We start from the raw sequence: 72,089 nt of genomic DNA on the forward strand, positions 1-72,089 counted from the left end.
TGTTCACTTCATCTTGCAAATAAATCTCTCGCACTTGAGTTCTCATGTAAAGGTTTTTTGGGAGAACCCAAACTGGGAATGTCATTACTGAGTACAAAACCTCAAGCATCATTTTTTTTTTTTCCTGAGGAAGATTAGCCCTGAGCTAACATCTGTGCCAATCTTCCTCCACTTTATATGTGGGTCATCACCACAGCATGGCTGACGAATGATGTAGGTCTGCACCTGGGATCCGAGTCCATGAACCCGGGCCACTGAGTGGAGTGAGCCAGACTTAACCACTACACCACAGGGCCGGCCCCCTCAAGCATCATTAATCGGGGTTTATGTCTTTGTTTTATTCATATGAAATATACACCAATTTTTGCATCCATATGTATAAGAAATTTTAAAATATAGAAAACTCAAACTCAGTCTACAATCTAGAATTTGTGAGTATTCTTTTAATTTTTTACCTTTCAACTTACAAGTTACTAAAAAGAAAAATAAATGGCCTCATGATGTTTAGGTCTAACACTATCTCCCCTGACATTTACTCTCCAATAATGGTTTTCCTGTCACTTCTCCTCGTTCATACAATTTTGGTCTCCTGAAACAAATTCATCCTCTTGTTTTGGTTTCCATAGTCAACCTAAGAGGCTTTAATATGCATGTGGATGACTGTAACTTCTGATGTCCTAGGCCCTTGAATTCTTCCTATTTTAAATTTCTCCTTTAATGCTCTTTATCTCTTCCTCTTTCTTGGTCTTATCTGGAATATTATGATTGCCCCAAAATGCCATACCTCTAAAGGTCAAGTGTTTCCTTCTCCAACCAGGATCTCTGTTCTCCCAGATTGTTAAGGTTGCTCACCCTGAATGCTCTTCAACATAATGTAGCCCTGAAGGTCACTCTGCATTCTCTCTATTCTTCAGCTCCTTTATTTATTTATTTATTTTTTTTGCTGAAGAAGATTCTCCTTGAGCTAACATCTGTGACAATCTTCTTCTATTTTTTTGTATGTGGGACACCTCCACAGTGTGGCTGGTGAGTGGAGTAGGTCTGCACCTGGGATTCAAACCCATGAACCTGGGCTGCCAAATCTGAGTGCGTGTAACTTTAAACACTCAGCCATGGAGCTGGGCCCTCTTAAGCTCTTTCTTGCTTGTTATTTCTTCTCTAACCATGTTCTGTCATTTAAAAAATTATTTTGCCAATCCTATGACTCATTTGCCTTCCCCTCTATTCCATCCAGACACATCTCACATTCTTCTTTGTAAAGTGGGAAGTTTCCAGCTCCACATTGAAAGAGTGAAATGTACAGAGATTCTGAGGGGAAAGAAGCAAGAGGTTTCATCAAGGCTCCTGGTAAAGGACAGTCTCTTCAAAAGTGGTGCTGGGAAAACTGGACAGCCACATGCAAAAGAATGAAACTGGACCACTATCTTATGCCATACACAAAATTAACTCAAAATGAATTAAAGACTTGAATGTAAGACCTGAAACCATAAAACTCCTAGAAGAAAACATAGGCAGTAAGCTCCTTGATATTGGTCTTTGGTGAAGATTTTTTGGATTTGACACCAAAAACAAAGGCAACAAAAGAAAAAATAAACAAGTGGGATTACATCACACTAAAAAGCTTCTGCACAGCAGAAGAAACCATCAATAAAATGAAAAGGAAACCTACTGAATGGGAGAACATATTTTTAAATGATATATCCGATAAGGGGTTAATATCCAAACTATATAAGGAACTTATAGAACTCAATAGCAAAAAGCCAATCTAATTGAAAAATGGGCAGAGGACCTGCATAGACATTTTTCCAAAGAAGGTATACTGATGGCCAATAGGTACCTGAAAAGGTACTCAATATCACTAATCATCAAGGAAAAGAAGAGGAAAACCACAATGAAATATCATGTCACACTTGTTAGAATGGCTATTATCAAAAAGAAAAGAAATAAGAAGTCTTGGCTAGGATATGGGAAAAAACTCACCCTTGTGCGCAGTTGGTAGATATGTACACTAGTGCAACCACTATGGAAAATAGTACGGAGGTTCCTAAAAAAGTTACAAACAGAACTACCATATGATCCAGCAATTTCAATTCTGAGTATTTCAAGAATAAATAAAGAAAATGAAAACACTAACTCAAAAAGATATTTGCACCCCCGTGTTCTTTGCAGCATTATTTCCAATAGCTAAGAAATGGAAACAACCTAAATTTCCATCAATGGATGATGGATAAAAAAAGTGAGATATATATATATATATATATATATATATATATATATGTAAGAATATATATAACAGAATATTGTTCAACCATTAAAAAAGAATGAAATCTTGCGATTTGAAAAACATGGATGGACTTTGAGGGCATTATATGAAGTGAAATAAGTCAGAAAAAGATAAATACCATATGATCTTACTTATACGTGGGATCTAAAAAAACTGAACTCATGGAAACAGAACAGATTGGTATCTAGCAGAATTGAGTGGTGAGGAGTGGTGGCAGGGGTGAGGGGTAGGGGTTGTTTGCGAAGGTGGTCAAAGGCACAGACTTGCTGTTACAAGTTAAATAAGTTCTGTGGATGTAATGTACACATGGTGACTGCAGTTAGCAATTCTGTATTGTATATTTGAAAGTGGCTAGAAACTGGACCTTAAAAGTCCTCATCACAAGAAAAAATTATTTGTAACTATGTGAGGTGATGATTGTTAACTAAATTTATTGTGGTAATTATTTCACTATATATATATTATTGTATATATATATATAGTATTGTAGAGCTCTTAAAATTGAGAATCAGGAATGTGTTACCTTTACCCAGGGCATCAAATCCAAGTCATTCAGGTTGGATTTCCTTCAAGTTTCCCTGTAATCTGGATCCATACTTGTGCTCATTTGCTCTCCGTTATTAAACGAACAACCTCATCAGATTTTTGTCCTCAATCATGCTCTTTACCGCCTTTGTTTCACAGGTCTTCTGGACGTTCATTAGTATATATACACACACACACACATATCTGGTTTTAACAGAACAGTGCCTTCCAGATCCTGAGTCCAGTCATGGCACTCCCCATGACCGTGCCCCTGGAAAATCCCATGAGATGTCATTCTGTGAGTAAGTGTGCTGCTGTGTCTATAAAGACTCCTGGTAAGCTGCAGTCATGGGGGTGAGTTGGGAAGCATTCAAAAAATTGCACTGTAATTTGTGTCACATTTCCTTGGAGATATTTGGCATATGAAGCTTATTTAGGGTCACACAACTAATTCTCACCTTGAAGTGAAACTTGGTTTCTACTGCCTCTGTGTTATATGTGATAGGACAAACGGAGGAAACCTAGGGAATTTTCTTTTATATAAAATTTCAGAAAGAAAGGGCACATTTATGAAAAAAGAAAACCCAAAAATGAAAACAAAATACCAGGCACTGGGCTCTCTGTGTAGCCATACACTTCACCAGGTTTCTGTAATGTTCAGATTCACTAATATTTACCCCTCATTTGAAATGAGGGAGACAATAGCCTTTATATATGGATCACACCTTGTGTGTAATCACTGTAGAATACATATTTGGTTAATTTAAGGACACAGTTTTTGTTTTTTCCTGATTTACACTCGTGTATAGATATGACAATGAAACAATGAGATGTTTAAACTACTTTCAATTCAACAATATTTACCTTGCAAGTAAGAAGACTGGACTCTCTGTGTGCTTTGTGGATTATTTTAATGATTGATCTAAAATAGAAGCAAAGTTAAGAAGTGAAGAATTGCTAGTGCATGTTAAGTTGTGCAGGGAAGACAAATATCAGGGTGGCTGGAGACACAGGAGAGCAGAGGGAGGAGTTAAACATGGAAGACCCTCCCCCAGCACAGGTGGTTCTTGAGGGGCCCCGTCATACCATCAGTTGAGTTATGACAACTTATGCACGACAAGGCACATCATTTAAAGATGAGAAAGGTGTTGAAATGGATCTTTCACTCCAGCAGGAAGAAAGTTTAAGACTTTACATGAGGATGTATCAGGACAGAAGTTGGGGGCATTGATGTAAATATCTGATGCCCATAGATGATTAGTGAAAATTAGGATTTTGAGTGCAATTAAAACCAAAAGAAATTCAGCAGAAGCTACTGAAGCAAGTAAAGTAAAAGATATAATCTAGTAGACGTTTCCCCAACAGCACATTACAGTTGCGAATAACAAAGGTTATTTTATCTCAGTGTCACACAGACAAGTAGCTTTGCAGAACAGTTTAACTGACAAGTGGCTACATCCAAGAGCTTCTTTTTGTGTCTTACACTTATTGGATTCATCATAGTAGAGGCAGGGGTTAGCTGAAAGAACAAAACATATTTGCGTAATATTATCTCAAGAAATCACAGTCACTGAGAAAAGAGATCATCTCCTTAAAGACATAAACATAAAATTTATTAAGAATAGCTAATTAATTTTGATTATCACGAGCTAGTAAAATCAGAATGGAAGACAGCTAATGAGTTAAATGGGGTCAGTTATTAAAGCAAAGAAGATTAAAGTCTGGTTTGATGTTAAACAGATTTCTTTCATCACTTTTTCTGGTAGGACTATATCTAAGCACATTGGAGATAAATCATACTTATCAGTTATAACGCCATTCTGAAATCATCAACATCATAAGCTGTATATAAAGGGATAAACTTTCATTCATTCTCAAGATTGCTTTGGCTATTTGAGGTCTTTTGTGCATCCATAACAATTTCAGGATTGTTTGTTCTATTTCTGTGAAAAATGCCATTAGAATTTTGATAGGGATTGCATTGAATCTGTAGATAGCTTTGAGTTGTATGCCTTTTTTTAACGTTATTAATTCTTCCAATCCTTGAAAATAGAATATTTTCCCATTTGTTTGTGTCTTCAATTTTTTTCATCAGTGTCTTATAATTTTCAGTGTATAGATTTTTCACCTCCTTAGTTAAATTTATTCTAAATTAAATTAAATTAATTCTAAATTAGGTATTTTTTGATGCAATTATAACTGGGATTGTTTTCTTAATTTCTCTTTCTGATAGTTTATTGTTAGGGCACATAAAGGCAATTGTATTTTGCATATTGATTTTGTATCTTGCAACTTTACTGAATTCAGTTATTAATTCAGTTAGTTTTTTAGTGAAGTCTTTAGGGTTTTCTACATATAATGTCATGTCATCTGCACATAAACACTGTTTTACTTCCTTTTTGAATTGGATGATTTTTATTTCTTTTTCATGCCTAAATATTCTGGCTAGGACTTCCAGCACTATATTGAATAAAAGTGGCAAGAGTAGGCATCCTTGTCTTCTTCCTGATCTCAGAGGAAAGGCTTTCGGTTTTTCACTGTTGAATATGATGTTAGCTGTGGGATTGTAATATATAACCTTTTGTATGTTGAGATACGTTGCCTCTATCTCCAGTGGTGGAGAATTTTTATCATGAAATAATATTGGATTTTGTCAGGTGCTTTTTCTGCAACTATTGAGATGACCATACGACTTTTATCCTTCATTTTGTTAGTGAGGTGTATCACACTGGCAGATTTGTGGATGTTGAACCATTCTTGCACTCCTGGAATAAATCTCACTTGATCACGGCATATGATCCTTTTAATGTATTGTTACCTTTGGTTTGCTGATGTTTTCTTGAGATTTTTGCACCTAGCTTCATCAGGTATATTGGCCTGTAGTTTTCTTTTATTGTAGTGTCCTTGTCTGATTTTTGCCTCATAAAATGAGTTTGGAAGTGTTCCCTCCTCTTCAGTGTTTTGGAAGAGTTTCAGAGGTGTTGGTATTAATTCTTTTTTAAATGTCTTCTAGAATCACCAGCGAAGCCATCTGATCCTGGATGTTTCTTAGTTGAGAGGTTTTTTGATTAGTGATTCAATCTTCTTATGAGTAATGAGTCTGTTCAGATTTTTTACTCCTTCACGATTCAGTCCTAGTAGATTATGTGTTTCCAGGAATTTATCCATTTCTTCTAAATTGTCCAATTTCTTCACAGTAGTCTCTTCTGATGTTTTTTATTTGTGTGGTATCCGTTGTAATTTCTTCTCTTTCATTTCTAATTTTGCTCATTTGAGTTTTCTCTCTTTCTTTTTTTGGTAAGTATAGCTAAAGGTTTTTCTATTTTGTTTATCTTTTCAAAAAACAGCTTAGTTTCATTGCTCTTTTCTATTGTCATTTTAGTCTCCATTTCATGTATTTCCATTCTGATCCTTTTTATTTCCTTCCTTCTACTAAATTTGAGCTTAGTTTGTTCTTCTTTTTGTAGTTCCTTGAAGCATATAGTTAACGTTTATTTGAGCTCTTTCTTTTTTGTTAATATAGGTATTTATTGCTATGAATTTTTCTCTTAGAACTGCTTTTGCTGCAGTTATATTGTGTGCATTATATAAATTACAGTAATTTATATAATTTCCTCTATTTTATAAGTAGAAGTTTTGTTTTCATAAAATTTACTTGAATTATACTCAACTGATTATATCTGCATATGCAGGTCTTATATTTCTAGCATTATTTCCACTCCAGTGTGTCCCAATCTTAGATATGGATCTTTCTTTAGTATCTGTCATCTTCTCATACATTTATGGATGACTAAAGGGCTTAAGATGTATTTCTTCTATGCCAGAGATTCAATCTTCTTGAGTAATACTTCTCTCTTTCCTACTCTCATTTTACTTCTATTACATTTTTCATACCATTGTAAACATTGCTTTTATCTTTTGGTAAAAATCGTAACCCATTACTCCCATCACAGATAATTAGTAGGTAGTTTGTCTTTCTCCAACTGCATTTCTTTTCAGAAATGGAGTCTAAAAAGTGAAGTTGAAAGTGAGAGAAAGAGGAAAAGAGAGAGAGAATGAAAGAGAATGAGGGAGAAAAGAGAATAGATATCTAGATCTCTCTCTCTATACACATCTACATAGAGAAAGAGAGAGTGAGAAAAAGAAAAACAAAGAATTCATTTTCCTTACTTTAAAAGCAAACAGTGACAACCTGAGCAGATGAAGGAAAATAAGCCTTGTAGCCTTCCAAGTCTGAAGAAAGATTTTTTCTGGGTTCGTTATTTCTCTACAAATTTATTGAAAATTGTCTTGTCAACATTATCCCCAAATTAAGGAATTACTTTTGCAGGAGGCTCTAGAAAAAGGAACTTTTGCTATCTAAGGGAATGAACATGTAAATGGAACCCATTTGGTTAATAGTACATTGTAGGTAAGATTTACATTAGAAATAAAAGGAAGTACTTAAGGGTAGAGTGTAATCATCAGCTAATCTCTTCCGATGTGTCAGTGAGAACCTGGAAGAATGAGGATCACTTTGTAGGAATTTATATGCCATAATAAGTGGTCAGATAGGTAGGAGAATTATTGAGTGGCAAGCAATCTGAGAACACTGGTAACCTGAAAACAACGTGTCTAATTTTGGGGCCACAGTAAGAGAGCCCAGAAACTTTTTCTAAAGCAGAGAAAAATTTATGCTTATATTAACATCTTAACCGGGGTGCCCCTAGTAAGGTCTTTAAGCTTTAAGGTAGGTACTTGAGTGTGTAGACCTAAACATTTCTAATTTCCATTCCCATGGATTTAATTAATGGTCTTCTTGGTCACACTGGGGATGGGGAAAGGGAAATCAGAAATAATGTTGATATCTCAAGTGTGAGGATTGAGATGAAAGGGCTAGGAAAGTGCAATATTGTTAAACGCTTGATTTGAAGTACAGATGGCCCCCGGATCAACAGCCATCACTAAGCAAACTGAGATGTAAAACTTACTACAAAGTCTATCTTCACAGTCATTTGGACAGTCTTTACACGGAGTTCCCATATTATAAGGCACGTTCTTTTTGTCGGGATCATTTCCCCTTAAAAAAGAATAAAGAAAAAAGTGGCTAATAAAGCTGATGTTTGGAAAATGCATATAACATTTTACTCTCTATTACAATCAACTTTAAAACAGTTTTTGAAAACCGCTTGTATCTAATGATGATAATCTTTTTTGTTTTTAAGATTTTATTTTTCCTTTTTCTCCCAAAGCCCCCCGCTACATAGTTATGTATTTTCAGTTGTGGGTCCTTCTAGTTGTGGCATGTGGGATGCTGCCTCAGCATGGCCCGATGAGCAGTGCCATGTCTGTGCCCAGGATTTGAACTGGCAAAACCCTGGGCCGCTGAAGCAGATTGTGCGAACTTAACCACTCGGCCACGGGGCCGGCCCCTAATGCTGATAATCTTTGAGACAGGTTTAAGACTTCTAGACTTATAATGATGCTAACTTATTCTTTTGCATGTACAACACGTGACTCTGGGGTCCTAACAACATTTTGAGGCAATTTGCACCTCTTCGGACAGTCAAGTTCTAACGGGACTGAGACCGTAACAGTCAAGTCCCAACAAGCAGGAGGGCTTTCGAGCCACTCACAATAGGACACTTTTGTTTTTTATACCCATAGGGACTTGGTAAACAGTCATGCAAAAGAACACGGTTCTCAACAATGTTAAGAAAAATTTTAAGTGACTCAAATTGAAGATGTTCTAATTTCATCTTGCACCATGTCATGAGAAACTTGATATATGTTAGTGTCTTTTGTAGAAACACATGGAGTGTTATAAAAGATGAAAGTACATCAGCAGGGCTAAATTTAAAGTGTTAGAGTTGGGGGAGAGTGAGAGTAGATGAGAATTTCCAGTTCTGAGCTAATTTGAAATTTCAGAGAAGACAGTCTTAACCAAAGATATCTAAGAAAATAATGTGGCTTACAGCTGATTCTTACTTAATATCAGTAAAAATAAAGTAAATGTTCTGGTTGAAATGATATTCTGTTTGATATTTTTCTCTTTGATATCTGAGCTGTTAAAATTTTACTTTATAAAAGAAACTGACTACTTCATTCAGTAAGGGATTTTGTGAGACACTTGGCTTAGTGTTTGGCTGAGAAAATTCTCCTATCATAGCTCCACTTTTTTTCTTTTGTATTGTTAGAAGTTCACCACAGACCGCCAGCCCCTGCAAAGATTTAGTACAATCGATATGTTATAGATGCAAAGAAATCTTACTGTCTTCAGCCCTAATTATATAGATAGAATCACAAGAAATATCTACTGAAGTAACGACATGACAAGACCAGAAAATAACTCATATAGAGCTATTATATGAGTATGTTATATTTATTGAATGTATAGTAATATTGGAGATCTCATTTAAAGTGTAAATATGGTAGTGTATTATCAGATAAATCATTTTTGTTGATTCATATTGAACATCTTTTATTGTGCTACACACATGGGAGACAGTGGTTAAGCACGATGCTTGGAACTCATATAAGCACAGTTGATGGGGCAAAGAAGCACACCAGCTCCTCACTGAAGCAATCAGATTATCTCTTCTAGGAATTTTTACTCACCCCTTTGACAACATGAAAACTTAATTTATAAAGAAAAGACATATACCAATAGTTAGACTAAAAAGCTAAATACAAGAACACTTGGCTTCTCCTGTATATTCATTCTTGATGTTCTACTGCATTTCTGCCCTTGTGTTCTAAAAATAGTCTTTCAATGTTGAAGTAAATCTTCTTTCTTTGTGTAAGCTGGCTCAAATTTGGTTCTCTTAACTAATACTACTTGAAGATTCAACGACACATAGCAAGACTACTGGTAATATTTCTGAACTTGAACATTCTATTAATGAGATATAGATTTATTTAGAAAAAATATTTAAGTGAAAACACCTGTGTGTGTGTGTATATATGTGTGTGTGTGTGTGTGTAATGTTTTAGGCATTGTCTAAATGATATTATATAACTAAAGTTCTGCTTAACTGAAATAGAATCTTTATTTGAGTTTTCTTTTATAAAGTTTGAGAAGCTAGATTATGTGAGGGGGATGTATTTCTAAAAGCTATGTGAAACCAAGCTGTATAATACATACTCATGACAGTAGTGACAAACGTAGAGATACTGAGTTGACCTTCTTTTGGAGCATGATGATATCCCACAGCCAATGAGGTAAGAAGTGGCCCAAACAAGCTGCAAAGATAAAGAGGTTATTTTATTAATAATTTGAAATTTTGCTAAATGATTACAATATTGTTATCCATGGTTGAAAATAAACACACTTGCTTTAAGGATGCTTTGATCATGAGTTATTAGAAAGATTCCTATGTGTCTAGAAAACACACATGCATATGCACACTCAGTGGCCACCACTGATACTTGCTCATTCCCTTTTTATCAAATCTATATGGAAAATCAGATAACATGATGAAGGCTGCCTGGTGGTTATATAAAAATTGAAGCATGGAAGGAACTTTACTCAATCATTAGAGCCCAGGCTTGGTGTAGAGTAATGAGTTGGCTTTGCGGCAAAATGACTCACGTTAAATTCTATCTCCACCACTTCCTGGTGGGATGGTATTTACCAGTTTGCTTTATGTTTTGAAATTTCATTTTCTTATTTGTAAAGTGAGATGTAATAATACTATCTTCTACATCATAGGTGTATGGTTGGAACTGAATAATAAAACTTTTAAGTGTATGAAAGAGAAAATATTAAGTTAGTATCTCAGACTGATGAGAGTTAATGCTCTTGTGATGGAAATAGTGGCTTTAGTCCACTTTTATCTGAAAGAAATGGAAGGTAGGAATTGATGTCACAAATTTTTAGCTCTCTGGGTGAAAATGTTATTTTTACCCCCTTAATGTTTGATAAACAAATTATATGAATAGTTTAATGTTATAGACTCCAGGCACATAATCTTTTATCCAAGGGTATAAATTCTAAAAGAAGAATGCTATTTGCTAATATTTTATTTAGAATTTCTGCAATGCTATCCATTAGTGATTAAGTCTACAATTTTTAAATGTTCTATCTTTGTCAGCTTTTAACATCGATTTTGAATAGGGGTTGTTTTAAATATATTTTATTTTTGATCTTGTGAAACTCATCAATAGTCACATCTGAGTCTTCTGCTTTGGAGACAGTAGTTGTTTTTCCAATTTTTTTATTTTATTGCATTTTAAGTGTTTAAAAATATCTATTATGGGTGAGTTTTGCTAATTCATATTTTTCTGGAAAATAACCCACCTGGATCAGATATTCAAAGTCATTTCTGTAGAACTAGCTTATGTTCTACACTGCAGCCCAATGATCTTTTAAAAACATGAATAAGGTTAAATCATTTACCTGCTCAATGACTTCTTACTACATTTAAAATACAACACAAACTTTATAATAGCTAATAAGGCTCCAATGATATGACCCCACTTCCTTTCTGTTCTCATCTCCTTCCACTCTTCTGTTTATCATGTTCCAGCCTCCTTTTGTGACTCCTTTCCTAGTCTTTCCTCTGTCCTTGAACACACCCAGATCCTAGATATTGCTTTCTGAATATTATTCCACACTAAAATTAAATAGAACTCCTTGGAGAAATGGTTGGCCTCTATATGAAATAGGAAAAAGACAAGGCAATGCTGGAAAATTTACCAATCTGGGTCAAGGGATGCAAAAAGCTAATGAAGTCATGGCCCAAAAAAAGCACAGTAAGTGACTTAAAATGGCTTCATTAGCCAAATAAGGAACAATGTGAGCATCTACTTAACACATTGAATTAAAACAACTTGTGAGTCTGTAGTGATTCTGAGAGACAGAAAAGGAGAGGGAACAGGATAGAGAGACTGTTAATAAATGAAGAATGAATGATAAATAGAAAACCAGCATTATACGACTTTAAAGGTAATAATTGATTCAGGAAAGATCATCAATGGCAGCTAAATGAGCAGAAAAAAGATTGTTGGGGAGTAAGATCTTCACATGATCTCAAATTGTTTTCCTATAGTTTATTTATTTTTTCCAAAGTATCATTACAATTGAGAGATCAGATGGTCATCATTTTAACTAATTCAACAAAATTTAGCATAACCAACTACATGGTCACCCTGAAAAGTGAGTCTTCTGATAATATTCAAAAAAGTTACAGAACATTATCTTTCCTATTCTTGCCAAAAGATTTAACTTAAATCTGATAATAAAGAAACGATCAGACAAATTCAGAATATGTGTTCTAGAATACAAGTAGCTTGGGTGCTCTAAAAAGTCATGAAAAACTAAAGGAGGGATAATATTATTGGAACAATTGGAGAAAATTATAGATGGAATGGGTACTAGATGATATTACTGAATTAATACTTATTTTCTTAGATATAAACATGATATTGTAGTTTTATAGTACACTGCTCTTATAAATAGGAAATACATGTTGGCATACTGAAGTTCAAGTGTTATGATATCTGTAACTTGCTTTCAAAGGGTTCAAAAAAAGTTTACATTTTTATAGAGATATAAAACAAATTTGACAAAATTTTAAGAATTTGTGAATCTAAGTAGTAAGGGTATTTATTATACCTTTATTGAAACCTTTTTGTAGACTTGAAATACTTTCAAATAAAAAACTGGGGAAAGAAGAGTGACGTCAGCAAGATGGTGGATTAGGAAGTTCTAAGCCCTCATCTTCCTATGTATACATTAAAAAAAAAAAAAATCTACTTGGAACCTGGCTAAAACAACTTTATAGGAGCTCTGGAAAACAGTCAAAGATCTATAGCAACCAAGTACACACCAAATCAAGAAAAAGCCACAATCAAAATGGTAGGAAATTTCATGATTTTTTACTTGTCCTTGACACATCTCCTCCCTGGCATGGCATAACATGGTTGGGAGGAAGTGGCTTAGTCCTGGTTTCCTGACTTGGGCTGGAGGAAGTAGAGAGGACTTTGTTTACAGTGTTCTAATCTCTCTATGGGCTGCCTCAAGGACAGTTCTCTGTTTTGCCTGACTGAGAGCTTACATGGGGAACTGTGACATAACTCAGATCTCAGGTTAGGAACAGCTGTGGGAAACAATGGCTGTAGCTTATGATAGCTGAAGAGAGACTAGAGGCTCACTAATACCTGAGGCTAGAGATTATGGGTAAAGGAATACTATAAAACATGGAAAGTGCTGAGAAGAAACTGGGATGAGATACTGTGGGAAATAAAGACATTTAAAAGAAGCTGTGTATTTGGGGGAATTGGGAAAAAATCACAGGCACAGTCTCTGACAAGATATGTGCTCAGAAAAAAACATGAGAACTGGACTGATCCCTAGTCTCAAAGTATGCTCTGCTGATTAGTCAAGGTCTTCCCTACCAGTCTCAAAGACTAGGAGAGATGGCTCTTTTTCTTTAATGCCCAACTTTCAACAAGAAAAAAAAATCACAAGGCATACAAAGAGGAAAACGTGGTTCATTCAAAGAAACAAAAGAAATCATAGAAACCATCCCTGAATATGCACAGGTGTTAGGCTTACTAGACAAAGACTAATACAACTGTGCTAAATATGCTCAAAGAGCTAAAGAAAAAACAGGCAAAGAACTAAAGGAAATCAAGGAAAAAATGTGTGAAAAAAATGAAAATATCAACAGAGATTGAAATTGTTTTTAAAAAGGAGAACCAACACAACTTCTAGAGTTTCAAAATACAATAACTGAACTGAAAAATTCACTAGAGGTGATCAAGAACATAGTTAAACAAGCAGAAGAAAGCATCAATAAACTCGAAGACTGGTCATCTGAAATTATCACGTCCGAATAGCAAAAAGAAAAAAGATGAGGAAAAGTAAACAGAGCCTAAAGGATTTATGGAATATCATCAAGTGGACCAATATGTATATATTATGGATTCCCTGAAGAATATATGGAAAGAAAAGGGTAGATAAATTATTTGAAGAAATTATGGCTGAAAATCTCCCAAATTTGAGGAAAGACATGGATCTACAAATCTAAGAAGCTTGATGATCTCCAAGTAGAATAAAACCAAGACCAAAATACACTATATTCAAACTCTCAAAAACCAAAGACTAAGAGAGAATGTTAAAGGCAGTAAGAGAACAATGACTCATCATGCACAGAGAACCTCTAATGAGACTACTAGAGGATTTCTCAGCAGAAAACTTACAGGACAGAAGACAGTGGGGTGATAAATTTAAAGTGATAAAAGAAAAAAAAAGTTAACCTAAAACTTATATCTAGTAAAACTAACCTTCAAATAGGAGGGAGAAATTAAGATAGTCTCAGAAAAACAAAATCTGAGGGAGTTCATTACCACCAGACCTGCCTGACAAAAAATTCTGAAGGGAATCCTTCAAGATGAAATGAAAAGATGCTAGACAGTAACTGGAAGTCATATGAAAATGTAATAATCTCCAGTAAAGTAAATACACAGACAAATGTGAAAACCAGCATTGTTATGATTTTGTTTTGTAGTGTCATCTTTTATTTTCTAAGGGATTTAAAAGACAAATGCTTAAAAAAATAATAAATCTATGTTAATAGATGTGCAATATATAAAGAAATAATGTTTGATGATTAGATAAAGTGGAGAGTTGGAACTGTAAATGAGTAGTTTTGGTATACAAGTGAAGTTGATATCAGCTTAAAATGGATTATTATAACTTTAAGATGTTACGTATAATCTCCATGTTAACCAAAAAGAAAATATCTATACTGTATACACAAAAAGAAATGAGAAAGGAATCAATATGTGCCACTACAAAAAAATCCACTAAGCCAAAAGAAGACAGTAATGGTAAAATAAGGGACAAAAAAGCTATAAGACATACAGAAACATTCCTAAAATGACAAAAGTAAGACATACAGAATACTGCAGCTAGTACCAATGGAATACACATTTTTCTCAAGCATACATGGAAAATATTTCAGGGTAGACTATATATTAGGCTACCAAACAAGTCTTAATACATTTAAAAAGTTGTAATATAATAAAATATCTTTTCTAATTACAATGGAATTAAAATAGAAATCAAAAGCTGAATGAAAACTAGAAAATTCACATTAAAAAATCCAAATATGTGGATATTAAACAAAACACTCTTAAGAAACCAACAGGGAAAGAAGAAGTTACAAGGGAAATTAGAAAATGTCTTTACACAAATGAAATTGAAAACACGACATACTAAAGCTTAGTGGAAACTGCAAAAACAGTGATAAGAGGAAAATGCATAGCTATTAATGGTTATATTAAAAAAATAAGATTGCAAGTCAATAATGTAAGTTTTACCTTAAGAAACCAGAAAAAGAAGAACAAATTAAATCCAAAGCTCTCAGAAGGAAGGAAAAAACATAGATTAGAGCACAGATAAACAAAACGGAGATAGAAAAACAATGGAGACAATCAATAAAACCCAGAGTTGGTTCTTCAAAAAGATCAACAAAATTGACAAATCTTTAGCAAGATTAACTAAGAAAAAAAGAAAATAATCAAGTAACTTAAATAATAAATATCAGAGTAAAGATAAACAAAATAGACAATAGAAAAACAAATAGAGAAAATCAATTGAACCAAGAGTTGGTGTGTCAAAAAGATCAACAGTAGTCAGAAACCTCTCCATCAAGAAAAGTTTTGGCTCTGATGGCCTCACTGGAGAAGTATATCAAATATTTAAAGAAGAACTAACACGAGTAATTTTTAAAGCCATCTAAAAATTTCAAGATGAGGAAACACTTCCTAACTCATTTTATGAAGCCAACATTAGTCTGATACCAGAGGCAGACAAAGATGCTACAAGAAAAAGAAAACTATAGACCAATATCTCTTATAAGAGTGAAGCAGAACTCAACAAAATACTAGAAAACTAAATTCAGAAGCCTAGGATTATACGCTATGACCAAGTGGGACTTATTGCTGTAAAATAAGGATGGCTCAACATATAAAAATCAGTCAATGTAGTCCACCACATTAATAGAACGATTGGGGAAAAAAGCACATGATCATATCAATTGATGCAAAAAAAGCATTTTACAAAATTCAGCACCTTCTCATGATAAAAACCAGTAATAAAAGAAAACTGTCTCAACATAATGAAGGCTATACATATAAACCTCTCTGCTAACATTACACTCAATGGTGAAAGACTGAAATTATTCCTTTAAGATCAGGAACAAGAAAAGGATCCTGGCCTTTGCCACTTCTATGAAACATAGCATGGTATGTCCTAGTTAGAGCAATTAGGAAAGAAAAAGAAATAAATGTCATCCAATGTGGAATGAAAGAGTAAAATTATCTCTGTTCATAGATAACATGATCTTACACGTAGAAAACCCTGACAATACCACAAAAAAATTGTTAGAACTAATAAAGAAATTCAGCAAGTCTGCAGAGTACAAAATCAGCACGCAGAAATCAATTGTGTTTCTATACACTTGTAGTGAATAATCTGAAAAGGAAATTAAGAGAACAATTCTATTCAAAATAGCATCAAAAAGAAAATACTTAGAAATAAGCCTAACTAAGGAGGTGAAAGATTTATATACTAAGAAGTAGAAAACATGGCTGATAGAAATTAAAGAAGACTCAAATAATGAGAAAGGCATCCAATGTTCATCGGCTGGCGGACTTAATATTTTTAACTTTACTTAGTATTACTCTAAGCAGTCTACAGATTGAGCACAATCCCTATCAGAATCCCATGACTTTCTTTTCAGAAATAGAAAAATTCATCCTAAAATTCCTATGGAACCTCAAGGGACCCCAAATAGGCAAACAATTTGAAAGTGCAGAAGAAAGTTGGAGGTCGTATGCTGCCTAATTTCAAACTTTACTACAAAGCAACAGTAATCAAAGCAGTGTGGTACTGTCATCATGATAGATATATAAAAACCCAAGGAATAGAATAGAGAAGCCAGAAATAAACCCTTACATATATGGTCAAATGATTTTCAACAAGGGTGCCAAGACCATTCAATGGGAAAAGGACAGTCTTACCACAAATAATGTTTTGGAAACTGGATATCCACATGGCAATACATGAGGTTGGACCCTACCTTACACCATATAAAAAATTAGCTCAAAAAGAATCAAAGATCTCAATGTGAGAGCTGAAACTGTAAAACTTTTAGAAGGAAATATAGGGGAAAAACTTCATAATATTGAATTTGGCAATGATTTCTTGGATATGACAAGAGAAACACAGGCAATAAAAGAAAAAATAGAACAATTGAAATTCATCAAAATTTAAAACGTTTGTTCATCATAGGTCACTATCATCAGAGTGAAAAGGCAATCCATGTAATAGAAATTAATATTTTTAAATCATATAATCGATAGAGGATAGACATCTAGAATATATAAAGAAATCTTACAACTCAACAACAAAAAACAAACTACCTGATTAAATAATGAGCAAAAGACTTGAATAGACATTCCTCCAAAGAGGATATACAAATGGTTGATAAGCACATGAAAAGTGCTCAACATCAGTAATCATTAGAGAAACGTAAGTCAAAACAACAGTGAAATACCACTTTACACCTATTAGAATGACTATTATAAAACAAACAAAAACCAACATAAAATATAAAAAGCATATGTATGTTATGAACTGAATTTTTACGTCCTCCCAAAATTCATATTCTGAAGCTTTAACCCAACAGTGTGGCTCTATTTGGAGACGGAGTCTTCAAGGAATTAATGTAGGTTAAATGAAGTCATAAGAGGGGGACCATGAGCTGATAGGATTAGTGTCTTCATAAGGAAAGGCCCCAGAGTCTGCTCTCTCTTCTCTCTCTGCATGCAGGCACAGAGGAAAGTGTATGTGAGGACATTGTGAGAAGATGGCTATCTACAAGCCAGGAAGAGAGCTCTCACAGAAACTGACTATGCTCCAGAAGGTCACAGACTATCAGCCTCCAGAACTGTGAGAAAATAAATTTCTGTTGTTTAACCCACCCAGTCTGTGGTATTTTGTTGTGGCAACCCAAGCAGACCAATACACTGTGGATGTGAAGAAATTGGAAATTTCTTTGCTGCTAGGAATGTAAAATGGTGCAGCTGTTGTGGAAGACAGCATGCCAGTTTCTCCAATAATCAAACCTAGAATTACCACGATTCAGCAATTCTACTTCTGGGTGTATACCCAAAAGAATTGAAAGCAGGATACGAACAGGTATTTGTACACCAATGTTTATAGTAGTGTTGTTCTCAATAGCCAAAAGGTAGAAACAATGTAAATATCCATCAGCGGATGAATGGATAAACCACAAGTGGTATTTACATGCAATGGAATATTATTCAGCCTTAACAAGGAATGAATTTTTGACACATGCTACAACGTGGATGAACATGGATTGAGGATATTATACTAAGAGAAATGAGGCACAGACAAAAAGACAAATATTGTATTATTCCAATTATATGAGGTATCTAGAGTGTTCAAATTCATAGAGACAAAAAGTAGAATGGTGGTTGCCAGAATCTGGTGAAGAGTAGGCAATAATGTGGAGTTACTGTTTAATGAGGACAGAGTTTTAGTTTGGAAAGATGAAAAGTTCTGGAAGTAGATGGTGGTGATATTTGCATAACAATTTGAATGTAACTAATGCCACTGAATGTTAATGCTATAACTTAAAAATGGTTAAAATGGCATTTTTATAGTGTATATACATACATGTGTATATAAATTATTTTACCCTCATAAAATTAAACTAGAAAGAAGGAGATATTAAAAGGCACTATTATTATTGCCATTCTTTACAAATATTGCAAATGTAATTTATAAATGACATTGATGTTTTATGATTTTGTCACTTCCCAGGAAACCAAACGTGTAAAGAAGGAAACTAAGAGGTTAAAAATTTTCTCTAAGCCATCTATTGAGGGAATCGCATTTCCCTGTGTTCCAAATTATAAGAGGAACTCAGTGAGTCAAGTGTAAGTTTGTAAAAAGTGGGTAAAATGAGTTTCCCTGGTTCTCAGTCACCTATTTTCCACACGTGCTTATAGTCGCTTAACTAATGTGTATATTTGCGAGTACACAGTTTACCTGAGTATAATGCTCAATTATTACTTCATCATCTGTTGATATCCATTGCCCATACTTGAAATATTTAGACTCACTGAACCAGATTCCAATTACATTTGACCATGAGATAGGATAAGATGTCAGATGCATATTTTCTCCACAAAAGGTATCTGAAAGGAGGAAAAGGGGCAGGATCATACTCTAAAAGCCTTGGAAATGTTTCACAAGGATGCTTTTCTCATTTTTATTTTATAAATGTTTGACTGGTCATCTAAGTAATGTCTTATAAGAGGAGGCAAACTGAGCTGTTTCTCTGCTGGCGGTTTTCTTGCTTATTAATAAATGAACTTGTGTTGCTCAGGTTTGGTGAGAAGTTGACAGTACGATATGATGTAAAAGCTTGGAAATCAGATCAGCCAACGTCTCAGTCTCTTACACTTCCTGGATGATGGAGAAGGGTGAAACAAATCAGAGTAACCTATGAGTTGTTAACAAGGCCCATGTCTTGAAAGTAGCCACACAGAGGTATTCATCATGCAAGGACCTTGAAGTGAACATTTGCTCCTTTAGGCATTCACTTGTGATGTGAGCTCTTGATCAAACATGGTTTTCGGGAGTGATCTGCCTTTCTCTGGGGCAGGGAAGACTCAGGTTGCTAACTCACAGCTCAACAACAATGGAAAAAGATGCCCAATAATCTGTAAATATAGTAGGAAGACTCACACTGCTAATTCACTGCTCAAAAACATTGGGCAAGGATGTCCAAAAATCTGTAAATATGGAAGTTTCATTAGTATTTTAAAAGTACTTTGTAATAAGTATGTCGTAAATGTTATTAATGTCTACTTGTGTAGAAATGGCTTTTCTACATTGCTTTTCTACATTACTTGTGTAGTAATGGCTTTTCTGGAAAGTAGCAGTGATCCACCTAAAGTGTCCGCCATGGGATGGACTCATTTTTGAGCAGCTAAAATTGTTCTTATGGGCAGCTCAGTAAAGTTGGGTATAACTCACTTCTCAATTGTATTAGTGTTCCAAATCTAAAGATATTGCCATGGTGGATGTTGTGGGTAGCTGGATAACTACATAGAGTGGAAACCTTTTAGCTGTCCAGCTAATTAATCCAGTCATTATTGTATTACTCAATTAGTCTGTAATATTGAGAGCTTTGATTCTTTACTTCTGATGAGCAGAATCTAGAATTTGAAAAAATTTGAATATCCAATTTTAAAAATTAATGATAAAGAACAAAATAGTGCTGTGGGCCACAATTCACTGCCATTTATGGGGCAAATGGAAATATAGACTGGATGACTTAGCTGACCCTTGCCAGGTTACCTAATAATCCCTGAGAACTTCTGAGCACAAAGGTGGGTCATATAGACATATACCTACTTGTAATTCTCCTCTCAACTGCCTTGCTCTCTATCAATTCACACTGCGCGGACAACCTTCTGGCGTTTTGTGCAGCTTCTTCACTCCAATTCTACAAAAGGAGAGTAAAATGCAAGTAAAATACAAAATGCATGATCTTATTGGCATTTCTTATTAGAATCAGATACAATTCTAGTTTACTGTTTCTAAAAACCACAGACTAGCCATATCTTCAACTGTATGAGATAACAGTTTGAAGAATAATACTGCTCTTAAATATTCTGGTTGGAAGAGGAAGACAGAATTTTCAGTTCATCATTTTAGCCCTTGAATGTACAAAATCAAAATTTGGGTAATAATGTTCAGAAGTGGCTTCTCTCTCAGAAGTGTTGAAGAGTTTAAGTAAATGCTTCCAGTAAAACAGACCAGGGTTAGAAATCCACCCCATCTCTCATTAGCAGTTTTACCTCTGACACTCTATTTAATTTCCTTGAATCTCAGTTTCTTCATCTGTAAAATGTGACCCATAATTCATACCCAATAGTTTGTTCAAAAGTTTTAATGTGACAATCATCCAATACTACTGTGATATGATAAATCTCATGCTATGTGCTCAATAAATAAATGATGGCAGTGATTAGAAGCAAGTACACAGTGTCACACATCTCCATCTAAAATTATAAATAATAATAATAGAAAACAATAGCTAAACCTACATGCCAGGATCCGTGACCAATTCTGTATGTATAGTGTCTCATTTTTACCCACAGCAGTTCTACTATTATTATCTCCATTTGGAAATGAGGAAACTGAGGCACAGAGATACTGCATACATTTTCAGGATAACACAACAATAAGTGGCAAGAAGTGAATTGGAGTCCAGGTTATCCTGTCTGCTGAGGGTGTGCTATTAATTCTCAATGTGTATCAGTTGTGCTGAGTTGAAGCCTTTTCTTGGATATATATACCTTCAAGAAGGGTGAAAGGCAGATAGTCTATATCACTAGTTAGGGGACCCTGTGACAAATGTTCTCACTAACATGCTTTCATCCTCCCACTGTGTCCATCCGCTTAAAAGACTGTCCCAATATGTGCATGCTGCACATTACCAAAGAAAGTTGTGGAGTTTGTTTTTTACTATAGGCTTTTACATAAATCATTTAGCTACTTTTTAGAATAACTTTTGGATGACACCCTAACTTAGATTTTCAGTATTTTTCCTGGCATGATGGAAGTTTAACAGATATATGTATATGCTGCCATCTGTGTTAGTTTCATAGAATTACTCCTCAAGTTGATGAATTTACTAAACCGTGAGATGAATTAAGTAACTCATTAACCTAGGCTCAAAGTAAAAACATGGCTTTGTAGGGTTTGATTGTTTCACTAAAGAAAAGATGTGTTTTAGTAATGGATATGTCTAACTGAAGCAGCAGAGATGACACAACACATCCCCTTAGGGCACAAGATCTCCTGGCAGTGGGAATACCACCATTTCACTCACTAGTAAAAAATCCTCCCTGTTATGACCAAGTTGCCAATTGGTTAGAACTGGAACTCATCGGCTAAGTTATAGCTGATTGCTTGTCACGCATGCTACCATGCACTACCCAAGTCCCTTTTTGGATCGAAGCACTTATTTCCTCTTAAGTTGGGAGTTGCGGGGGCCTGGAATTGGCCACCCCAAGATATGTCTTTGGCATGAAGATTGTTTGGGGTTGATTACTTTTAATAAACTGCAGACAAGAAAGCAACTGAAAAGTAGAATTTACTTACCCTTTGTTAGGAGACATTTACATTTGTAAGGGAAATCTCCATCTGTAAAGGTGTCTGCCTCTCTGTACCAGGAAGAAGGGGGATGACCTTATCTCTAGAAGCTCTTCTCAATGCAGAAGGCAAGGACTTAAATCTGTATAATAATCTTCTTCCTGTTTATTGTGCTTGTCTGGTAACCTCCTGTAACTGACTCCCCCCACCCCCAACATCCTCCTTTGTGTTTAGCTGAATGTGATATTTAAAGTGGTGGCTTCAGCCGTTTTGGTGAGTTGCTCAGGTTGCCTGAGCCTCTCCCATGTACACGTGTTATAAGTCTTTGTTTAATTTTCTCCTGTTATTCTGTCTCATGTGAATTTAATTCGTTCTCCGGCCAGAAGAACCCACAGTGGGTAGAGGAAATGTCTTCCTCCCCTACAGAGTCCTACCCACAGATAGCTCTACTGTCTATCCTCTTTAAAAATTGTCTTCATCCATGAGCATAATCCCTTCCCTGGGACAGTCCATATTCAACAGCTAGTAGATGCGGCAACTGTAAATGCCAGGCTACCTCCCTCCAAGTCACAACAACTCAAAGGGTTGTCCTAGTTGTATAGCTTCTGTAGAACTAGCTGAGGCCTCTGCTGTGACTACATTACAGCCCAACTGCTCCAAGTATCCATCCTGCTTCTCTCCCTACCTCCATAGGTAGGTGTAAATCTGGAGATTCTTCCCCAGTAAACGTCCTTCATGATAATCTCCATCTCAGAGCCTCCTTATCTTATTGTGTAAACTACCTGCAGCATTCATTACATGCCCTCTGTAGTTCAGACCTCTTTGAGGAAGCTCTCTAGGACATTACTTCTGATTAATGTTGGTAAGATACTCCTTTTTTGTGATACATCTGTGATTAAAATCACAAGTGAGTATTCATGGTATTGCACCAAAGCTATGAATTCTGGCTTGAACAAATGGTTCTATTTAATCAGATTCTAATCCTACGTACAGAAAATTTTTTCTATTTTGGAAAAATCTCTGCCTGGTAGTTGTGATTGACTCTTCAGCCCCACTATAATTGTATAAGTTCCTTTTCATCTGTGTCCTATGCACTGTTTATGGAACAACTCAACTCCCATACTCCCTTTAAAATGTTACTCAGTTTTACTGGTGCACATAATCTATCATCCTTTTCATCTCTCCTACTTCTGCTCCTTAGCACTTGAGCATATTCATTCTTATGTTATGTTTTAATGTTTCCTGTTTATTCACCTTTAATCCACAATAATAAAGTCTCTGAAATCAGAGGCTATATTTTCCATTTACTCTATAACCTTTTTAACACCTTTTGGCTGCACTCATTTGCTCATCTGGAAACCAAGGAGTTTGTCCTAAGAGAGGTGAGTGATTAAGAACAGGTCCCTGGAGCTGGCCTATTTGCATTTGAATCTGTACTTATCCAGTACTTATGACTTTGGATAAGCTACCTAATTTCTCTAAGGTTCAGATTTATCATCTGTAAAATGGAGATAATAATACTATCTACATCACAGAATTATTGAAAGAAATAAATGAATTAATGTAATAAGGTTCCAGAAGAGTTCCTGTCAATAGTAAGCATCCTGTGCATGTCAGCTACAACACTTACTATGCAAGAATGCCTATGATAGCTATTGATTTTTATTGCTTTTTTCCAATAGCATTTTGGACTAAGATGTCCAAGAGATAAATTTTGAAATCATTTTTCTATTCACTTGCTTCCTCTGCTTCATCATTTCCACGAGGAAGCTGTCCCTCAGAATCGTCCTCTAGAGCCTGCTCTGTTTCTAACTCTTGTTCCTTTAAGCCCATCCAGGGTTCCAGGAACCAGGATAAGGTTTCCCAAAACCTGAGCAATACTCCTGGGAGACAATACATGCAAGCCTAGTCATACACCTGAGCCTTTTCTAAATTTGTTTTGTTTTATAGCACCTAGTCTGCTCACACAGCAGGTTTATAGTGGAAAGACAATTTCTCTCTCCTTTTATGAGATGCAAGGGAACTGGGGAATAGATTTGCCAACTTTTGTTTATCTGGAAGCATCAGCTAGCCTAGAATCTGGACATCTTGACTCATAGAGAGTGTCTTAGCCTCCATGCTCCTGCCCAGTGAAGACAATTATGAAATTCCTCTGTAAGTTGTTAGACAAGGTTTGCTATACAGACTATACTGACTCTCAGCATCAGCATTGGCTGGGAGCTTGGGGTGGTCTCCACCACAGACCTCTCAAGTCAGGATCTCAGAGTGTGGAGCCCTGGACCCTGTGCTTTGCTACATTCTTCAGAGGGTTTTTAAGCACCCTCGAGTTTGAGACGCACTGTCCTAGGGTACATTATGAATGAAATTAGGCTGTCTGAGTTGGAATAGCTGCTCTGTCATTTGTCCGTTGCTCTGTATGATTTGGGGAAAGTTGCTTACCTCCTCTGGGCCTCTTTCTTCTTCTGCCTCTCATAGGTTTGTTTGTGACGACCAAACTTTTAGCATATTAAAAGTACTTATAACTTAATAAAATCTCAGTAAACACCATTACTATTACTGCATCATTGTTGTTGCTATTTAATTAATCTTACCATCTTCAGCATGTTGCTGGCTGGCGGAACTACTCCTCTTCTGAGAGTATTATGTACAGTAACAATTTCTTCTTGGACAGTTGCCAACTCAGTGAGAAGCGTATGATATGGAACGCTAGCTGGTTTAGCCTGTTATCAGAAAATTATTAATTACTCTTCTTTTAAGTGGAATTTGTCATGTATAACATATCACTTGCAGACCTATATGTAATATGAATTTATATTTTATATTAAATAAATGATAATCTACAGCATTTTTTAACCCACACTATCTCAGTATATTAGCTTCCATTTCTCCAGTGCTAATTTTGAGGATTTCTAAATGTCAGTCTGACATTATTCAAGTCTATAGAATAGTGCACTGGATATTCTGTGATTGGGGTTTTTCAAATTTGTGATTGGTATTTTGGGCCATGTTGAAGCACTTTTTATTGGGCAATATGAACCAGAGTGTGTTGATCTCACACCTTTTCTGACTGACTTCCCTTCCTTGGTGCACTCCTCACTCTACCTCCAATGAATGTTTTCTTTGCTTCCCAAATAAAACACTGTCACTTGACCATTGTCTGATGGAATATGTCTGGCAGAACCTAATCTGAGAGATTCATTATTGAGTACAAAGCCTCCAGCACCTTCAACTCAGACTCTACATCTTTATCTCATTCATGTGAGAAAACATTAATATTTGCACCCGTATGTGTAAGTATAAAAATAGAATTCAAATCAGCTACATTATAGAATTTGTGGCTGTTCTTTTAACTTGTTTATCTTTTGTCCTGAAACTTACTAAGAAGAAAAATAAACGTCCTTAATATTTTAGGTTAGCATTAATTGCTATAAAGAGCAGCTTCTTTCATGTGTGCGATATGTTACATGTAATTCATACCTTTTTTTAAAAAGTGGCACATGGTTTAGTATAATTTGAGCAGTATCTATTTATTTCTCAACTACCACAGGACAATCAATGTAGCTTCTGAATGAATAGGACCCAGTGCCATACCTCACTCAAATATAGAGGCAGTTATTTTCATTTATTTTATTTCAACAGTTTTAGGGTATGGGGAGAAGGTATAAATGTGGAATCGAGAAGAACTCTCTAGAGACTGTCCCCTGTGGACATCATTTCCTCAAAAGCACACTCATGTGATGCTATTCTCCTGTCATACCACAGGCAGCTCTGTTCTAAACTAGGGGAGAGATTGGGAACCCACAAGAATCCCCTTACCATTTCCAGATTATAACTCTCTTTGTTCCTATGACAAATCATGCTCCAGTGAAACTCATGACATTTAGCTCTACTGCCTCGTCTCTGAATATTTACTCTCATAACAGTTTTCCTGTCACTTCCTGTCATTCATAGAAATTGGGTTTCTGAAACAAATTCATGCTGTCCACCCTGGTTTCTGCAGTCAACTCGAGGAACTTTAGCATGACCATGGATATCCCCAACCATCTGATGTCTCAGGCCTTTGAACTCTTCTTGAACCTTTCCTTCAAGCCTCTTTATTTTCCCACCATGATGTTTACAACGTATATCTCATGATCGTTCCAAAATGCCATACCTCCCAATCACCTGGTCAAGCATTTCCTCACCTGACCGGGATTTCCTGTTCTTCCAAGTTGTTAAGGTCAATCACTCTCTTTTCAACATAATCTAGCCTTCTAGCTCATTCTTCACTTTCTCTATTTGCCCTCTCTTGTTTTTGCATTTTTTCTTGTCCATATTTTCTTATTTCAATAACTCTCTTGCGAAAATATTGAATCTTTGACCTACCCACTCCCATCCAGGAACATCCAAACTTTGGAAGGTACAAAAAATTCCCCTGTCTGCACTAAGTCAGGTGAGCTCTTGGCAGAAAAATATCACACAAAATGACAAATATTGATATATCCAAAATCAGGATGTCTGATCTCAAATTGTCCTTTAATTCTGCTCATCAGTTCTACTCATTTGCTTGGTGAACTCATCTTGTCTCTCTCCACATTGTTATCACAGAACTTGTGCACTTTACCCCCATTACATATACCTCTCTCAATAGATTGTGATATGTCCTACTTCTCTCAGTAGAGAGAAGCTATCAGAGGGCAGCTGCTTTGTCTTCTTTGTCCCAGTCTACTAGTCTGCCTGTATCTGCTTTCATTCTTTCCTCCTTCTCTTTTGTGGTACTACAGAACAGGTCATACTTTACTTTTTTTAAAATTATTTCATTAAGGTAGAATTGGCATGTAAAAAGTTATACATATTTAATGTGTACAACTCAATGAGTTTGGGGATAAATATACACTCATGAAAAATCACTCACCATCAAGACCATAAACATATTAATTACCTCCCCAAATTTCCTCCTGCCCTTTTTATTATAACTATTGCTATTATTTTGTGTATGTGATAAAAGCACTTGATATAAGATCTATCCTTTTGGCAAATTTAAAACTGGATATCCACATGCAAAAGAATCAGATTGGGCCTTTATCTTACACCATACATAAAAATCAACTCAAAATGAATTAAAGACTTAAATGCAAGACCTGAAATCATAAATCTCCTAGAAGAAAACATAGGTAAAAATCTCCTTGACATTGGTCTTGGCAAGCACAGACAATAAACTTGAAAATAAGTAGAATTACATCAAACCAAAAAGCTTCTGCACAGCAAAGGAAACTACCAACAAAATGAAAAGGCAACTTGCAGAATGGGAGAAAATATTTCAAACTATATATCTTTATCTGATAATGGGTTAATATCCAAAATATATAGGGAACTCATACAACCCAATAGCAAAAACAAAACAGAAACTTGATTAAAAAAAGACACAAAGGACGTGAACAGACATTTCTCCAAAGAAGACACACAAATGGCCAACAGGTATATGAAAAAGTCTGTAACCTCACTAACTGTCAGGAAAATGCAAATCAAAACCGCAAAGAGATATCACCTCATACCTGTTAGGAGGGATATTACTAAAATCAAAAGATGTCAAGTGTTGGCAAGGATGTGGTCCCATAATATTAGTGTTCTACAACCTAGGTGTGTGGTAGGCTATACCATCCAGGATTGTGCAAGTCCACTTTCTGACATTTACTCAATGACAAAACTGCCTGACGATGCATTTCTCAGAAGGTGTATCTGTCATTAAGCAACACATGACTGCATTGACTCCAGTGGTAACAGCTCCTCATGCTCCTCTGCTTGTTGGCATCTTTCATTTTATATTTAATTTTTATGTGTTAGAGTCTTATTAATAGTCACAAATCAGATAGTTCAATTGGGATATTGTTGAAATACTTACCTTTTCAGGGCGAAAAAAAGTATTTTTTTCCCATTTAGTCATGGAAAATGCATGGATAGGTTATAAAGAAGTAATTCCTGCTCGAAATTCTTAGCTTTTTTCAATTATCCAGCTGGGCTATAATGAAGTGGGCATGGGCCCATGGAGCCAAACTGCTTAGGTTCACTTTCGTGCTCTGCCACTTCCTAGTCATCTGACCTTGGCCACATGACTTAACTTCCCTAGGCTTTCGTTCTTTTCTCTGTAATACAGAATTAAGAATAGTTCCTGCCTAATGGGGCTATGGTGAGAACTAGGTGAGTAATGGGCATAGAGTCCTCACAACAGTGTCTGTAACAAAGTAAGTTCTATTCCAGAGTTAGCTGTTATCCTTTTCTGGAAAGTAATTATGAAACATACAATCCTCACATACTCTTATGATCACAACAGGCAGGAAGCCAGCAGCAGCAGCAGCCAAAAACAAGAAGTGTTTCATTGTCATCTCTGAAAAGAAAAGTAACATAATTTTACATTGTTGTCAATTCATGGGATAATGTTTTGTAATAAGCCTTTTTTTGAACCACTTTTACATATATTTGCATTATCTGCAAAAAGACACCTGCAGGATCAGAACAAGATCTAATATGTTAGTTATTGGGACCAAGAGAGGAAGACAGAACTGTGACTGGAAGAATAACAGACTTAATGTCTTAGTCCCTGGAACCTTTGAATATGTTACATTATGTGACAAAAGAGAATTAAGGTAGCAGATGCAATGCAAATTGCTAATCAGGTGACTTTAAAGTAGGGAGATTATCCTGGATTATCCACGTGAGCTCACTGGAATCACAAGGGTACTTAAATGTGGGAGAAGGAGGCAATGTCAGTGATGGATGATGAGAAAGACTTGACTGGCCATTGCTGATTTTGAAGACAGAGAAAGCGACCACGAGCCAGAGAATACAGGTGAGCTCTGCAAGTCCGAAAAGGTAAGAAAATGGACTCTCCCCTGGAGTCTCCCTAGTGACACTTGATTTTAACCCCGTGGGACCCATTTGGGCTTTTGACCTCCAGAACTGTAAGATAATAAGTTTATGTTATTTTAAGACATTAACCTTATAGTAATTCGTTGCAGTAGCAACAGGAAACTAATGTAAAACCACAACAAGAATAGATTTGGATTCTGTTGCCTACAGAGAAGAGGGGTGATCTTGGTGCTAATAATTTATGTCTATGACTTAGAAATATTCTGTATCTGATCACTGTGCTAAGAATGATTGTCATTGTGAGTCAGGCAAATCAGAGCGAATATACCCCCTCCTTTGATGTACATTGCTGACTCTAGGATATTAATAAGCATAGGTTATTAAATTTGATTGGCACTTTCTTTTCACAATTTGCCAAGTTTATTTCTGAATCCATCCTGCTGAATGGGAAGCAGAAAGGGCTGACAATTTGGTTCTTATTTTAAAGATAATTTTCTAAGAGCAGGTTAGATGATTTGTGCAGAATAATACACACAATTTGGTTTGCTGTTCCTCTCAAGCTTCCCCCAGCCACTGCCAAACAGATTTGATATGAGGGGAATTCTGTAAATCAATTCTTTCAGCGAACATACTCACGCAAACAAGCTTTCCTTCAACACTTTTTTTCATCTCTTTCCTTCCCTTCTTCTCTTTCTCTCTCCAAAATGTCACATACTCTCAAATTCTAAGATTTACAATAATATAGTGACATAGATGATGAAATATGCATCCCATTCTCTTACTTTATCCTCAAAAAATTCAGTAAAGCAGATGATTTTCCCCCAAGATAATTGACGAAAAAATAAAACAGGAGCTTCTGAAATATAGCCGGTTGATATATACACACACATTAATGTTTAAATCCCCCACACTCTAACACTACATATATGTATATATATTCACTGAAGCATTATTATTCAAGTTAGCCCCCATTATGAGGCTGTTTATAATGTCTGTTGTTGCATTTTCTGAGGGAAAATTTTTGGAGGTGGTGTGTATGACCATTATCTTAATTTTTATGATGTTTTCATGGATATACACTAACAATTATCTCAAGTGTACCTCAAAAAATTTTACCTGTTATAAAAGGTTAAAGAAATACCAAAAAAGTATACCTGTTTCACACCAAACAACTAACATTAACTTAGATTTTTATCTTTCAAGCCTTTTTTCTCTTTCTGTACAAATTCAGTACTTACATTTTCACATAGACACATAATTTATATAAAATATTGTATTCTCCCAGAATTTCTATTTTTATTGTACATTTATTTTGAGCATTATTTTGATAACGCAAATAACTTGTTATTTACTTAAGATTTTGGCTGAAATTTGGTTTTAAGTTATTGATATTTTTCTGTGTAAATAGTGTTGCTATGAATATTTTAACACAAACACCCAGGCATTTTAAGGATTTATTTTTTTATGACTTACCGTAGTGTTTGAGCTCCAGAATTGAAAATTGATTGAAATTTTTGGACTTTTTTCTTTTAAGATGATATAAATCTAGCTTTACTTCTAAGTGTATCTGATACATAAATGCTTAATAAATATTTAATAAATTTATTTTTCTACAGTTGAAATAATTGGCTATTTTAGACACACACACACACAATCTGTTAATTCAATACAGTGTGATATAACAAAAATCATACAGATCCTACAGTTAAAATACTAGTGTTTCATCCTAGTTCTTCTATCATCTATGACACTGATAAATCCACAAGTTCTCTGAAAATCAGCTTCCTTTTAAACAGAATGAATCTAATATGTTGAAGATATAGATGGCATTCAAATTTATAAGGCTGCATGACACCACCAACTCTTTACAGTGAACTACCATTATTCTTTTCAGAAGAATATCTGCAATCTGCTTAATGGACTTCATAATCTAAATTTGAAGGCATACCACATTTTATAAATAGACTGTAATTAATTCTGATAGAAGGCCTTTAAAAACACATAACGCCACTCATAGTATTAGAAATATATAAATGCAACCTTGATATTTTACATACAGATATGGTATCTTTCATCTGTCATAAATGGGTGAAAAATTATCATTTTACAATATAAAATATGTAAAGAATTGGATACAATACTATATCTTGATGATTTAATGCCAGAATTTATATTCTGTCCAAGAATTGAAAGCAACCACAAGAAAATGTATTGTGACCTCTTGAGAATGATTATGAGACAATTAGAGTCAATTGGGATTATAGTTACCTTAACATGTTTGGCTCCTCCAAAGAATTTTGATTGGTCAAAATTAAGGGCAACTAAGCTGAAGAGTAAGTGCTAAAACAAGACCCTTAGATTTTTGAGCCTCAGATTTGGTTTGGGGTTTATGAATAGGTAGAATGTGTACACTTAACCTAAAACTCCATGGAAAACAGAGGCTACAAAGAAAATAGGAGGGTCTTTGTTAATACTTAAGTTTCAAGTATCCATTTGGAACAACTGAGTCAAAATGTGAAAGTAAGGTTAACACTTGGGCATCAGTAGTACATTAAGCATTTTAGAATGAGGATTGAATCCAGGTAATTATGAAGGTATCTCCGTTGGCCCAGAATTATTATGAAATTGCAGACTTTGGGCTCTGGGATGGTCCTTAGAGATAGAGTAAGAGGGTGGGGCTGACAGGATGGAAAGTGGCAGACAATAGGCAGAGATTATGCCAAACAGCAAATCCTGCAGAAGTAACACAGGTGCAGGCATCAAGATTAGAATTGGACAGCTTGACTCAGCGTTTGAGTAGAGGTCATTCGGTAAGTGGGCCTGGGGTAAGAGCCTCTGGGGACCCAGGCTGAGGCTTTTTCACTGGACACTTAACGACAGGCTTAGTTCCAGGGCCTGGACCGGGGCCAGTTCTCCAGAATGATTTAAATGATTCTCCACTGCCTAGAGGACTGCAGACCTGGAAACTAAGTAGGCCATTTTAACCGAGGAATTACAGTCACTTGTACTCAGGTAAAGGCAGCTCTTTAGAACAGAAGCAGCAGAAACATCGCCTCATTGACTTCGGCATCAATCCCTACTCAACGCAATCATTTCATGCACAGTAGGCAATTTTAAGCCAAAACTCTTAAAATATTTTCAGATAATAATACGAGAAATTGATACACTTATCTAAATTTATTTTTCTTGCATTTCTGTTTCAGATTTTATTTCTTATTAATATAGAAACAGAATATGGATATTTGCAAGTTAATATTTAGTAAGAGGAAAGATCAAGAATGAGGGAAAAGACAGGAGAATTGAGTACTGCCCTCTGGCACGCCCTTGGGAATGCATCCTCCTGTGTGAAATTGTTAGACCAGGACCTTCTCAGAAGGCACTTACATGAAGAACAGTGTCTTCCTTGCCTTAATCAAAGAAATCACAAGAATGAACTCTACAAGGAAAATATCATCAATCCTTTTTATCTTCTTTGCCTCAGTTAATTTGTCAATTAAAAAAAATTTTATTAAGGTATAACTTACATCTAGCAAAGTACATAAATCTAAAGTGTACAGAGTGATAAATTTGTAAATATATATACACCTATGTAACCACCACCAAAAGCAATGTACATAACAGTTTCAGCACCCAAGAAGGTCCCTGGTTCTTCCTTCCAGTCAATAACTCCCAAGAGCAAAAGCCGTTACGATTTCCATAACTATGGGTTAGTTTTACCAGTTTTGAAACTTTGTATAGGTAGAATATGATTTTTATACCTTTCACTTAATTTAGTGCCTGTAAGATTCATCCTTGTTGCATGTGAAGTTTATTTTTATTATACAGTAATATTCTACTGTATGCAACATTATAATTTATTTATCCATTCTATTATTAGTGAACATTTGGTTTGTTTTTAGTTTAAAGCTATTATGAATAAAATTTCTATGAGCATTTTATCCAAATATCTTTTAGTATGTATTATTATTCACTTTAAAAAATATGTATATACCCAAGAGCAGAATTATTGAGTCATATGATGTATATATGGTTTCTTTCAGTAGGTACTGTCAAATATTTTTTCAAAGCCGTTATAGCAATTTATACTTTTTGTACAGTTATAGCTATTTCTACCAGCTTCAGATCGTCACCCATATTTGGTATTCTCAGTCTTTTTTTTTAGTTTTATGTATTATGTTTGTCTAATGGTATTTCAGCATGGTTTTTAATTTGTATTTGTCTAAAGGCTGATATTGAACACATTTTTAATTGTTTATCAACCACTTTGATACCATCTTTTGTGAAGTTTTTGTCAAATCTTTTGCCCACTGTTATAATAAGATTGACTCTTTTTCTTATTGGTTTGTAGGAATTCTCTACATGTTCTTGAGATTTGGATCAAGATATTTGTCAAACGTATGTACTGCAAATATCTTCTCTTAGTCTGTGGCTTATTTTCTGAACTCTGTTAGTAGTTATCTTTTGTTAGAAGTTTTTAATTTAAATATGACCAGTTTATCTTTGTTTTTTAATGGTTAATGCTGTGTTTGTATCTGTGTGTGTGTCCATCATATTTAAGAAATGTCTGTCATCCCAGAACTAAGTCATAAAGTTATTTTCTTATAGAAGCTTGATTCAACACTGATGAAATATTGAAGACGAATAAAGCTGGAGGACTTATAGTATGAGATATTGACTTACTATAATACTGTAGGAGGTAAAACTGAGTGTACTAGGGGCACAAGTGCAGATACATGGACCAATGTAATATAATGAAATATAGAAACATATTCATGTATAGAGTTACCTGATTTGTGACAGTCCATGAAATGCCCAGAGACTCCCCACGGTAAAGTCTGAAACAAGCCTGCCTTCAGTTAGAGAAGGGACAGAGGGCCACTGGCTGAGTGAGGATGACCGGCTAGTTGTTTTGGAAGCAGTGTCATATAGTTCATGACCTAAACGATCCTTACCCTGTCACTTTAAGATCTATATTACTACATGGTAACTGGCCCTACATGAAAAATAGTTTCTCCTTAGCCCTGCTACAAGAAGTTCATGAGGACGATCTGAATAAGTAATACTGGTTTACATTTGCATAGTGTGTTTAAGTTTATTAATTCTTTTGTTAAAAGCATAGAATAACCACAATTTACTTTTAGATTATAATGGATCGGATTAAGATAAGACTGCATTATTAAATAAGATAATCTTTTATTTAACACCATAACAGTGCTATTAGGCAGTCATTATTATTAATACCACTTTTCCAATGAGTAAACTGACAAAGACATTATATAACTTACCCAAGTTCACACAATTTGTAAAGTTCAGTGTCCCGATGAGACCCAGATCTTTGGCTAGATAGTGTGCTAATGCCTCGCAACAGCCCCCTACAGGAAAGATTTGCTCTATGAAGAAGTCAGTGCAAGGAAAATGCTTACAAGACATCCAGGAATTTACAGCAGGCAAAGGGCACAAACGCATAGTAATCAGAACAAATCTAGAGCCTGTGAAGATTGCAAATCATGATTGTGGATGCATTTCTGGTTTATAATCCACCGTCATCAGTGGACGTCACCAGCCTTAAACTTCCATGTTTGGAACAAGCTGCAGAGATCACCTGCATGATTCAGTGGAGCCGCAATCAGATAGCAAGAGCCCTGAAAGGGAAAGTGACCCCATGGCCTGAAGAAGAGAAGCAACTTATCAGCTTTATTACACGCACGCATGCACTCATGCATTCACTACATATTTATTGAGGTACTAAGATGAACCATGCCCTCTTTCAGACGTGGAGGACACATAGAAAACCAAACTTAGAAAGTGCACAATCTCAGGAAAATTGCAGTCTAGTACCTGGCATATAGCTCATAACAGTGCATTTATGGCAACAGCCTTATAAATGCCAGACACTTTGAGATTCTCAGAATGAAAAGATATATAGTCCATTTTCTTAAGGAACTTCTTGTTCAATAGGAAAACTATCTTCAATAGGGGAGCATTCTAATAGATATTTGTCCAGAAGTGATTCGGAAGCAGCTAACTGCCTTGAAAAGTCTGGAAATACTATATCATATTACACTAAATAGTAAAATACTACATTCTCCAGATGTCATTTGAGCTTGATGATGGTAAATAAATAGGACTTCTAAAGCAAAGAAGGACATTGTTGCACAGACAGCAATCATATATGAGAGTGGAAAACTCACTCTGAAACCAGGCATAATCAGAGGTTTTTGATTTATTTTATTATTCTTAAAATTTGGGAAATGTCTGCACATATTAGGATATGGCCATTTATATTGAAGTCTCTATCTATGTGGCTTGCTGGTATCCTTTTCTTTTTTTCTTTTCCATGGTGGATTATGGCTTTGTTCTTTGGAAGAAAGAAGACATTATTATTTAATAAAAATGTTTTCATCAGATCTTGCCTGAGAAAGTTCAATTGAATATCTACAAGGGAACAAAATAAGATAAAGGGTGTATAGCCATGAGTTATTTTGTGTTATGTGTTCAGGTGGGGGATGTAAAATAAAAAATAACAGAATGGTTGGAGGCTTTTGAGACAGAATTTTATGGCCTTGCCTAAGAGTTCATAATGAATGTCTGTAAAACAGTCTGAGGGAGCGGAGGACTAAACGTCACTCAAAAATTGCTCACCTGTAGCCGTAAGAGTATTTGTGGTTGTTGGAGGGGGGGTGGGATTAAGCTGGAAGCATGCCAAAGCTCATCTACAAATCCTTTAACATTCTGCACACAGAATTTCACATGATCTCTGAAGTAAAACCCACAAATTACTGAGGAACTTTTTTTTCTCCCATGTTGTAAAAAGAAAGCTGGAAAAGAATTCTGTTACTTCATCAAACCAGCACGGTTTATATATTGGAAATGTATGATTTGTCATTTATGTCTTGCTACACTGCTGTTTATAAAGAAGAGTGTTGATTCAACACCGAGTCAAGTGTTTATGGAAACTTAATTGCTTTGGTTTTATCTGTTGGTCCTGTCAATTCCTGGCAGTGCTCTACCCAACACAATGCTGTCCCTATTTATATCGCCGATGTCTTCATATAGAGTTGCTCTCCAGCTTCAAATATGGTTTTAAAAGAATTTGGGAAGTGTTGGAAAGCAAAGAAGAACTTAATTTGCATGTAAACCCCAAGCATGGATGCCAGTTGGCTGCTTCTGCTCACATCTCTCCTATTTTCATATATTGTTCTTTTTCAGTTCAAGCTTCTTAACATAGTAAGAAATGATCTGCAATGACTTTTTTTTCTGAAACAAAAAAATCAAGACACATTGGTCTAACATATGATATAACAACATGATAGAATATTTTTAATTGGAACTATCCCAGAAAACCCTTGGGAGATAGATGAAGACTAACGTGTTTATAAGCACATCATGTTTGTTAAAATATATGCATTTAAAAAAAATTTTAAAAAATCAATCATTTGCTTAGAAGTTGGCTACCACAAATTTTAGAAAAGACAAACATATGAACACAGTGAAGGAAGAAACCAGCATCTATGTGTTAAACATGATTTGAAAATGATCATTGTACAAGAACAGTAGCGTACATTATGGCCATCACGTGGTAAGGGCAAGATTTAATCTAGGAACATCTCCTGTGAGACACTTGTGCTTCTTTATACGTAGATAAAGCATTTCCAATTCAATGGCTTCACTCTCATTTTCCATTGGCCCCAGATCGCCTCTCCATTCTCTTCCTCCATGGCTGAACTCTTACCTACTAAAGTCCCATTTGAGACTGATTGCCTCTTCATACTGCTCAGTAAAATTGTACTTAAGCTTCAAAGTCCTCTACATTGCAAGGCTTGACAGCTCTAGACTTGCCTAAATTTGGGCCCACCCACCTCAAATTCTTTAGACCTTATGAAATCCAAACATCTGTCACATACGGAATAAAGTCAAAGTGATTTTTTGAATTTGAATTCTAAGCAATTCAAATTGTGCCTCCTGGACAGCACAACCCTTTGAACTTCTTTTGTCTCTTGTCCTATAATTTATAGCTTCTGTAAGAGCAGAAAACTTCTCCCTTCTTCCTTTCTAGATTCTTTGGCTGGTCTAATAGTTAAATTGACATAAGACAAATTAATGGAGAAAAACAAATTTCGTACATATGGGAGCCCCATAGAAATATGAGGTCATAGGCAGTTGGGTAGCTGAGGCTTATGTACCATCCTGAGCTAAGCAGAAAGGGGTAGGGGTCTGGGCCTTCAAAAGAGAGGAAGACAAATCACAGGAAGATGAGAAGAGCAAATGTTTGGCAAACAAATGTTTGCCCTGCCACGTGGTGAATTCTTTCTGATATGGAAAGTGGTCTCTGGTAACAGCTCTCTTCCGTCTACAGGCCCCCTGCCTAAATTTTTTTAGGCAGTTAAGAAAGAGACAGAAAGGTTTCCTGTGTCTGCTGAGTCTTAATTGCCTTCATCTCAAAACAATCCACATGCCAAAGTGGCACATTTTGGGGTGGTGTATTCTGCTCCCCCTCAAATCCATAATCTGGAATGAGAGTCAGAACACATTCTTCTGTTCAACTTTGTTTTAGTTCTTTACTTCTTGTAATAAATTATCCCACCTCTTAGTGGCTTAGAACAATAAATATGACCTCTCACAGTTTCTGGGGATCAGGAATTTGGGACTGGCTTGACTGAGCAGTTCTGGCTTAGAGTCTCATTGGCTTAGAGTGTCTCATTGATTGCAATCCGATGCAAACATCTGCAGGCTGCCTAACTGCTTCCAAGTTGACTCATTCATATGACTTGCAAATTGGTTCTGTTTGTTGGTGTGAACCTTTTTTTTTTCCTCAATGGAAACGTTTGTTATTTTATTTGTTTTATTGAGGTAACATTGGTTTATAATGTTATATAAATTTCAGGTGTACATCATTATATTTCAATTTCTGTGTAGATTACATCATGTTCATCACCCAAAGACTAATTATAATCTATTACCACATACATATGCCTAATTACACCTTTTGCCCTCCTCCCTCCCAGGCTTTCCCTCTAACAAACACCAATCCAATCTCTGTTACCATGTGTTTGTTTGTCACTTTTTTTATCTTCTACTTATGAGTGAGATCATACGGTATTTGACTTTCTCCCTCTGATGTATTTCACTTAGCATAATACCCTCAAGGTCCATCCATGTTGTCATGAATGGCTGGATTTCATCGTTTCTTATGGCTGAGTAGTATTCCTCTGTGTGTATATATATATATGTACATCTTCTTTATCCATTCATCTCTTGATGGGCACCTAGGTTGCTTCCAAGTCTTGGCTATTGTGAATAATGCTGCAATGAACATAGGGGTGCATATATCTTTATGCATTAGTATTTTCATGTTCTTTGGATAAATATCCAGCAGTGGACTACCTGGATCATATGGTAATTCTATTCTTAATCTTTTGAAGAATTTCCATACTGTTTTCCATAGTGGCTGCACCAGTTTGCACTCCCACCATAGGTGGGAACCTTTAGTTGCTCTCCTGATTGGCCTCTGCACAGGGGTGCTTGAATGTCCTTGCAACAGGGTAGCTATTTACCCCCAGCAAATGATCTAAGAGCACAAGGAAAAGCTTCAATACCTTTTATAACATAGATTGGGAAGTCACACACTATAGTATTCTATTGGTCATAGAGATTAGCCCTGATTCAATTAAGGGGATCATACAAGGGCATAAATAATAAGAGGCAAGTATTATTTGAGTCATCTTGGAGGTTACTATCATAAACCCCTAACCCCAACCCTTTTTAACCCAAATCTAGTTTTTCCTCTCTCCACCTTAAGAAAAGCCTTGTAATTGCTCTCCAGTTTTCAGGAAGATCTCATTAGGAAGCTAGAAGTATAAAAATAGTTTCCCTTCTTTCTCAGAAGTAAAAGTACTTAAGCATCATGCCTAAAACTTGAGTGAAAAAGGAAAGACAGGAAAATATAATGCACCCATACCAAAAGAAGAAATTCCAAATGCCACAATCATATGGATATTTTAAAATTATTACTATAGAGATTTAGATATAGTTAATTTGGAGTTTGTATCAGTCAGGATGACAACGGAAAACAGATGGGTAATTTGAAGAGAGTTTAATAAGAGAATTTCCAAAGATATGGGGAGGATGTATGGAAATCACTGTAGGCAATGCAGTAATCAGTACTAGTAAGTGCATTTATTACCCCCTAGCCTGAGGGGAAGGAGGAGTTACTGGAAGCTGGAAAGTGAGAGAGAGCTGTGTGGAAAGGGCCGCCTTAGAGGGAGCCAGCTTTGGGTATAGAAACACAGCCAGCCCATGAAAATCCTTCCATGAGGGAGTTGAGGGAATAGATATACCTGACTTTGGTCAAACTTAGCCTGAAGCCAAACTCAAGAGATCCTGTTGGATACAGACAGTTATGCAAATACATGTGTTTAATTTCTCAACTTCAATTCCTTGTGAGACCCACTATATTTCCTGTCCTTGGGTTATTGTAACCATAGGACCAGTTTAAACTGACCCCCATCTTATCGATAACAGAATGCTAATACTGTCTTGCTGGGGCACTGAGCTAAAATTGTAAGTCATCTAGCTGGAGCATGCGCAGAGGAGAAAATTTTGACTTGAAATAACACATGGAAGCAAAGATTCACCCCTTCATGGGACCAAAAGGACCAAGACACGACCAGCACATAAAAGACAGACACTCTTCAGAAGTGAGGGATCTGTTGTTCAGGAAGATCCAGTTGAAGCCCCTTTCCATACCTTATCATAAATGGTCTTGTTTGAAGTCTTTCCAATCGAAACTTGTCCTGCTGGGCATTCTGCATACCAACCTGCCCTCTGTAATCCCTTAAATTTTTTACCCCAGACCCGGATTCAGGAGACAGTTTTGAGAGCCTTGCCTCCTGTCTTGCTGAGGAACCTCACAATAAAGTCTTCTTTTTTCAAAAGCTTGTGCCATAGTATTGGCTTCTATGTGCATCAGGCAGTGAGGTCTTACCTGGTAACATTCAGGGAAATTATTTTCTGCTTTGAATCAATTCCCAAATTTTGCTTGAAGTAGTTCGTATAAACTTTAGTTTGAGTTTCCAACAACAAAATCATCTCTGAATAAAACATATGCCAACGTCCCTTCTTTCGCTATGATCTCAAACTGTATACACATTTATCTTTTGCTAACATAGAACAAGGACTGAAATGCGACATAAACCATAAGATTATCAGTTGAGTTGGTGAGGGAAGTTGCAAAGCTTACCAGGAGTGTGACAGAAGTCAATAAGGTTGTAGGAAGTTTCATGTAGAAAAGAACATAGTTCTGTCAAAGAACAAAAGTCTGGGGAGAGGCAGAGTTAAGTGTAATAGCTCAACCTTAAATTAAAGAGGTGTCTGAAGTGGATATGGGTGCTGAAAGCCTATAAAGTGGCTAAGAAAGTCAACTATGGAGTCAGAATGCACAGGTCCAAATCCTGTGGCTGCTCACCAGGATAGTTGTCACTCAACATCTCTGTGCTCCAGTTTCCTCATTTCCATATATAAGTAATCATAATGCCCACCACTCAGGATCTCTCTAGTGATTAAATGATTTTAATGTATCTGAAGCATCTACCTGAGTTCCAAGCACTAAGTGTTAGTTTTTTTCATTGTCATCATTATTACAAATCTAATATCTGTTAGAGGGTCCTGCAACCTGAAAGAATGACATCAAGAAGAATACAGAAAAGTTTAGTTTGAAATAATGATCAAATCCCATGAATCAGTAAACATTATATGTGTGTATTCATTACATAAAAAAAGTATTTGGTGCCTTCCTTCCAACCCGATGCACCATTTATTTAACAAACGTTGATTGAGAGCCAACTCTGTGGTGTACAAGACGATGAAGACCTGGTATTGAATAGAGCAATTGCCCTGCTGGCATGGAGCCTACACTATAATGACTGCATGGCTTAAGGAAGTAGCTATAGTGATGAGGACAAAGAGATAGATACTGCAAAAGAAGTCCATAAAACAGGGTGGTAGTCCATGTTGAAGGAAATGAACTGGAATTAGATTACCAGGAAATGGTGTAAGTATTAATGGGAGGCAGCGTGCAGGTCTGGGGGTAATGGAGAGCTTCACATGGAACATATGCTGAACAGAAACTCATTCAAAGTCAACGCCAAATTCTTCTAAGCCCTTCCCGCTATACAGTTGAAGAATATATGGAAATAGATGGGAAATCTGTACACAGCGACACATTGAAAGAAGAGTTAAGCCAGAAAACCTGAGTATTTGTTCAAGAACATAGCAAAACTTTCCTTAATTCTATTTGGGGGACTTTCTCAAAACATATGTCTGGAAGGACTTAGGCAAAGAAAGAAGCAATGGTAAAGTAAGATGGCAGAGAGATCTCAGAAGATTCTTCTTAATTTTTTAAACAGACACCATTAATTTGATTGATGGTCAAATACGGTGAATCAATATTTGGCTTAGTCTTCATCAATTTTCAGGTTACATTTTGGCCTCTGGACTCTAACCTAAAGTAGCCAGCTTGACAGTTGCTTCTCTGTCCTCATGTGAAGCTCTTTTGTCTACGTAGGGGATACACTACTTAAAATGGATACTCAATGTGTGCGCTCAGACCTTTGATATTTCAGGATGAAATTTATACTAGGCATCAGGAAAATGAAGAAAATATAAGGACAATGTACTGACTTCTTCATAGAATTAGTGATATTAATGTTCTTGTTATCTGATATTATGTCTGGCTTAGGTTGTTGGTGATAAAATTTCTATCTGTAATGAAATTATCTTAACAGTAGATGAAAGATTTAAAGTTGTTTTTAAAGCTTAGTACACATCCTTGACAAAATATAAATTTGGCAGCCCAATTGATCTCCAGCTTTTATTTCTCTAAGTAGTTTCATTGCAGTGAATCTGAACAACTAATACCAACTACTAACATATTTTAAAGTGTATCAGACTGATAGCCACAAGAAGATACCTATTTATGACTTGTCTCCTAATTAGCTGTTTGGCCTAAATACATCGTTTAACTCTCAGAGATTTCTCTTTCCTTATTTTTAAAATGAAGGAGTTAGGATACACGCTTTCCAAGTTTTCTTCTTGAATTAGCATGCCATGTTGAATTTTTAGTATGTTCCTGCAGTCCCGAAGTTATATCTTGTTAGGAAAAAATAAGTGAATGAGGGGGGTGCACTTTTAGTGAATTATAGCATAGAGCTTTAGCAAGCCAGAAACCAATGTAGGTATTTTGCTACCAATGACAGATCATCTGTCAGTACTTGTTGAAAAATAAACATGGCAATTCCGAATAGTGTTAGAGCCAAAAAACATTATATAGTTTCTTAAGGCAAGTACTGACGCCCAGTGCTATAAATCATTTTTTTTTAAATGGACCCAATTGATTTCAGATGACTGGGAACACTCGGAAGGACTGTGATTTTTCTTTGTGTTCTGCCAGAAAATTTCAAACCATAAAAGATAATCTGCAAAGAGTAATGGCATTTGATTTTGAATATAAATTTTAGAAAAAAACTTTCATTTTTCTTGCACTTTAAATTAAATAAATCTGAGCCCTTTCTTAACTCATCTCTTGCCTTCTGGTCTTTACAAAATAATTTAAGACAAAATCAGTATACACCTACTCTCATGCTGCGGACCCTGTAACAGGAACTATGTCCAGTGATTTTTCCTTATCTGGAAATTCCAAGCAGATCAGAAGCAGAATGGCAATGGGCGCGAGTGAACCATATGATACTGGATTCATAGTAGTCTCACAAATTACACTCTGCGGAGTTGGATGCTTATTGACAACATAGACGAAGAGTCACAGCCTTGGATAAGTTTGGGAGCCATTTTTAAATCCAACCACAAGCAGAAAGACACTGTTGTGCATGAAGCACTCTGAAATCATTTCCATCATCATGGCTTGGACAAAAACTTCAATAAACAAAATCAATAGTAAAAAAATCACTGATGCCTAGTAATACGGCTACTAATAATACAAATACTAATACTAATAATACAAATAATTAGAATGATGCCTGCATCTGCCAGGGTGTAGTACCTATTACCCCAATATTTTTAAAAGCAAACATATTTAAGGAGAAAATCAGGGATACTGCCTCAAGCTCTCACAAAGTGATATGATTAATTTTACCTACTCCAGGTTATGCTGTTTGCCCATTTTCTTGTCTGCTAAGGGAAATTTTTCTCTGCTAATATCAGAGGGAGAAGAACCTCTTTAATCTATTTATAATCCTTCCTTAATTCAGTTAGGAAAATGACAGCACTTCTGCATAGTAGGGGCTATTATTATTTCTCTTTTACAAATGAAAAAGACTGGTTCTGAGAAATAATTTAAACAAAATCTCAGAGTTAGTAAGTGGCAGAACTGGAATTCAGGCCCTGTAGCCTGAGTCTAGATTTTTAAACACTACCCTCTACCACTTCACGTGATTTAAAACAGATAAACAAAATGAAACAAAAATGCTGTGTCTCCCTCCCTCACATATTTTTAGTAAAGATGATCTTTCTAGCTAATTCATAAATTGGCCACCAAGACGTACAACGGACTCAGTAAGAACTCCAGCAGACTGGGAAGGCCTTTTGCCCAGAGGAATGAATCTGTGGTGAAACACCAGATGAAATGATCGGGGTACTAGTAACTCAATGACTTAGAAGTACCTACATTTATGAAATAAGTAGTGAAACAAGCCACAAAAGTGCTTGGTATATTCTATGGTCAGAAAAACATAATAAGCAACTTAGACTTGGTGCCTCATACTTGCTTTAGGTTAATGGGTAAGGTCCTCTGCTTTATTTTTATTTATTTATTTTCTTGAGGAAGATTAGCCCTGAGCTCACATCCATGCCCATCTTCTTCTACTTTATATATGGGACACCTGCCATAGCATGGCTTGATAAGCTGTGTGTAAGTCCACACCCAGGATCCAAACCGGAGAACCCAGGGCAGCCAAAGTGGAATGCACACTTAACCTCTACACCACAGGGTAGCCCCAGAAGGTCCTCTGCTTTTGAAAGCCTCCCCTTCTGTCCCAGTTCTTGGTTGGATACCCCCTCTATGTTCTCAGAATTGTGCTTGTATCTGCTCTCACACAAAGCAAGCATGAGAAGTAGTCATGGAAAGTAGCTTTTTCAGCGCAGGTGTTTTCAATGGTGTGTGTTTGGGGAGGGCTTGATGCATCTATTTTGAGCTAAGTACATTCAAATAACCTTGTCAAAATGCAAAAAAAATGTTTTGAAAAGTGCCATCTAATATTATCATTATTCTGTCCCTAACTCTTACTATGATTGGTATGGAACTACTTATCTTTGTTGTTGACTTTTGTAGTGTGAATTTTTGTGAGCCTGTTTTATCTAAAATGTCTCTTTTAAACACAATGTATGTATATATTGTATGTTATAAATCTTCCTGTGATCTTCCAGTGCAATCTGTGGCTGAAAAATTGGGAATCTTAGGGAGACCGATATTCTCTCTCCCAAAACAAGATTTGCATGATTGGACAGCTTATAAAAAGCAGAGATATTAATCCATATTTTAAAAATGTTTAATGGAGTAAAATGCATAAAAAAGAACACAAATCATAAATATACAGTTCTTTGGATGTTTACAAAATGAACACACACATATAGTGGGTTGAATGGTGGCCTAAAAAAGATATGTCTACATCCTAATCCTTGGAAAAAGGGTCTTTGCAAATGTAATAAGTTAAGGATTTAAGATGTTATCATCCTGAATTATCCAGGTGGGCCTATATCCAATGACAGGTCCTTACAAGAGACAGAAGAGGAGAAGACACAGATACAGAGAAGAAAGCCATGTAAAGTCAGACACGGAGATGGGAGCTCTGCAGCCACAATTTAGGAAGGACCAGAGCCTGGTAGAACAGGGAAGGAAGGATTCTCCTCTAGAGGCTTCAGAGGGAGGGTGGCCCCGCTGACACCTTGATTTCAGACTCTGGCCACTAGAACTGTGAGGAAAAAAAATTTTGTTGTTGTAAGCCACCCAGTTTACAGTAATTTGTTATGGCAGCCCTAGGAAACGGGTATGCCGCATCACCACCCAGGTCAAGAAGTAGAATATTAGCAGTGCTTAAGAAGCCCCTCTTGCGCTTCCTAAAGAACACTCTGCTCCTTGAAGGAAACTGTTTCCCTGAAAGCATACAGTTTTTGTGGATGCTTTTGAATTCTATATGAATGAAGTCATTCAATATTTATTTTTATGCCTAGTTTCGTTTGCTCAATATTATTTTTATGACATTTGTTTATGTTGCTCTGTATAATGATATGTCATATATTTTCATTTTTGAATAGTAACCCATTTTGTAAATATATCTATCTCTTGAACTGTTGATGAACATTTCTATTAATTTTTTGCAATTGTGAATAATGCTATAATTTTTGATAATAGCATTATGAACTCTTGGATGCCTCTTTAGGATACATGTACATATTTTCCTGTTGGGTATAGAAATTATTTTGCTGGGTCACATTCAACTTTAGTTTAATTCCAGCTTCCAGAATTATTCTCTAATGCCTGCTATCCTATACATGCTAAGTTCCTGACCACAAGCCACCGTCAGACGACCTACCTGGCCAAAAGAGAAGAAACTTCAGCCTAGACTGTTACAATAAGGAGTTTCTCCTTTGTTCTAAAGAAGATATATCTATTTTTTATGACTGCCCATATTACACTATTGAGAAATAAATGTTTGTACTATCTACTGCTGACCTATCCAGAGGCGATTTTCAGAGGTTTTCAGTAGGATCCAATTGTCATTGTCCACAGTGGCCTCATGTTCACTTTCAGCTCCTACCCCTTAAGATCTAGACTTGGAGGTGTAAGCAGAGATCTTTCATGACCTCCTTCCACCTAGTCCAAACTTTATTTTAGTAGTTTTGTTCTGTTTTGTTTTGTTTTGTTTTACTATTTGGTAAAACTTTCCCTCAGTATGGACTCCATCAGGTTGCAGTTAAAAATTGTTATTCTTTTAAAAAATCTAAAGGTTTGATTAATATGAATAATGTCTAATTATCGCATGTTTGATATTCCTTTATTAAATGAAATCTTGATCATTTGAGGACTCTACTATTCCTGACTGATCAAATATATAAGAATATTGAATAGTCTGATTAGCTAATTGTCAATAACAGTAAATTAAAAAAACAAGACAGAACTAATAGCTGCTGGAGACTGATATTTCTTTGTTGTTGTTGTTCTTCTAGTGATAAACCTGTAATGTAAGGACTCCCAGCTAAAATGAAACAGTGGAGCTGCTAGAATCAGTGTAAGAAATGAGGTATCAATGTCGGGTGATGACTCTAGTCATCCTAGAGAGAAGCTCTTGTGTATAAGAATTAGCCCCCTACCATAGCTCTTCTTTGATTTCTCTGTGACATTCTGGTGAAGGGAATACAATGCTCTGGGAGAAATTATTCCTAGTTTCTCCCCTACCCCAATTCCTGCCCATGGACCTACCATTCTGGCCCCATTTTTCAACTGGATTTTGTTTAGTAAAATTTTCTCCTAGCATTTGATAGGTCTGAGCAAAAGTCTTAATTTCAAGTGCTTAATCCCCACTGCTGTTGAAATTTGCATACATTTTATGTGTGTGTGCTTTGTGCTTCTCAAGGCACTTAACAAACATGAATTGTACAGTAAATGTTTGTTAAAGAAAGGAACAAGAAAGTGAAAAATGAGAGTGAAAAGAAATGCATACTACTTTTATTATTATAACACAATTGGGCACAGGATTTTAACATAGTTTAATTATGTTATACATACATATTCTAGATTTTTGATAAATTAAATTTAAATACATGTGTTTCCTAGAATACTCTCTATGCTGCTGACCAAGATGGGCTTAACAACTTGGCAAAACTTTAAGCAGGCTTCTTCTTGACTATAGGCCCCTGACCTGCCTTTTATTAGAGCATTTACTTTAGAAAACTTGAAGTTGTAAATTCTTTCTCTGCCTCTTTGAAATGTGACCTTCAACAACCCAGGAATGTCTTTCTCAAGGACCTTGGAACCATCCTTCGAAATGTGACCATCATGACAAGCAGATAACCTGTCTCCCAGACTCTGTGTGAGGGAGGGTAGGAGCTTAATTTCAATGACCACAATTAGTGAACACAGATGGCCTAATCGCATTGACCATCCTACCCCGTCATATCATCCAGTACTTTTCCATTGTCTCACTCCAGCATTTAAAAATCCTTCTGCCTTTTGTTTCAACAGTTGAGTTCAGTCTCTCTTCTCCCTTGCATTATAATCTTGACCCTTATTGCAATAGTCTTGAATAAAGTTTTCTTGCTTTTTTAGCAAGTGTTAGGTGCAATTTTCCTTTTACGCCAGCTCCAATTCTGTTCCTTTACCTCGTTGGTTCCTCTTCATCTTTTATACTCCAGGTCAGATGTTGTGACACATCCATTTTGAGGAGACAGCAGAGTAATGGATGAAGGTGAACTCAAGAATGTAGCTCTCTACATTCAGCACTGGGCTAGATTAAAATTGAAAGTATCACCGTCTTCCTATGGAAGCGGAGTTCATCCCTCCCAACTGCAGACACAGCAGCAGTCTGGGTAGAGGAAGAAATCCATTACATTCAGCTGTCAGAGGAGGCTTGAATTGGCGGAGTAAAAAAGAAACAAGGAGGACAAAGGGGTCCTCTCTTTTTCTTTTTTCAAGGGGTAATGGATAGCAAATGAAGGAAATACTTAAAAAGAAGACAACAAGAGAAAGACACAGGTCAATAAGAGAATCAGGAAAAAAAAGAGAAATTAGGAAATGTTAAACAATTTAAAAAAGGCAAAAAGAAAGAAACAATTCCTTCAGCCTCCACTAAGTAACCTATGAGCTTTGTTCATTATTGATGTATGACACATTTGGATGAAGAAGTGGCCTCCTCAGCTTCTGACTAGTCAGTGGGAAAATGAATCTTTTCTTCTGGATGTGCATAGTCAGAGAGGATAACTCTCCAAACTGGAGATATCTTAAGGCAGACTCCTCATGCTTCCTCAGTTCCGTCTCTCCCTTCAGCCTCCATCAACCCTGGAAAATGGAGAGACTGTCTTATGTGGATTATATAGCACTCGTATCAGTACTTCTAGATCTTAAAATCTAGACTCTAGATGAAAATATGGGCTTTAATTTCTAGGAAAGCATGACCTAGAAGCAAATTGTTTGTGATTTATTTTAAGCATTTGGTTTCTCTCAGTTAGGATGACCATTAGAAAATCTTGAAGTAAATCATATATGTTATGTTGCAATAATGTCAATATTTTTGAAAGCACTTTATACATTATCATATCCTACTAAGAATTTCCCAGTGGTTCTTCCTAGCTTTTATGACATGTTTTATATTATTGGTTAACAAATCACTTCTCTCAGGATATGGTCTTACCTACCTCTTGCTCTCAGTTGCCTTCTTAACCTCTTAAAACTCATTTGGAAATCTCTGCCTTTGTGTTTGTTGAGTAAATCATTTAATAGCTGCTTCTGGTGGGGATGGATGAGATAACACAGTGAGCATGTTTGTATAACATGTAGTCTTTTTCTCCCCTTTTAAAAAAATCTGTAAATTGAATTGGCTCTTTTTCCTTTATAATTGCTTTCCTTGTTTGTTGGCTTTGGTGCCTTTTATTTTTATGCTCAAAATATTTGCTGACTTATAGCTGTCAGCTCATATTTGAGAGTGAAGCACTACATACACTGACTGGAAGCTCAGTATGTGAAGGCAGGATTTAGCAACCAATAAACTTGACCATAGAGTAATCAGACATCAACAAGGCTTTTATTTTAGAGACCACCCCAAGATGCTCATGGACTTACCTATCAGAGTTAGGTCATTGCACTGATGGAGAAGGGCCTTTAATGGGATGCTTAAGCCCAGGCATGGCTTTTCTTGGCTCCCAAAGTGAATTCCAAAGGACAATGAAATTTTAACTTATGACTCTCTTTTACTCTTGCTTTTTTTTCCTCCTCTCTTCTGATTTTGTGTTTTTGTTTTTGTTTCTTGTTCACACACGACCACTAACTTATTCCCCGGTGGTGAGTGGCAGCAGTAATTGAGAATTTGGTTTTATTGTCTGACCATTTGGTGATTTTGGTTGCTGGATGAAAGGAATCTGTTCTCCATTAGATGAGAGATGATGGAGAATCTTGTTTGTTAGTCATTTTCATTTATTTGTCTATTTGTGAGCTCAAATAAATGAATAATTTATGCCTGCTGGGAAGGAATGTGTGAGTGAATATTGTATTTGTTTACTTTGTGGCCTGTGGCTGAAGTTGTAGAACTGAAGCTATAAGCTCTCTACATGTTAGTATGTCTATCAGTCTGTATTTGTAATTAGAGAAAAGCCTTGACCTTCGTTGTGTGAGTATGAAATGTTGTCCCTCCTCCAGTTATTATTAGTCAATTATTATAAAAGGAATGTGCCTGACTTTAGAAAGTTGTGCTATGTGAAAGGCCATTGCACTGGACAGTTAAGGAGATAATTTTATTCAGTCTATTGTAATAGAGAGAGAGAGAGAGAGATGAGGAACATTTTAAAAAAGGAGGAGTCTGGGGTTTTCTAAAGGCAGGTAAACACAGGAGTCATACACTAGTATATGAAAGTCATGAGGAAGGAGGGAGAAGTGTATTATCTTCAAATGCGGGAGAGCAGGATGGGCCTTTTTAGTTAGCCCTTTCTCGGAACATACAAGAGTGGGGATTTTTTTCCCTTTTTTTTTCTTCTCCCCCAAACCCTCAAGTACATAGTTGTATATTCTAGTTGTATGTCATTCTGGTTCTGCTATGTGAGATGCTTCCTCCGCATGGCTTCATGAGCTGTGCCAGGTTCACACCAAGGATCCAAACCAGCAAAACCCTGAGCCACCAAAGTGGAGCACATGAACTTAACCACTTGGCCATGGGGCCAGCCCAGGGATTTCTCTACTGTTGCTGCTTTCCAGGAATGTAGCGCTCAGATAAATTTCAACATTGCCAGTTCCATGTTTTCAGTTAATCTCTTAAAATGTTTGTGTATGATTCTCATTCTTATTTACCTACCTTTCATGTTTTTCTCTGTACAATATGTTAGGCTGTTATTTTGATTGAGTTATAATTACTGTTGCTAGTGAAGCCTATACAAGCAGCAACAATGACAGATAAATACGTGTGTATGTTCTCTTTTTCAAGGAGAAATACAACAATTTTATCTTAAAGTACCAGTTAGTCCTAGAATATGAAAACATATATAGCAATTAATGTACAGTGAGAGGCAAAACTGTTCTGCCATAGCTGAGTCTGAAAAGAAGTCATGACATATCTTAACATTTTTGCTAAGTTTGCTCCGTTCCCATGGGCTTGCTCCTTTCTTGTATTGATTAATGCCTTCCTCTACATAGGAAAGATTATTCTTTACCTTTCACGTAATGTGCCTACCTAGCAAAGACTCCTTGTCTTACCAGAATTATCTTTACTTATTTCACAGGAGATAGCACCCCTGTCTCCCTGTTTCTGTGGAGGTGGGATGCTAATTGTGGTGGGGAGCCTTGCTCCACCTTATAAAACTACCTCCTGTCTCAAAGACAGGAGAAGTTTGTTTTTCCTTTAGATGAAACCAATTAGCAAATACAGATGGCCTATGACCTCCTGGCAATCTTCTCTAGTACTTTTCTTCCAGCTCACCCCAGCCCTTAAAATCCTATAGCCTCTGCTTCAGCGTCATGGAGTTCAGACTTCGTTCTGGTCTCTCTCCCCTTTTGCAGTTGTCTCTTTCCCTCCCTTGCAATAATCCTTTTGAATAAAAGTCTGTCCTTACTAAATCCAGATTTATTTTTTATTTGACATAATGTTTTATTTGTACAAGAATCATGATTTTCTCTTTTTTGAAAGATTTTTTGAAAAACACCTCAAATGTCAAAATGTGGAGGATTTTTTCTCCCCTAAGGAAAAAGTAGTTCTTTAATTTAAAAAGTAAGAGATAGTTACAGAATTGTGCCTGCTGGTATGCTGGGCGCAGGGAGGAAAATTAGAATTTAAAATTCTAATTCCGCAGATAGAGATTATCATGTAATAGCCACTTGTTTTATTCTTTTATGTAATTTATCCCTGTCTGGTGCTTCATTTTGCATCCCTGAATCCAAAGTTCTTCTTGTTTGATTTCTCCAAAGTATAAACCGCCCATTTTCTGGAAGGAGTCATCTGACGATTGAGATAAAGGAAGACACTGAAGAAGAGTTGGGAGGTTTAAGTCTTAAATAGAGACTTTTAATCAATCATTCTATTTCTTATATCTCCATCATTTATTACATTTATATTTCCCAAGTTGGGTGATAAATGTATGTTTTTTAAATTTTATATTTCCCACTCACAGTACCATAATACTTTCCTCATATTTGTTTGTTGATCAAATGCATGATAAGCTTATAGTCACCATATTTGTTCATACACATAAATTGCAAAAATCCCTAAGAGTTTGTTCTCTTCTTTTATATAGTAAAATATTTCTGTTTTTAAAGTTATTTTCTTTTTATTTCTTTTTTTTTTAAGGAGAGGCATCATCTGAATACCAAGTATCCTTGTAATTGCGTTTGTGAAGATCTGTATTTCTGCTTTGGCAAAGAAGAATAAGTTTCCCCCAAATTTAAAAAAATCATTAGTAGTATGACATTTTTCAGGGTAAGAAGAAAGGGATTTTTAAAGTGAGCCCTATAGATTTTCCACAAAGGGCTTCCCTAAATCTAAAAGGAGAAATGACTCAGGAATTCCTCCGTTTAGGCGTAGAGGGTGAAATGTGCTGTAATTTTAGTAGTGCCAAGGAGTGGTGCAGATGGGATGCGGAGATAGGCAGGCAGATGGTGCCAAAGCAGGAACAGCAGCTGCTGGTGAGTGAGAGCTGAGCAGATGGTGCAATGGCATAGGCCACGACAGCCGTCAGCGGTGAGAAATAGAAGTTCACGGTAGAAGATTCTGGAACAGCTGTCCCGAACCTAGCACAATATGAAGTCATTAATTTCAATGATCATTTGTTAGTGTGCACTGGTGTTGAGTGTTGGGTAAAGACAACCAGTGGTTATTGATCAGAAGGATGCGTCTATGAGAATACAGTCATTGATTTTGTATTTGATTAAGTCAGTTGATTAGGGCAAATCTTATTCACTGCACGTGTAATTGCAGGGAAGGAAGGAGATCTAATATTTGCACCAGGCATTATCATTGATGTTTTCCAAGTATTACCACAATATAATTTCTTAATCCTTAAAGTTAATTTTCCTTAGGATATGAAACTTTCAGACGTATAAGAAATACGTGGGGTATTGGCTAAAAAATACAGATCCCTGGGTTCTTTCCCCAAACTGTGAAATCAGAAATTCTAGGAGTGAAGCCATAAATCTGTCACTAGCAAACTTCTCCAGAGTTTCTTATGCACATTAAATTTAGAGTGCCCACCTTAAGAATATTTGGGGGAAAAATGAAAATCTCTGTGAATAAGTATAGTTGCAAATGAAAGAAATTATGTATTTTTCATCTGTATATGGGAAGTTGGATGGGATGGGTTTGACTTTGTGTATGGCTAGACCCAGCTGCTCAAATGCTCTTTATCCATTTCTCAGGTATGCTTGTCTCTGCTGGGCCTCTCTCTAGAGAGTAGGAAAGTTTACCTTCCAAACAATTTCTCCACTCATCCCTGAAAATGACTCTGTTCTTAATTGAGTTATATTCCCATCCTGGAAAACAATAATCCCCAGGCCTGCAATGGGAATTTTATCATAGGCTGGCAAGGGTAGTGACTGGAAGGTTAGTGGATATGGGTCATTTGAGAAATTGAACATAGCTTGATTTAACTCTAACTAGAACATGTTAGGGGTGAGCCTGAAAAACTCAATAGAGAGCAGATCAAAATACTCATATGCTAAAAAACTTAAACCTTATTCTTGAGGAAATAATCAAATAAACGTTGAAAGATTTGCTTAGGTAATTGGCAGCTTTAGATAATCATTTTAAAAAAAGATCACCCTTATCATCCCTCATATTCTTAGGTACAAACATTGTTCAAAGATTCCCTGAAATCTTACCAAAGGGATCTTAACAATGGAACTCCTCTCACGTCTCCATTTTCTTATCTTAAAATGTATTTCTTTTGAAATAGACAAAGGGTTAAAAAACAAGTATTTTTTAAAGAATTTACCCTGGGACTCAGAATTTATAATTCTGCAATGTTGTATTTTCAGGTCAAGAGTAGTAATGTATACTGTCCACACTAAAAAAAAAGAACCAAAGAAAGAAAGAATGCTATTCATGTAAGGAATTTATATCTTTTTGCCATGGTGGCAAACTTGATTGCACCTGAATCTCTGTAATATGAAAATGTCACATCTTAAAACTGGTTTTTCCTATGTCCTGATCTAACCATTAGAAAATAGCGTTAAAGATTAAAAGATGTCAAACAGCCTGTGGGTTTTTTGACAATATAAGAGAAATAGCTCCCCACTGAGTGTTTACAACATGTTAAGAGTTTAACATATAATCTGACACTTAATTCTCAGTACCATCCTACAAGGAGGTGCTGTAATAATACCTATTTTTCAGATGAGGGATCTGAGACTTTAAGATATTAAATAACCTGGCCAAGATAGTAAGAAGTAAGTGGCAAAGATAAAACTTGAATGCTTTTCGGTCTGATCTCAAGACATATACAGTCATGGGCCACATAAAGACGTTTTGGTTAACAATGGATTGCATATACGACAGTGGTCCCATAAGATTAGTACCATACAGCCTAGGTGTATAGTAGGCTATACCATCTAGGTTTGTGTCGATACATTCTATGATGTTTGCACAACGACGAAATCACCTAACAGTGCATTTCTCATTGTTAAATGATGCATGGCTGTATGCTTAATCACTACGTCCATCATTCCAGTGATGACCTACTTTATCCTCAATTTCCTAATTTATTAAATGAATATAACACTGCATCATAGAGCATTAAATGAAACATATAGACATAAAGTGACTAAGGCAATGATTTAGGTTCCTCGTCTGCAACATGTGAACTCTGGAAACACTGTGGCTTTGGAAGGAGCAGTTGGAGTATTGCTTACTAGTTCGTTTACATTCTTAGGCCAAGAAGTAATTCATATCCCATTTGCTGAGAAGTATGGGGAAGCTGATGGAATATTTGGTGAGCACCATTGTCACTCAATGATATACAGCCAACAAAATCATGCTATGATTCCAAGAAAGGATTGTCATGATATAAAACCTAATTTTGTCTCAAATGTAAGTACAATTATAGGGGTTTTTAAACTGAGGGGGAAAATTGAAACTAATTTTCAGATGTTTTAAGCTATATAATTCACTCCTTTACAATCTATTTTAGTTTTTATAAGAATTCTCACTTTCTAAATGGTCCTCAAATCACAGATTTGTTTTAGAAGTAATTGTGACATTTATGTCTTTATTTTTACAGTTAACTGTAAATTACTCTACTTTTTCACATAACATAGTGAGATTTTATATTCCTGGTTTTAAAATCTGAACAGTTGAACTGGCCAAGTTGGAGGGGGGAAATTTCTGCCCCCTTTTCTCTTTAAGAACCAGGTTTTAGGTGTTTTATGACTCCTAATTAGCAAAATGCCACCAGAATCTCCTTTTTTTATCCAGAGCCTAAATGAAGAATAGCAAAGCAATAACTTTTTATTACAATATTAATTATAAACATTCTACATAACATGAAGTCATGCATGAGAATTTTTTCCCTTGCCTTTTATTTATGTTGTAATTCTGAGCTTTTCTTTTCTCTTGATTTCAAGAGCACATTATGAAATCATGATCCATGTTTTACAACTGTATAATCAACATGATTAAGAGTTTATTTTGCCCCCAAATTTCCTGCTTCATTACTTTCTATCAGTACATAATAACCATAACTAAGGAAATAATTAATTTTAATTCTAAGAATTCCTATAGGAATAAGTTATTCTTCTGGCAGTGTTCATGAATACTTGTAGATATGCCAAAAATAAATCACGGGAAAGTGCTGTTTGTCAGGATCTTAGCCTCAAAATGGGGTATTGTCAGCATCTAGCAGATGTGAGGTGATGACACAGTGGCAGGTCATATTCCCAACTAGACTTGGCAGTCCTGTGAGTAATAGAAGCCAAGAAGTGTTAACCTTGACTAAGGCAGGAATACCCCCCTAAAATTTCTTTTCCTCACTAACACATAAGTAATCAAGGCTTCTGTTCTCTTCTTACATCTAATCCTAAAAGTAAATAACCAAAGGAGTAGACTATGTTTAACACCTGTGTTATGCATAAAATACCTCTTCAGAGGATTTATAAACAAAGAGGAGCCTTTTGACTTGAAGAAGTTGTTTATTCTAGACAGAAGGATATTAAACTTGTAATTTTATATAGTCCCTTTACGTCTAGAGGATCTGTGCTATTATCATGACCAGTTAATGTAGAACTTGTTTCTACTTGTTTTCTGCTTATAGACTTATAGATATGATTATAAGAAACCCATTTATTTTAGGGGAACTAATTCTAAAATATCTTCCCTGGAATATGTGATTTTTCTATGTTTGCAAAACGAATTTAATTCACCATTTAAAAGCATCTATTAATTTTCTGTTTATAGATATTAGCTTTTCAATAAAGCAAAAGAATTCGAACTAATTACTCATATTTAATGAGTAGACAGTCCCTAAATGACAATGCAGATTTATTTTTAAGAAAGCTATAAGAAAAACTTACGTGACTTTTGTTGTTATTGTAATCAACCAAACTTTCTCTGTCTGTTCAGAGGGATTTTCTTAGTTACTTAGTTTCTGACATGCTTTTTACTCTTCATTATAGGTAACTCAAAAATATGTTTACCATGTCTGAACTTAGGTGGTAAAATGGAGACTCATTATTTTACATTTAGTGTTAAGTACCTGTCTTTATGAGTATTGAGTATACCTACAATGTAAAGACTTTACTCTTCAGTCTTGAATATGTAATAACTTTGCGAAATGTTTTGTGAGCAAAGTACATATTCAGGATATTTCAGTGCCTGAACTTTGATTGATGGGATAGAGAAATAGCATACACTGTTAGAGTAATTTTTATGATAATAATAATGAATATGATATCATATATCATTCTGTATTTTTACCGTCAGATACTCAGGTAGCCACTTTATCTCTAACTTTTAGAACAACCTAACTTAGTGAGTTCATGTTGTAGAAGACAAAGAGGTTCTGTACTTACCCGAGGTCACATAGCTATGAAATTCTTGAGTGAGGATTCTAATCCAGTGTTTTGTACTTCTCTGCTTATGATTTTTCTAGTGCATGACATTACTATTATCTTATGGATGTTTTTTCTCAATATTACACTTTTCAGTCTAGACATCAATATTTTGATGGAAGTCAAAGAGCTGGGCTTTCGATTAATAAGTTAGGGATTGATATATAAACCGAAATTGATAGCATTGGAGATAACGTACTTAAGTCTGTTCATTGCAAGCATGTTGAATTTCTTCCGTCTAATGAGATTTTGTCTTTTATTCTAAAGCAAGTTTATAAAGCACCATAATACTTAAACCGTTTAATTTCTAAGTAGTGTCATTGGTTATTGAGTGCCCTCATTGACGATGTGAGCACCAACTTTTCACATCATCTTGTGCATTTAATTTTGTAGAAAGCTCTTTTTATTTTTTCACTTGGGTTTTTACTATTAGTATTCATCAAATCACATTATTTCCCAGCAGAGTATTTGAAATTTGGTTATTGTAGTGACACATTTGCATGCAGATTTAAGTAATTTCCTTCAACATGGCAAGTGAAAGGGAAAGAAATGGCAGGATAATGAATTAGTAAGAGTTTGGGGATAGAAAGTATTTATTATGAGTGCTGTTTAAGAAAGATGAGTAATTATAAAATGATGTAATTTTGTATTGCGTTGGAAATGAATTCAATCTGACTTTCAAGTCCTTCTCTTTCTTCTTTGAAACATCTCCTCAAAGTAGTGTAGACTTCAGTAGTCAATAAAATGCTATTGCCAACAAAATGGTGTCTTTTATTTCTTATCATCCCAATTTTACTCTTCAACTTAGGTTGGGAACTAGCCTTACTGATGTGTGAAAGTTTGAGATAATGAAAGCAAGGAGGTTAAACTGAATGAGAATATGTAACCCTTGCTTTTTTAAGGAAAAGAACAGACCTCTAAGAAAGAGACAGCTAGAAATCTCAGCATAAATTCCCTTTATAAAAATGTGCTTCATTTTTAAATAAACAGACAATGGAAAAGATAAAATTGGGAGCAACCAGAAGTGTTGACACATAAAATCTCTGTGATGTTTTCTGTCAGAGTCAATCTGGGAAGGACACTGCCTTACACATGTGAAGTGATGGCGGATGCTATGTGATTAAAACAAGGAAACAAAGTGCATATCTTTATCTACATGTTCCAAAGGCATTATTAAGAGTAGAAAACAGAAATTTAAATGGTGAGAGCAGAGGGGAGAAGTGAGTGCCTGGTGGCTGATGATAGAACTAATATAGAATGCTGAGTGTCCCCAAAATGGAATATCTCAGAATGATAGAAACTTAAATTCAGCAAGTATTTATTGAATGCTGGAAAAATTCTCACCACTGGTTTATATGCACAGAAACAACCTGTTTCTTGTGTTCTGTATAAGACAGAAAACTACTTTTTAAATATTGGATATAATGTAATCATTTGCATGGCTTTCTTGTTTGCTTCAAGTTATATTCTTTTTCTTATGTTCTTAAATTTTTTGTTCTTTACATTTGTCATCTCATTTAAATCATACCATAAGAATGAATCTTAATGATTTAATTTCATAAATATTGATAGAGCTCTGACTCATTGAAAATTGATGTACCAGCTTCAAGTGCTTTATGGGACAGAAAATTCCTCAAAGAAAGGAATGCTATGTAGACAAAAATAACAGATGGTTACTATAGCAAAAACTGCGACTTATCTTGTGTTCTGTTTAAAACTTAGCTAAGCTCTATATGGAGGAGATGCCCCCAAATACTTGTTGGCCAAGTAAATGAATGGCTCAAATTTATTTTTATGCATATTGCCAGATTCTCATTGGAAAACTAGCATGGAAATTTTTGAGAATTTTGTCACAATGAAATTTTGACTTGTCTTATTATTAGCATTAATAAGATCAAAATATAGATACCTGAAAGAAACGGATTCTTTCCAATGGAGGAAAAAATTATTCCACATATTTCTGAATAGTATGTATATTTCCTCATTTGGTTTCTGCAATTTTAAACTGAATAAACCAAGAAATTTGATTCATGCTATTTCATATTATGAATATTCATATTATCAACTTAAGCTTAGTTTTATACTTAAAAAATAAGGTGATTTAATGTGATATTAGATTTTTAAAACTACAAACTTTTGTGTCAAATACTAGCTGATGATATTTTAAAATGTTTTTATAGAGTAAGATATTTTATGGAGTAAGGTAGAGTAAGACATTTTGCAAGATAGTGTCAATTGTACTTTATTGATAGTATTCTGAGCATGTCTTTTATTGAAGAATTGTACACCCAAGAATCACATATTCAGGTCTTAGGCTCTCTTAAACTGTGTTCATTACATCTATTATTGATTGATTGATCGATTGATGGATAGATCTGAATAGGTATGTTTCAATATTTGAAATTTTGTATCCATGGGTTAAATATACTAAATCTGTAGAATATTTGCATACCAATCTTAAAAATTATCTTCCACCTCTCTCCACACTTGTATCTAGAAACCTCATGCTCAGATAAATATTCTGCTTTTATTTGAGACCTAACATAATCGCCTTTCTTTCTGATTTTTGAATTTTTTTAGTAGATATAACTTATTATGAAATTGTCTAAAGTTAAACAAAAATATACTTTAAAAAATGTTTTTGGGAGGTCTTCTGGTACCTGTGTTAGGGAGAGTACACACTCAATCCCCGTACTCAAAGCACACAACATGACAGATAAAACATTATTGGAGTATATTTAAAAAGGCATATTTGTGCTGCAAAGCAGATTAACTTTATCTGGGGAGCAGAAATGGAATGAAAACACACAAAATAGCAACTTGAAGAGGCCTACAAGTCTCCACTACTGGAAATGATTCGTAGTTTCTCTGTGTTCAACCCCTATGAGAGGCAGCTCTAACAGGGGTCCACCCACTGTGAGGGGACAGAGCACTGAGTTTGCAAAAAGGAGTCTGGAAAGAGCTTTGACTCTGGTTAGGATCTGTAACCTCTGAAGAGCAAAATTTCTGGAGTGTCAAGGAAGGGCAGTGACAATCCTTCAACCATGAACTGGGACAAATGATACACTGACTCTGGAAATGGGTTGCTTATATTTCCTTAAAACAAGAATATTGAATCAGAAACATAAGATTGGTTCTCATCTGAGAACCCTGGGGTCCTAGAAAAGCAAGTGCAGAGCAAACAGACATGGAAGTGTGAGCATGGAGACAAAACAACCAACCAGCCAAGAAATTCCTTCCCAAAATATGACAGCCATAAGAAAAAGTAATTTGATGGAAGGCTCTCAATAAGAGATCACTCTTCAGATAACATAAATAGAAGAATAATCTAAAAAGGAATTAAAGTAAAACTGAATAAAAGCTTCTCAAGAAAATATGACTAGCATTCTAAAAATAAACAGAAGGCTATGAAACAAAAACAGTTGGATCTGTATCAAGAACTGTTGGATATGGATAAAGAACACATTAGTAATCTCAGAAATAAGACAATATAGTCACTCAAATGTATTAGTCCTCACTTGGAGAAGGAATATTTGGCTCCTTCAAGACTGAATGGATGGAGGTAATTTTGTCATGAAGAAGCATGGCATTTCCCAGGGTTATTATGCAGTAAACATCCCCTGATTTGGATCACCCTCAATAAAGCCTTGAATCTGCCTGGTAGAAAAAAATAAGGCATTAAGATTAGATGTCAAGGTTTCCTGAGTCAATGAAGTATCTTCCCCCTAATCCAGACTAAAAATCCTTAACCGGTTAATGCTTTGAAAAGCCTACCTCAGTATGAGCTGCCTTGTGAAGACAAGTGCTAGGAGGAAAGCAGAGCAGCATGTATCTCAAATGTTTATTTCAAAGTCAAGTACACTGGCCATATACTTAGGTTCCCTAATACCTAAGACCCAAACAGTCATCTACTTGAAATAGTCATGAATCTTAGCCTTCTCCCTGACTCTGACCATCTACTGTTCCCTGCAAAGTCCTTCACGCTAGCTAGGACATTACTACTCCATCAAGACAATATTTCTAGGAAAAAGAGAGTCATCTGTCAGATGACCATTGGAGTACCATTTTTATATTAAAGAATATATTTATTGCAATAGTTTAAATGGTTACAGAACATTTGTTAAATCATTTTATGCATACATGACTCTACTTAATGCTAAATAAGAAGAAAAACGTAGGTGCAGCCCATTTAGGCCCTCGGGGTCTGGATTGTGTGGTATGTTGGAAACGTTCAGTGTGCCAAGAAGCTGTCAGCACCACGATTGCTGGTGCCAAGATAGGCCTGAGCAGACTGCTCAGTGCTGGCACTCTTCTCTGCCTGACAGTGATACTGATGATGAGAAGGACACCACTGCTGTTGTTCCGGTCCTTGTCAGAACAAGAAATCACAAGTAGCTCTCTTTGAAACAGCCTTTCGGTATCTTCTAGGAACCAAATATGAAACATTCTCAGTAGAGGGGGATCAGAGGCAGGGTGAGGACTGACGGCTAAGAATGGTAGATGTAAGGCTTTATCTTCTACAGCTATATTTCTTTCTTTAGCAAATAAGGCTAACGGGAATTTGAGAAGAGATTCACCCTTCTACTTAATTTCCCAAATTATATTTCCAATTCTACCTCTAAGTTATTTCCATAGCTACCCTCAGGAAATATAAGGTCAGATAACTTGGAATTTATGCAAGTATTCAGTGTTTATAGCCAATGAAAGAAAAAAAAAAAAACCCCAAACATCCAAGTAAAGAATAATTAAGGCACCAATCAAATCTGACCCAATCTGCTTTATTAGAATTGACAATATTCTGTAAAAGCAGACATTCAACAAGAACATTATAAATAATTATTCAGTAATCAATCAATTATAAAAATTATTACTAGATGTAATTGATATTCATAATTTTAATATGATAGTTTGCATGGCATATGAGGATATATTTTGCAATTTGTTTTCCTTATTAAGATTGTACATTAGATAATTTTATTTGCTTGCATGTTAACAATAAAATCTATTATAGGGAACACAAATCATGATGTTAATAAGGTTCTGAAAAATTATTTTTTTAACATCAAAGCAATTTCTATGCTATTACAATACCTGTGTGGACTCCTCATATTTCCTAGGAAGATTAAAAAAAAGTATATATATATATATCTTTACAAAATAGCAACTTCGCCTTCTGTGAAGGTATGAATTCTTGCATGTACCAGCCCCCTGGGTCCCTGAGGGGAGCGTTTGGCATACTGAGAGGAATAACTGGCGATATGGCTTGCCCACAGTGAGGTTGGTTTCCTTTTTTCTTTTTTTTTTTAAATTTTGAGTATCAAAACTGTTGAATTAAAAATGAAAGAATTTTCTGGATGGAATATTTAGTCCTCTGCTATTCTAATGAGTTTAATCCCTTATTGACAATGGTTTACTGAAGACTTACTGTGTTTTGAAGGTACTTTGAAGAACATAAAGCAAATACGTTTATTGATAAGTATTTTACAATCCAACTTAATCAACAGGTTTTTCATAGAAACACACTATAAGTGCTCATGTTTTATTTTTTCACTCTTGGGATTCATGAGTTTCAGCACACTCACCCTGCCCCTGCCACCTGTATCTTTCTCCAATTACTACCTATCCAAAGTTCAACTCCATTCGTCTCTGACATAAAGAATTTAAATAGAACTGTTGATAGCTTTTTTCAGAGAACTCTTTTAACGTTTTCTAAATACTTACTCACTTGGCACACAGACTATCCAGTCCTGTATTATACACATATTCTTCTGTCTTATCTCTGTGCCCCGCTGACTCTTAAAGTCCCTGTGTTTGTTTAGTCAGTGTTTGATTTCTAATAATGCAGGTCTGCACCTATTCTGAAAACCTTAATATCTGTATCTGATGGCATAGCCCATCCACAAGATGTGGAGCTCACCTGAGCTTGTCAAGTTAACAACAAAGGATCAGGGATACACTGTAACGTGTAGGACATGGGTTTTCAATCAGGCTGTTAGGGTTCTAATTCTGGCTCTACCCACAGTGCCACCTGGTTGGCCACTGGCAAGATCTTTAGCTTCTCTCCAGTTTCCTCATCTGTAAATTGGGATAGTATTGTCTAATTCATAGATTACTGTGATGCTTGATAAGAAAATGCTTATAAAGTCTTAGGACAGTTTCAGACATGTAAACACTTGAATATTTGCAATATATCTGTATATACATATAGATATATATGTATATATTTGTATCTGCACTTCATATATCTCATAGAATATAACTGCAATTTTCTGATACTGAAATGAAGTTACCAATAGAAATTAATTTGTTTAACCATATACTTTATTACTAAATGAACATTTTTGGCTCATATATTTATTTTCTATGAGATATTAAATTGTTAAGATGTAGCTAGACATTGAAATTGACTTTTTTAATAGATGTGAAGTGTAAATATCAACATTAGGACCCAAAAGGCCAAATTTCATTGCAGCAATTAAATTTCGAACCCAAATATGTATATATATATATATATAATATATATATATATATATATACGTTAAGGAATGAAGAAAAAAATATAGACCTATATAAGAAGTGTTAAGTAGTGGATCCTGATTTCAGGAAACTGGACTACTCGCAGTGGTATATAATTTAGAACAAGGAGAATGGCTGGCTTCCAACTAGCCAAGAGATTCTATGCACAGCAGATCCCAGTGAAACCCATTTTCAACAATTTGAATTTTTTTCAATTTGAAAATATTTGGTTTTAGCTTCAGATGCCTGTTTGAGTACATGAATAAGGACAATATCAAGATGAATAACTGTCATGTTCATCTATACACAGCTGCATTCTTTACTTCTCTATAGTATCTAAGTACCTATAAAAGAATAGAGGAAACATTCAAAATGAAGGAATAAAAACATATAAAGTGCTGGCATGTTCTCAGGAAAGTATGCCAAAAGGTACATGAAGAAGTGTAAGGAAAGTGTGCTGATTCTGGAGGCAGCCTCACATACATTGTTGTCATAGGTTTTACCTGGTCTCAAATCCTGTAGCATTGCTGCTCAAAAGGTGGCCTATGGACCAGCAGCATTAGCATGGCCTGATGCAGAATCTCAGGCGATTTAGATAACTATTTCTTCTCATAGTAGGGAAAAGTGGGCTTATAAATAGTCTTTGTTTCTTGTATTCCCAGGGCATATTAGAGGGGGAAACGTAGAGATAAAAGAAACATATGTACTAGTTTCTCCTCCTATAGCTTTAGGTGACTGATATGCTGTATGATCCACTGAGAGTCCAAATGTTCCCAGTTTTTATCACACACTATAAGAGTAAGCCTTAAAAGTCATTGTTTTTTTAGAGCTTCTCAATGGACTTAGTACTTAGATGATTAAGAACTCATAAAGCATAGAAGGGAGTGAAAGGAAGGAGGGAGAAATGGCTTATTAAAGTGTCTGAGAACTTGTATTTACATTTATTTACCTTTAGACAAACTTGGCTGAGGAATTGACAGCCTGATTCCTGTATCTTATTTAGATGAAACAGACCCTAAGGAGAAAAGAGCATTATTCTAGGAGGACTTTGATTGATAAATCAAAAATGATAGATCAAACTTTGCCTTGGCTTTGCCAGATAGAGATTGAGAAGAAAATGTGGTAAGCAAGTTTCTTGGAGTTTGTATGAAAAAAACCCTAAAAATGAAAATTCCTGTTTAAGCTATAACCAGAAACTGGCAACACCTCCCAGTTCATTAAGATAGAAACCTATCAATCACAGTGAGTTCTGATGGTCTTGAAGTTTCTGTGCAGGGGGTATTTGTCTGTGTGCGTGTGCATAAAACTTTGTCATGAGTGTTCCCAGTGAAAATCAGAATTCCATGACCATCGACATTTGATCACATGTTTTCTTCTCTGGGACCTCTCATTTTTTAAGGGAATATATAATTTTTAGGTTGAGAGTAGTCAAAAGGATTCTGAATTAAATATAAAGACTCAAGTTCAAGCCCTGAGCTTGCCATTTACCATCTGTGTAATATTGATTGAGTTTCATCTTTCTTTGAACCTTATTTTCCCGTTTACAAAATGTAACAGATGATCAAATCACCTTCTCATTCTGAAATCCGTGAGTCCAAGATCCTTACTCTCTAAGTTCCATTGTTGTGACTTGGTTTCTTTCTACAATCAACAGGTATATCATAGTATCAGTAAGAACAGCTGAATGCTTCCTTGAGATGAGATTAATCTCAACTAATTCACAGAACATAAGGATATGTTTATTCTACAAGTTTGAGTACCCACTATTTGTGAGATATTTTGGTAAGTCTAAACAGAGTTTAAGCTTCTAAGTTAAGAATTCTTAGAAGGAGGTGAAGACACACAAAAACAGTTAAAATCTGTCTTAAAATGTGTAAGTACCACATTCTCTTGAAGTTCAGAGCAAATCAACATTACCTTAATAAATGGCGGTTGGAACTGGAGGAGAGTCAAAATCTGTGTAGGGGAGGAGACATTTCCTCTACCCAATCTGGGTCCTTCTGGCCGTACATCAAATTAAATTCACATGAGACAGAATAACAGGAGAAAATTAAACAAAGCTTTATAACCTGTATACATGGGAGAGGCTCAGGCAAACTGAGAAACTTGCCGAAATGGTGGAAGTTCTCACCTTAAATACCACCCTCAGGTAAAGACAAAAGAGGATGTTGGGGATGGGGGGAGTCGATCATGGGAGATTACCAAAAAAGCACAGTAAACAAGAGTTAAGTTATCGTGCACATTTAAGTCCTTGCCTTTCACATTGATTAAGAGTTTCTGGAGATAAGGTCATCCCTCCTTCTTCCTGGTACAGAGAGGGACACACCTTTACAGATGGAGATTTCCTTTACAAATGTAAATGTCTTTTAACAAAGGGTAAGTAAATTCTACTTTTCAGAGTTTCTTTCCTGTCTGCAGTTTTTTTAAAAGTAACCAGCCCAAAATAATCCTCATGCCAAAGAGACATATCTTGGGCTGGCCAATTCCAGTCCCCCAAATCTGCTTCATGGTGTAGGTTTAGAGTAGGAGAATTTCAACAAGTGGAAAGTTTGAGGAGAGGATGTTTCTAGTGCAGTGAAAAATATTGATAGCCTAACACAGTTTGTAACACACAGGGCACTTTAGGGAGAAAGTTCAATTTTCCTGTAAAGTAGAGTTTATTCAGGGTGTGTTTTGAATGTTGAGGTAGGTAGAGAAAGCTTTTCCTTTATTTGAAAGGACTTATCATTTAAAGTTTTTATTTTTTATTTTTAGGGGAACAGGGTATTGACAGAGAAAAACAGATGAGAAAGAAAGTTGCAATTTTTATTTCTGTATTAAGTGGCTCAAGTTATTTTTTTATACAAATAATGGATAAAGTTATCTCCTGTATACAATGCATTTTACCTAAAGTTTCTTTGTGATGTTCTTTCTCTACTGGAGAGAAGATGTTCAGGCTTGAAATTTGCATTGAAGCAATTATCTCACTATAGAATATCCCAGAACATGTAAACCATTCTGTGAACAATGGTCATGGAATGAAGGGAGCAGTCACCTTTATCATGTCATGAATTTGTTGTTATTTATGATTAGTAAAAAGAAAAATCTGAAAATGGAAGACCATTTCTACTTTATGGTTTTTCTGTGGTTAGACTACGTAGAATTACTATAAATGAGGGTATGAACACACTATTATTATGATTTGGAAGTTGGATATTTAATTTGTCCTTTTTCTTTTATCTTTTCTTTGTCATGTTGATGTTTTAAATTGTATCACAAAGCTCTTCTTTTGGGAGATTTCTATATTGCTTCTTTGGGGATTTCATAATTTATCACCTTCACGTCATTATACAAATTAATCACAACACAATCTTTCTCTGGGTTACCTTTGCGGTTGTAAATGGTATAATTGCTTTAGGGGCTTGCACAAGTCATTAGTCAGGGACATTTTAATTAAATGTAAAGTGATAATTGCCTTTCATAAGCAAATTTAATGTGTGGGACCTAAGAGACGAACTGAAAAATAGGAGTATTGGTTTTGTTTATTTCGGTTTGATAGTATTGACATCTTAAGTGATTGCTCAGATCTTCAGAGGAGCTAGAAAGAGTAGAAAAAGGCAGTCGATTGTCATAGTACAGTTTATTAAAAAAAGCACACATCTAAACAGCATTATTAGGAAAGAACATGCTTCCCTTCTTAATGTGAGCCTCGAGCTGGTGAAAGGTGACAAATCGACAACTTTGGGGAAAAAAGCCTCCCATCCAGAGACAGGATATGAGATTGACAGCGACAGGACTAAATCCTCCCATCTCACCTCTACCAGCTCATCTCAGCCAAGATCAGAAGAAGCTGGCAGCCTCTGAAATGCCTGCTCAGGATTCGCATCCTGTGACCTGTTCAGCTCCTGGCCTCTGCAGAGACCACCAGCAGGGTGACTAATTACTGCCAGTCTATAAGGTGGCCCCCTCTCACTCAGGAGTAGCTGAACTGAGGTGGCTTCTTTCACAGCCATCCCATGTCCCAGCTGTGAACATCTATTAACCAGTGAGGACTTATTCCCAGCCATGATCAGACGGGGGGTTCGCCTTGGCAACCTGGAAGTGAAGGCTCCACAATGAATCCCGGGAGTCGTCCAAGTCCGCGTTCTAAAATGAGATTTTAAAAATCCCTGCAAATTCTGTATTCCTTTACCGGCTGTATATTTTTACTCTCTGTCTGGTCTCCATTTCTCTCTGCATAAGCAGTTTTAGGCTTTATTTAAGTGTTGCATTTCCAAGTGTTCATGACTTTGTGCAGGGCTCGCCACACATCACTCATGCCTTATTTTACAGGGTGAGTGGGTAATTAGCATCTTTCACAATTAGCCAGGATTTGCTCTGCTAATTTCATTCCCTGATGAAGGTGCTAACTTGGCGTGAAACTGTAATGTGTTGGGTGATTTATTAAGTCTCCACTGATGGGTGGAAATCACATGCCGTGCCTTTACTGTTGAGAAAGTTAACAGCATCCATTTGTAAGAGATGGTATTTGAAAAGTGATGTTGGTGTGATTGAATGTGTGAATGCATAATGAAGTCAACCCAGATAGCCCCTTTCTGATTAAATTGTATTAAAATTATGTGGCAGTTCCTTGAAAAGAGACTCTTAAGAAAGAAATATGTGCTCATCCTTTAAGAGTAGCAGTCAGTCATAGTGTCTGTCACCGGGGGCTATAGAGGAAAAAGTCATACCTGTTTTTTAAGCAACAAGCAGAAGACACTATACTGATATGAAGGTCCTTTACCTAAACAAGCTGTAACATATAACTTTTAACAACACAGGGACCAAAATTCTTTAAGAAATCCCAAATTAAGCAATTTGGCGCATATACCATTAGATTTCCTGTAATGAGTTTCCTTATCTTATTTCCACTCTAACGTTAGCTCTTTAGTAGTTAGTATGAGAACTCATAATCAATCAAGAAATACTGACTATACTGAAAGCCAGGTTTCTGACAAGCTTGAGTTATACCTGTTGCTTTTCTTCATTTATCCTGAGTTCTCAAAAGATTTATTTTTTTAAAAAAAAATTCCTTTACCAAGAGAAATCTGGAGGACATCACCTTAACCGAGTGATTAAAGGTAACATCATCAATGATGGGGAAAACTGACATGTACCTCTTGATGAGATGCCTTAGGAAGGACATTTTATGCAATATTCTTGCCCAAAATAAAAGAATCAAATATCACATACTCATCAGGAAGACATAAGAGAAATCAGGGAATATCCTATAAAATAACTTTTCCTAAATAATTTTGAAATATTCTTTAAAAAGGTCTCTGTCAGGACAGACAAAGATGGCTTAGGAATGGGGTCAGGTTGAAGGAGACAAAAGAGGTATGAAAATTAACACAACGTGTGATCTCATATTGGATCCTTGTTGGAGTAGATTTCTGTAAAAGGTATTACTGACACAATTTGGTAAAACTTAAATGTGGATTTTATACTAGATTATAGTATCACACGAATTTTAAATTTCTTTAATTTTGTAAGCATACTGTGACTATGTAAGGTAACATTTTTGTTTTGTGAGGATATATGCTGAAATATTTAGAGGTAAAAGATCATTAAATCTGTAACTTACTCTCAAATGATTCAGTCAATAAATAAGAAAACAAATAGATAATATATGCATATATTATATATGTATACATTGCACATCTATTAAGAGAAAGTGAAAGAGAGAAAAAGCTTATATTTCAGACTTTACAATGAGTGCATCTAGGGGAAGGCATCTGGTTATTCATTTTACTTTCCTGTAACTTTCTGTAGGGTCATTTTTTGTTCAAAATAAAAAGTAAAAATAAACAAAAATAAATATGTGAAGTCACATCAGATAACATCTTAAATGGCCTTTATCCTAAATGGCATATTTTCCATTGATTTCTGTTTTTAAATCCTCAAGACTCAATTAGGCCTAGCTTTTAAGAACAGAAGAGTCATGTTCTCCATAATTATAAAATTCAGTATTCTCAAGTACTGAAAATCCTGGCCCTCTCCACTTATATAAAGTCCTAGAAGACTAGAGTATTTAGAACTTGAAAGGAGATTGAAAAAGATTTAAAATATTTTTTTTACTAAGAATTTTATATCCATCCAAGCTATAAATCAAAGGTGATGTTGAAATAAAAGACATTTGCCAGCATGTAAAGTTTCAAAAAATCTATTTGCTATTTCTTCTTTGAATAAGCTAATGAAGGGCATAATCTGCCATTAAAAAAACACACAAACAAAAGACAGAAGGAAATGAGACCAAGAATCAAGAAATGCAAAAGAGAGGAGAGATAAAGAGAATTCACAATATGATATTGAAAGAAAATCCTAGGATTATTGGTGTATAGTCATTTAGGGAAGGGGAATTAGAATAAGACCATACAAGAGACATGTCTTATTGGATTGATAGATTATTTCATATATTTGAACATATCGGAGGAGTCTTCACAGTTCTGTCTGAGATTTTGTAATAGGTAAATATATTTCTAAACAAATATTTCAACAGGTGTTACTCCAAATTAAATCCAAACAATGTATATATCATCACAGTATTTTTTTCTCAGTATGCTAATAATCACAGTATGCTATTAAATATCTGAAAAAATTATCTGCTCACAATCATGTAAACATTGAAGAGTGAGATTTAAAAAAAAAATCATGATATAACTCTTTTGAGAGGATGAGAAGAGGTGAAAGTTATGGATGGTGAAATGATATTTTGAGTTCCAAGTCCTAATGCATTACAGAAAGTTAATAAATAACATCTAAAAGTAAATGAAAAGTGTAGTATAAACATATTGTATGGAAATATAGAGGTAATAATAGATCAAATAGTGAAAAGGCACTGAAAAATGGAATTTAGAAGTGGGGAATGGTGGAGCAGGGGTTGCTATTTTTCATTAAAAAGCTACAATACTACTTGACTTTTTAGGAACGTGTATAGCTATCACTTGAATGATAATCAAAATTAAAATTGAATCCAATATCACAAAAATTAGAACAAAAATAAATATTGAAAACAACTGAGGACTTATGTACAAAGCCCAGTACATGGAGATTTGCATTCATTATCTCATCTAAAACTCAAAGGAATCTGTATTTATTATCTTTTCATTTTCTGTACATATTACCTATGAGAAAAGAGAACCTTGAGAGTTCAGTAACTTACCAGGATCACACAATATGCTTGAAATAAGAATTTGAAGTCACATCTTTCAGATTCCCAAACCAGCACTTTCAATAAGTACAAAATGCTACTTGATCCATCTCCTTCATTCACTCAATAAGTATGTACTTGGACACTTACTATGCCCTCAGCCTTGAGTCAAGCACATAATATATATAAGTGCTTAGTTAATGGAATTAAATAAATTACTACATCATTTAATTACAACTGTGAAATATGCTAAGAAGAAAGTACCACATTCCCACACTTAGATTTTTTTTTTTTTTGGTTGAATTCTTTGTATCCTGTCCCAGAGAATTCTCTGACAAGAGATGTAGGATGTGACAGGACACTTCTTGATACCCATGAATGTGTTACCTGGGAACGTGGGAGAGTGAACATAGTATAGACAAAAACTGAGACCAAAAGAAGATGAGTGTTGATGAATAAATTCATTCCTCTTTCTTTTTCTGTGAAGCACAGTCTTGAGACACAGTTAGCATTGGCTACTCAAAGCCCGGTCCCATGAGATGGAGAAGTAAGTCTACTTAGCAATATCCTGCTCCATAATGAACACTTATACTGTCTCTTAAGGATCTAGAACAGAGAGTTTATAAATAATCAATTTTTGGTAATATTTGGAGGAAAGAAACTCAGTAAAGGAGTCAACAAAGTCAGTGTCAGGAAGAGAAGCAGGTGACAGTAGCACTGAGAAAGGAAGTAAGTGAAACTTAAGGAAGTGAATTCCTCATCTCCATAAAATATAAAGACGCTCTATCATAATGAGAAAGAGAATTAGATGACAATATAGGATGAAGGGAGTGCTTTTAGAAAATGGCAGTAATTTAAATGGATTCATAGGGTGAAAGGAAGCGATCAAAGTAGAGAGAAAGGGAAAATGATCACTGAGGTGTCAGAGCAAAACTAGGGGATGGGCTTTCTTAGAGGTGGTTGATTAGCCTCAGGCAGGAGAAGCCCCTCGCCGTCTGAGACAGGAAGGAAGGCAGCACTAAGAGGGCAGAGACAGACATGAAGCAGCACAGTGAGAAGAGCTCATGTTGGTAGACTTTTTATTTTTCCCCACCAAGTGATAGATGGGCAGTGGTGGTGGTGGGAGTTTGAGGCCCTGAGATGTATGGTGAAGGTAGGGAGGTATCATTGTGGATCGTGAGGAAAGGAGGTAAACACAGAAGACTTGAATGATGGCTAGAGGGTAATCAGGGACCATCCATCTTCTCCAGCAGCATTCAGCAATAGGGTGTAGAAGACTGGGGATTGAATCAATCCAAGGTTAGAGTTTTTCAGGGAGAGCTGGGCAAAGGAGTTGAAAATGCTAGTAAGAAAGAGGTTAAAATTTAGCAGCAGTGGTAATAGGGTTGCAATGGAAATGGATTGGAATAGAATATTTATAGTCTGTCTTTCCTCTGTTGAAATAGGCAATCTATTATAAATGCAGATATTGACATTGTTTGACATGATGCCTAGAAATTATCTGTAATCCTAGAATATAGACAATATGGTGAAAATAAAACTATTAAGCCAAATTTGTGATGTCGTTGCCCTTTTCTGTTACATATGAACTATGTTGAAGCAAGATGTAATAAGAATCATGTAAGACTTTTCCTACTATTTAAAAATATGTTTTCATATGATTTTACAGAAGTTAATGAATAAAGTTTTCCCTTGAGGTCTTTTTGACTGTAGTGAGAGTGTATGTAAGTGTGTGTGAACGTGTGTGTGTGTATAAATCCATGTGCAGATACCATATTTGGGATCTGAAAACCAGTTATGACTGAGGCCTGAGTGACAGGCTGCTGGATCGGGCAAAGGCGGTGCTGCTGCTGTGGGCCCTCCCTGGGACACCAGACGGAGCTCCGGTTACATCTCTGCCCGGCCTGTCGAACTGAGAAGCTAGAGAAGCTTCTCCTTCAAAATGCTCCACAGCTGGGATCTTGTTTGTAGTATTAGCCGATGCTTCTGGCCTCTGATCCTGCGGATCGGACTCTAGAAGGTTGTCTATTCAGTTTTGCAGGCCGTTTAATCAGTTGCTGTTTTGGACATAAAAAACAATCTTCCATCATTGGAAATAATGCAGTTATTTCCTCTTTGGCAATTTGTTTTGAATCCGATTTTAATTTGTAGAAAAAAATGTATAATAAAAAAGGAGAGGTCTTATAAATGACTTTTATTATATGAGTTACAGAAAAAAGTGTTCAATTTTTTTGAAATAATGAAAATTTCAATAAAATCTCTATCT

The 72,089-nt window shown here is 35.7% G+C and overlaps 1 protein-coding gene across 2 annotated transcripts; it reads right to left on the bottom strand.

Annotated features, from left to right (window-relative positions):
- Positions 1-3,703: 3,703 nt before the first annotated feature.
- CRISP1 (cysteine rich secretory protein 1) lies at positions 3,704-34,447 on the bottom strand. Of its 2 annotated transcripts, none has more exons than XM_008506620.2 (8): positions 34,127-34,447; positions 28,289-28,359; positions 24,587-24,715; positions 20,250-20,340; positions 18,876-19,024; positions 9,933-10,030; positions 7,780-7,868; positions 3,704-4,328 (listed from the first exon to the last, which is right to left on the bottom strand). In XM_008506620.2, exons 1-8 carry the CDS (start codon positions 34,305-34,307, stop codon positions 4,201-4,203), a joined length of 936 nt encoding a protein of 311 aa, XP_008504842.1. In that variant the 5' UTR covers positions 34,308-34,447; the 3' UTR covers positions 3,704-4,200. The 2 variants fall into 2 exon arrangements, with proteins under 2 accessions (XP_008504842.1, XP_070440870.1); XM_070584769.1 differs by lacking the exon at positions 34,127-34,447 and adding an exon at positions 33,628-33,686.
- Between the last annotated feature and the right edge of the window lie 37,642 nt (positions 34,448-72,089).

Source organism: Equus przewalskii, chromosome 19 (genome assembly GCF_037783145.1).
Source record: "Equus przewalskii isolate Varuska chromosome 19, EquPr2, whole genome shotgun sequence".
In the NCBI taxonomy this organism is placed as follows: Eukaryota; Metazoa; Chordata; class Mammalia; order Perissodactyla; family Equidae; genus Equus; species Equus przewalskii.

Excerpts from the sequence above, each read along its gene's own strand:
- CRISP1 (XM_008506620.2), bottom strand. The coding sequence starts at position 34,307 with ATGCGTTTGTGCCCTTTGCCTGCTGTAAATTCCTGGATGTCTTGTAAG. Across the intron at positions 20,341-24,586 it reads CCAGCAACATGCTGAAGATG|AATTGGAGTGAAGAAGCTGC; the intron begins GTAAGATTAATT and ends CTCCTTTTGTAG. Across the intron at positions 7,869-9,932 it reads GTTTGTCACTACTGTCATGA|GGGAAATGATCCCGACAAAA; the intron begins GTATGTATTATA and ends TTCTTTTTTAAG.